Below are 71,360 nucleotides of genomic sequence, written 5' to 3'. Positions count from 1 at the left end.
AAGTTCAGGATAGAGTTAGGGTTAAAGTTAAGGTTCAGGTTAGGTTTATAGTTTGTGGTAATGTTAGGGTTTGGTTAAGGGTTAGAGTTCAGATTAGGGTAAAGGTTAAGGTTCAGGTTAGGTTTACAGTTTGAGGTAATGTTAGGGTTTGGGTTAGGGTTAGAGTTAGGGTTAAGGTTAACCTGAAGAAGGGCTTATGCCCGAAACGTCAATTCTCCTGTTCCCTAGATGCTGCCTGACCTGCTGCGCTTTTCCAGCAATACATTTTCAGCTCTGATCTCCAGCAGCTGTAGTCCTCACTTTCACTCCTAGGGCCATGGGAGGATCAGGGTTAGGGTTAGGTTGAGGGTTAGGGTTAGGGTTTGGGTTAGTGTTAGCTTCAGGTTTAGTGTTAGCGTTCTGATCAGACTTAGGGTTAGCGTTAGGGTTCAGGTTACAGTTAGTGTATAGGTTCGGGTTAGAGTTCAGATTAAGCTTAAAGATTGGGGTAATGTTCAGGTTTGGGTAAGGGTTAGAGTTCAGGTTAGAGTTAGAGTTAGGGTAAGGGTTCAGGTTGGTTTACAGTTTGGGGTAATGTTAGGGTTTGGGTCAGTGTTAGAGTTCAGGTTTGAGATATGGTTAGGGTTTGGGTTAGGGTCTGGGCTGGAGGTACAATTAGAGTTCGGGTTAGGGTTAGGGTTTTGTTAGGTTTCGGTTCAGGGTTTAGGTTAGTGTTAGGATTAGAGTTAGGGTTATGGTTAGGGTTTCGGTTTGGGTTAGGACAAGCCTTAAAGTTAGGGTTAGGGTTAGGGTTAAAGTTTGGTTTGGGTTCGGCCTAGGGTTAGGGTTCAGTTTAGAGTTAGGATTAGGGTTAGGGTGGGGGCTAGGGTTTAGGTTTGAGTTTCGCCAAGTGTTAGGGTTAGGGTTAGGGATAGGGTTAGTGTTAGCATTTAGGTTTGTGTTAGGTTTATGGATACATTTCGAGTTAGGCTTAGGGTTAGGGTTAGTGTTAATGTTAGGGACAGGGTTAGGGTTGTGCCTAGGTTTGGGTTAGTGTTACGGTTTGGGTTAGGTTCAGGGTTCGAGTTATTGTTAGGTTTAGCGTTAGGGTTAGAGTTTGTGTTCGGGTTAGGGTTGGGTTCATATGCAAACCCAGAAAGAGTGGTCAATTTAGTTTAAAGTATTCATGTTAAATTGGCTTACTGTTGAGTTCTGTATTAGGTTAGGGTTAGGTTTAGGGTTAGTGTTAGTATTGGGATTAATATTTGGGATCAAAAAGAAGGCTGAGAGGATGCGAAGGAGGTGACAGGCCCCAGGTGTTTCCACTGCGGTAAAGTGGGACACATAAAGTCCCAGTGCTGGCCGTTAAAGAAAGGCATTGTGGGAAAAGGTGTGGGAAAAGAAGCGAAGCCAGTGACATTAGTGAAAGTACTAAAGGAGACCCCAAGAAGAGCCGAGGAGCTGCAGGAGAGTACACAGCCCAGGCAGGGACTGGGGACGGAGTTAGTGCCTAATCTGTATAAAGCATTCATCCCTGTGGGTAAAGTTTACTCAGAAAGAACAGGAGTAGAAGGGAAAGAAGTTATAATTTTGAGAGATACGGATCTAACCAGTCTCTAATCGTAAGAGATATGTGAATATGCTCTGTTTCTGATCTGTTACCTGGGAGAGCGTTAATCTGTGGGCTGGATGGACAGAAATTTCATGTTCCCGTTTGTAAGATCAGGTTGGAGTGCCAACTCGAGACTGGGGAAGGAACAGTGGGAGTGATTGACAGAGTGTCCATTCCAAGGAATACAGTTTGCTCTTGGGAACCATTTAGCAGGATCCGGGGTGGGAATGGCACCCCTTGTTTTGGAGAAGCCCAAAGAAGTTCAGGGAACTGAGGAGTTAAAAGAAAAAATACCCTGGAATTATTCCAGACTGTGCAGTAACACGATCCCACTATCACAAGTCACAGCACAGAGCAAATACCAAAGAGAAAGATACAGGAGTTGTGGTTCAGTTTGCGGACATGCCAGCTTGATGGAATGCTGCAGGAAAAACCTGAACAGGCAGAGGGCCAGATAGAAAGGGGTTAGACCTGACAGGCTAAGGGATGGACAGCAGAAAGACAAGATGATAAAAGATATCTATTTATAGATGCATACTCTGAACAGGAGTCGGATTTATTCCTGAGGGTTATGATCTTAAAGGCAGAATCCTAAGACGATAACGGAGATCACGGCAGGTTAGTACAGGGAGAGATGGGCCGAAGTGCCCCAGATTGTGTTGCTGGTAGCGTACAGACAGGACGGGTTACGGGGAGAACATGGCCTACCTGTAGGAGGTCACCCAGGTGCCAGGAAGACTCAAGTCGAAGGTACAAAGCCATTGGTATCCCCCTGGAATGCACAAGGGCGTGGTTAACTTTTGCCGTACGTGTCCTACATGCCAAATGGTAGGTACGCCAAGGCGGCAATCTGACCAGCCCTTTTGTTGTCAATTCCCCCACTTGAAGAACCTTCCATGTGGGTTCTGATTGATTGTGTAGCTCCCCTCCCTCAAACTAAAAGTGGGAACCAGGACTTGTTAACTATAATGGATGTGTCTCCCGGATCTCCAGAGGCAATTCCATGACGGAGTACCAAGGCAAATAGGGTGGGAGAGGAGTTCGTAACTTTCCTCCCACGGTATGGGCTACCCAGAAAGATTCAGTCAGAGCAAGGGTCTAATTTTCCCGCTCGGCTGTTTAAGAACGTCCCGGATAGTTTAGCCATCCAGCTCTTTAAATCCAGTGGGTACCATCCTGAATCCCAGGGAGTTTTAGAAAGGTGAGATCAGACCCTGAAGACCATGTTAAGAACGTCCTGTTAGGATGACCCGAATGATTGGGATAAAGGTTTCCCATTCGTATTGTTTGCCATTAGAGATGCCCCAAATGAATCGACTCAGTTCATTCCCTTTGAGATAATATTCAGGCATGAAGGGAGAGGCCCTTTGGAATGAATTAAAGAGAAATGAACTGGCCCAAAGTCAGAGAGCTCCCATTTGGATGATGTATCTGAGGTCAGGGAGAGATTATATCGGGTCGGTGAGTTAGCGAGACAGTGAAGGGACACAGCATAGAATGAAGCAGGTGGCAGATAAGAACTCTCAAGACTCAGGCGTTTTCCCGAGAGGGAGGGTGACATATTAGTGTTGTTCCCAGGGGTAGGAGATCCCTTCAAAGCCTGGTTTAGTGGTCCCTCGCATTTTGAGAAAACGTTGAGTAAGGAAAACTCTCTGGTAAAGATGCCAGATAGAAAAATAACAGTGTCGGGGATATTGTGTGAATATGACTATAATAGAGACTGGGGGCGGCACGGTGGCTCAGTGGTTAGCACGGCTGCCTCACAGCGCCAGGGGCAAGGGTTCGATTCCCGCCTCGGGCGACTGTCTGTGTGGAGTTTGCACATTCTGCCTGTGACTGCGTGGGTTTCCTCCGGGTACTCCAGTTTCCTCCCACAGTCCAAAGATGAGCAGGTCAGGTAAATTGGCCATGCTAAATTGTCCCATAGTGTTAGGTGCATTAGTCAGGGGTAAATATAGGTTAGGAGAATGGGTCTGGGTGGGTTACTCTTCAGAGGGTTGGTATGAACTTGTTGGGCTGAAGGGCCTGTTTCCATACTGTAGGGAACCTAATCTAATCTCTGGAACTGGAGAAACAGGTTTTTGTTACTGCCCCACAGAGTGCTGAATCAAATCTAGATTTCGTGGAGTTTGATGTGTCTCAAAATATGTTAAACAATGAGGAAATCCTTGAGGAGTGGGGTAGGTTAGTGAGCTATCTGTCTCAGGAGCAAAGAACCCAGCTGAAAGGTTTGTTACAGCAGTATGAGGACATATGCAGGAATAAGATGGGGAGGACTAATACTATTGTGCATGAGCTGGAAGGAGGGAGTGCTGTTCCAATAAAACAACACCCCTACAGACTTAATCCTCTCAAAGCCACACAGGTCCAGAAGGAAGTGGATATGATGCTCAATGAAGATACCATCGAACTGCGTCAGAGTGAGTGGGGTTCACCGATCGTGTGCGTTCCCAAACCTGACAGGGCTCGGCCATTTTGTGTGGACTATCGGAAGGTCAATGCCAGAACAAAATCAGACTCAGACCCAATCCCAAGTCTGGAGGGCTGTATAGAGATAGTTGGACAAGCCAGTTACATCACCAGGTTGGACTGACTGCCTGGTTACTCGCAGGTACCTTTATCAGAGAAAGTGAAAGATGTTTCTGTGTTTGTAACCCCAAATGGGTGATATCAATTCAAAGTGATGCCCTTTGGAATGAAGAGCGCACCAGCCACATTCCAAAGACTCACGAACAGACTTGTAGCTGGGTTAACAAACTGTACAGTCTCTCTGGATGATGGAGTGATCTTTAGTGAGTGATGGAAAGACCACATGGTCCAGTTGGCAGGGCTCTTTGAACAATTATGGAAAGCCAAACTGGTAATAAACTTAAAGAAAGCAGAATTTGCGAAGGTGGGGGGACATTCTTGGGACATAACGTCGGTCATGGAAGGTTGACCCCAAGGAACGCAAAGACGAGGCCATCGAGGAATTTCCATGACCAACTTCGAAGAAAGAGGTGCTCTGATTTTTGGGACTAAACAGAATCTTCCGGAAATTTATTCCCAACCTCAGCAGCGTAGTGGCACCGTGAACAGAGTTAGTGAAGAGGAACCCAACATGTTGGTGGACAGAACAATGCCAGGAGGTACCTGACAGTTTTCCCACAGGATTAACCACCACACCAGGTTTAGAGACACGAAATGGTTTGAAACCCTTCAAAGTTGCCATCGATGCTCGCGATATCGGAGTTGGAGCTGTTCTACTACAGGAGGATGATGGTGGAATTGAACGACTTTACAAATTGGTGACTTTACAAAGAAACTCAACACCCACCAGAGAAAATACTCCATCGTTGAAAAGTAAAGAAACATATAAAGTTAAAAGAGAAAAAGTATAACTTAGCGAAGATAAGTGGGAAAACTGAGGACTGGGAAGCTTTTAAAGAACAACAGAGGATTAGTAAGAAGGAAATACGCAGAGAAAAAATGAGGTACGAAGGTAAACTGGCCAAGAATATAAAGGAGGATAGTAAAAGCTTTTTTAGGTATGTCCAAGGCAAAAAAATGGTTAGGACAAAAATTGGGCCCTTGAAGACAGAAACAGGGGAATATATTACTGGGAACGAAGAAATGGCAGAGGAATTAAATGGGTACTTCAGATCTGTGTTCACTGGGGAAGACACAAGCAATCTCCCTGAGGTAACAGTGGCTGAAGGACCTGAACTTAAGGGAATTTATATTTGCCAGGATTTGGTGTTGGAGAGACTGTTAGGTCTGAAGGTTGATAAGTCTCCGGGACCTGATGGCCTGCATCCCAGGGTACTGAAGGAGGTGGCTCGGGAAATCGTAGATGCGCTGGTGATTATTTTCCAGAGTTCAATAGAATCGGGGTCGGTTCCTGAGGATTGGAGGGCGGCTAATGTTGTGCCACTTTTTAAGAAGGGTGGGAGGGAGAAAGCAGGAAATTTTCGACCAGTTAGTCTGACCTCAGTGGTGGGAAAGATGCTGGAGTCTATTGTAAAGGATGAAATTATGGCACATCTGGATAATAGTAACAGGATAGGACAGAGTCAGCATGGATTTATGAAGGGGAAATCATGCTTGACTAATCTTCTTGAATTTTTTGAGGATGTAACTCAGAAGATGGACGAGGGAGATCCAGTGGATGTAGTGTACCTGGACTTTCAGAAAGCTTTTGATAAAGTCCCACACAAGAGGTTAGTGAGTAAAATTAGGGCGCACGGTATTGGGGGCAAAGTACTAGATTGGATAGAGAATTGGTTGGCTAATAGGAAACAAAGGGTAGTGATTAACGGCTCCATTTCGGAATGGCAGGCAGTGACCAGGGGGGTACCGCAGGGATCCGTGCTGGGACCGCAGCTTTTTACAATATATGTAAATGATATAGAAGATGGTATCAGCAATAACATTAGCAAATTTGCTGATGATACAAAGCTGGGTGGTAGGGTGAAATGTGATGAGGATGTTACGAGATTACAGGGTGACCTGGACAAGTTAGGTGAGTGGGCAGATGCATGGCAGATGCAGTTTAATGTGGATAAATGTATGGTTATCCACTTTGGTGGCAAGAACAGGAAGGCAGATTACTACCTCAATGGTATCAAATTAGGTAAAGGGGCTGTTCAGAGAGATCTGGGTGTTCTTGTCCACCAGTCAATGAAGGCAAGCATGCAGGTACAGCAGGTCGTGAAGAAGGCTAATAGCATGCTGGCCTTCATAACAAGAGGGATTGAGTATAGAAGCAAAGAGGTGCTTCTGCAGCTGTACAGGGCCCTGGTGAGACCACACCTGGAGTACTGTGTACAGTTCTGGTCTCCAAATTTGAGGAAAGACATTCTGGCTATTGAGGGAGTGCAGCGTAGGTTCACGAGGTCAATTCCTGGAATGGCAGGATTACCTTACACGGAAAGACTAGAGCGACTGGGCTTGTATACCCTTGAGTTTAGAAGACTGAGAGGGGATCTGATTGAAACGTATAGGATTATGAAAGGATTGGACACTCTGGCAGGAGGAAACATATTTCCGCTGATGGGTGAGTGCCGAACCAGAGGACACAACTTAAAAATACGGGGTAGACCATTTAGGACAGAGATGAGGAGAAACTACTTCACCCAGAGAGTGGTGGCTGTGTGGAATGCTCTGCCCCAGAGGGCAGTGGAGGCCCAGTCTCTGGATTCATTTAAGAAAGAATTGGATAGAGCTCTTAAAGATAGTGGAGTCAAGGGTTATGGAGATAAGGCTGGAACTGGATACTGATTGGGAATGATCAGCCATGATCATATTGAATGGCGGTGCAGGCTCGAAGGGCAGAATGGCCTACTCCTGCATCTATTGTCTATTGTCTATTGACTTGAGTCCAGGCCAACTTGCAAATGGAGCCCGTTCACAATCCCCGGGGGACTGCCTAGCAACTGGTTCCCCTTTCTCCATGTGAAAGGATTGATCTCTCCAATTCCCACAATCTCCCCTCATTGAATCTCACTCATCCCACAATAGCCCATTCCCTCAATCCTTCAGTCTCCGACTCTGCCTGATGAGAGCAGTCTCCACAACTTGTAGCTCCCGCTAACCCAGTGTGACCTGGGGAGAGATCATTCACAGCCTGGAGTGTAGGGGCAGGTCCAGTGGAAATCTCAACACTAACCCCCCCCAACCCCCTTATCCCCAAATCCCTCACCCTTCCTCTCAGGAAGCATCATCTTCCGGATCCTGCCCAGTCCAATCCTTCTCCTGTTCACGGAGAACATCTGGTGATGAAGATTTCCAATTGGTGTTTTGGAATGAACTGAGATCAGTGGGCAGGTCATTGCCCATCTCTGTCGCTTTATTAAAGAGGGCATGAATTAATAATTAAACTGACCACATTACACCCATTCCCAGCTCTCTCCTATCGGAGTGTATATATTCCACATCTCTCGATCGATGCATTCAGGGATTTACTGATTTCTCTGAATGTACGAGGTATATTTAGTAAGTTTGCAGATGACACCAAAATTGGAGGTGTCGTGGACATCGAAGAAGGTTACCTCAGATTACAACAGGATCTTGATCAGATGGGCCAATGGGCTGAGGAATGGCAGATGGAGTTTAATTGAGATAAATTCTGGTCTCCTTCCTATCAGAAAGATGTTGAGAAACCTGAAAGGGTTCAGAAAACATTTACAAGGATGTTGCCAGGGTTGGAGGATCTGAGCTACAGGGAGAGGCTGAACAGGCTGGGGCTGTTTTGCCTGGAGCGTCAGAGGCTGAGGGGTGATCTTATAGAGGTTTATTAAATCATGAGAAACATGGATTGGGTAACTAGACAGGGTCTTTTCCCTGGGGTGGGGGAGTCCAGAACTAGGGGGCATAGATTTAGGGTGAGAGGGGAAAGATATAAAAGAGACCTAAGGGGAAACTTTTTCACGAAGAGGTTGGTACGTGTATGGAATGAGCTGCCAGAGGATGTGGTGGAGGCTGGTACAGTTCCAGCATTTAAAAGGCATCTGGATGGGTATATGAACAGGAAGGGTTCAGTGGTATATGGGCCCAGTACTGGCAAATGGGAGTGGATTTGGTTCAGATATCTAATCGATATGGACAAGTTGGACTGAAGGGTTTGTTTTTGTGCTGTATATTTCTGTGACACTATGGCTCTAAAGTGTTAAACTGACAGTTTTATCGATTCCTGAATCCTCAGCACAAACTTGAGAGACCTCAGGAGCTGAATTAGACAGCCATTACAAACCCATCGGAAATTTCCTGCTCAATCTGGCTCATCAATGTCTTGGCTCCTCGATACATGTGGGACTTAAGATTAATTATTTCCCAGCATTCTCTTCACTCAGTGTGTCTGTCTGACCTGCTTTTAGGTTCAAACGTGTCAACCCCAGCAGCAACCAGCACATCGACCCGGGCAGCCACCAGCACATCGAGCGCAGCAACAACCAGTACATCGACCCCAGCAGCAACCAGTACATCGACCCCAGCAACCACCAGGACATCAACCCCAGCAGCAACCAGTACATCGAACCCAGCAACAACCAGTACATCGGCCCCAGCAGCAACCAGTACATCGACCCCAGCAACCACCAGCACATCAACCCCAGCAACCACCAGCACATCGACCCCAGCAGCAACCAGCACATCGACCCCAGCAGCAACCAGCACATCGACCCCAGCAACAACGAATACATCGATCCCAGCAACAACCAGTACATCGACCCCAGCAACCACCAGCACATCGACCCCAGCAACCACCAGCACATCGACCCCAGCAACAACGAATACATCGATCCCAGCAACAACAAGCACATCGACCCCAGCAACAACGAGTACATCGATCCCAGCAACAACCAGTGCATCAAATCCAGCAACAATAAGCACATCGACCCCAGCAACAACCAGTACATCGATCCCAGCAACAACCAGTACATCAACCCCAGCAACAACCAGCAGATCAACCCCAGCAACAACCAGTACATCGATCCCAGCAACAACCAGTCCATCATCCCCAGCAACAACCAGTACATCACCCACAGCAACAACCAGAACATCAACCACAGCAACAACCAGCACATCCATCCCAGCAGCAACAAGCACATCGACCCCAGCAACAACGAGTACATCGATCCCAGCAACAACCAGTGCATCAAATCCAGCAACAACCAGTACTTCGACCCCAGCAACAACCAGTACATCAACCCCAGCAACAACCAGCATATCAACCCCAGCAACAACCAGTACATCGATCCCAGCAACAACCAGTACATCATCCCCAGCAACAACCAGTACATCAACCCCAGCAACAACCAGAACATCAACCACAGCAACAACCAGCACATCCATCCCAGCAGCAACCAGCACATCGACCCCAGCAACAACCAGTACATCAACCCCAGCAACAACTAGTACATCAACCCCAGTAACAACCAGCACATCAACCCCAGCAACAACCAGCACATCAACCCCAGCAACAACCAGCACATCAACCCCAGCAACAACCAGTACATCGATCCAAACAACGACCAGTACATCAACCCCAGCAACAACCAGCACATCAACGCCAGCAACAACCAGTACATCAACCCCAGCAACAACCAGTACATCGATCCAAACAACGACCAGTACATCAAATCCAGCTACAACCAGTACATCATCCCCAGCAACAACCAGTACATCGACCCCAGCAGCAATCAGCACATCAACCCCAACAGCAACCAGCACATCAACCCCAGCAACAACCAGGACATCAACACCACCAACAACCAGTGCATCAAATCAAGCAACAACCAGTACATCGATCCAAACAACGACCAGTACATCAAATCCAGCTACAACCAGTACATCATCCCCAGCAACAACCAGTACATCGACCCCAGCAGCAATCAGCACATCAACCCCAACAGCAACCAGCACATCAACCCCAGCAACAACCAGGACATCAACACCACCAACAACCAGTGCATCAAATCAAGCAACAACCAGTACATCAACCCCAGCAACAACCAGCAAATCAACTCCAGCAGCGACCAGCATATCAACCCCAGCAGCAACCAGCACATCAACACCAGCAACAACCAGTACATCAACCCCAGCAACAACCAGTACATCACCCCCAGTAACAACCAGCACATCAACCCCAGCAACAACCAGCACATCAACCTCAGTAACAACCAGCACATCAACCCGAGCAAAAACCAGGATGTCAACACCAGCAACAACCAGCACATCAACCCCAGCAACAATCAGCACATCAAACCCAGCAACAAACAGTACATCAACCCCAGCAACAACCAGCACATCAACCTCAGTAACAATCAGCACATCAACCCCAGCAACAACCAGGATGTCAACACCAGCAACAACCAGCAGATCAACCCCAGCAACAACAAGTACATCACCCCCAGTAACAACCAGTACATCAACCCCAGCAACAACCAGTACATCACCCCCAGTAACAACCAGCACATCAACCCCAGCAACAATCAGCACATCAAACCCAGCAACAACCAGTACATCACCCCCAGCAACAACCAGTACATCAACCACAGGAACAACCAGTACATCGATCCCAGCAGCAACCAGCACATCGACCCCAGCAACAACCAGTACATCGACCCCAGCAACAACCAGCACATCGACCGCAGCAACCAGTACATCAACCCCAGCAACATGGAGCACATCAACCCCAGCAATAACCAGCACATCAACCTCAGTAACAACCAGCACATCAACCCTAGCAACAACCAGGATGTCAACACCAGCAACAACCAGCACATCAACCCCAGCAACAACAAGGACATCACCTCCAGTAACAACCAGTACATCAACCCCAGCAACAACCAGTACATCAACCCCAGCAACAACCAGTACATCATCCCCAGTAACAACCAGCACATCAACCCCAGCAACAATCAGCACATCAACCTCAGTAACAACCAGCACATCAACCCCAGCAACAACCAGTACATCAACCCCAGCAACAACCAGTACATCAACCCCAGCAGCAAACAGCACATCAACCCCAGCAACAACCAGTACATCAACCCCAGCCACAACAAGCACATCAACCCCAGCAGCAACCAGCACATCAATCCCAGCAACAACCCGTACATCGAACCCAGCAACAACCAGTACATCGAACCCAGCAACAACCAGTACATCGACCCCAGCAACAACCTGTACATCGACCCCAGCAGCAACCAGCACATCAACCCCAGCAACAACCAGTACATCGACCCCAGCACCAACCAGTACATCGACCCCAGCAACAACCTGTACATCGACCCCAGCAGCAACCAGCAAATCAACACCAGCAACAATCAGCACATCAACCCCAGCAGCAGTCAGTACATCGACGCCAGCAGGAGCCAGCACACTGACTCCAGCAGCAAACAGCACATCGATCCCAAGAGCAAACAGCACATCAACCCCAGCAACAACCAGTACATCAACCCCAGCAACAACCAGCACATCAAACCCAGCAACAACTAGCACATCAACCCCAGCAACAACCAGTAATTCAACCCCAGCAACAACCAGCACATCGACCCCAGCAACAACCAGCACATCAACCCCAGCAACAATCAGCACATCAAACCCCGCAACAACCAGTACATCAACCCCAGCAACAACCAGCACATCAACCCCAGCAACAACTAGTACATCGACCCCAGCAACAACCAGCACATCGATCCCAGCAACAACAAGTACATCAATCCCAGCAACAACCAGTAAATCAACTCCAGCAACAACCAGTACATCGATCCCAGCAACAACCAGGACATCACCCCCAGGAACAACCAGTACATCACCCCCAGCAACAACCAGTACATCAACCACAGCAACAACCAGCATATCAACGCCAGCAACAACCAGTACATCTACCCCAGCAACAACCAGTACATCAACCCCAGCAACAACCAGTACATCGACCCCAGCAACAACCTGTACATCGACCCCAGCAGCAACCAGCAAATCAACACCAGCAACAATCAGCACATCAACCCCAGCAGCAGTCAGTACATCGACGCCAGCAGGAGCCAGCACACTGACTCCAGCAGCAAACAGCACATCGATCCCAAGAGCAAACAGCACATCAACCCCAGCAACAACCAGTACATCAACCCCAGCAACAACCAGCACATCAAACCCAGCAACAACTAGCACATCAACCCCAGCAACAACCAGTACATCAACCCCAGCAACAACCAGCACATCAAACCCAGCAACAACTAGCACATCAACCCCAGCAACAACCAGTACATCAACCCCAGCAACAACCAGCACATCGACCCCAGCAACAACCAGCACATCAACCCCAGCAACAATCAGCACATCAAACCCCGCAACAACCAGTACATCAACCCCAGCAACAACCAGCACATCAACCCCAGCAACAACTAGTACATCGACCCCAGCAACAACCAGCACATCGATCCCAGCAACAACAAGTACATCAATCCCAGCAACAACCAGTAAATCAACTCCAGCAACAACCAGTACATCGATCCCAGCAACAACCAGGACATCACCCCCAGGAACAACCAGTACATCAACCACAGCAACAACCAGCATATCAACGCCAGCAACAACCAGTACATCTACCCCAGCAACAACCAGTACATCAACCCCAGCAACAACCAGTACATCGACCCCAGCAACAACCTGTACATCGACCCCAGCAGCAACCAGCAAATCAACACCAGCAACAATCAGCACATCAACCCCAGCAGCAGTCAGTACATCGACGCCAGCAGGAGCCAGCACACTGACTCCAGCAGCAAACAGCACATCGATCCCAAGAGCAAACAGCACATCAACCCCAGCAACAACCAGTACATCAACCCCAGCAACAACCAGCACATCAAACCCAGCAACAACTAGCACATCAACCCCAGCAACAACCAGTACATCAACCCCAGCAACAACCAGCACATCGACCCCAGCAACAACCAGCACATCAACCCCAGCAACAATCAGCACATCAAACCCCGCAACAACCAGTACATCAACCCCAGCAACAACCAGCACATCAACCCCAGCAACAACTAGTACATCGACCCCAGCAACAACCAGCACATCGATCCCAGCAACAACAAGTACATCAATCCCAGCAACAACCAGTAAATCAACTCCAGCAACAACCAGTACATCGATCCCAGCAACAACCAGGACATCACCCCCAGGAACAACCAGTACATCACCCCCAGCAACAACCAGTACATCAACCACAGCAACAACCAGCATATCAACGCCAGCAACAACCAGTACATCTACCCCAGCAACAACCAGTACATCAACCCCAGCAACAACCAGTACATCGATCCAAACAACGACCAGTACATCAAACCCAGCTACAACCAGTACATCATCCCCAGCAACAACCAGTACATCGACCCCAGCAGCAATCAGCATATCAACCCCAGCAGCAACCAGCACATCAACCCCAGCAACAACCAGGACATCAACACCACCAACAACCAGTGCATCAAATCAAGCAACAACCAGTACATCGAACCCAGCAACAATCAGCACATCGACACCAGCAACAACCAGTACATCAACCCCAGCAACAACCAGCAAATCAACTCCAGCAGCGACCAGCATATCAACCCCAGCAGCAACCAGCACATCAACCCCAGCAACAACCAGTACATCAACCCCAGCAACAACCAGTACATCACCCCCAGTAACAACCAGCACATCAACCCCAGCAACAACCAGCACATCAACCTCAGTAACAACCAGCACATCAACCCGAGCAAAAACCAGGATGTCAACACCAGCAACAACCAGCACATCAACCCCAGCAACAATCAGCACATCAAACCCAGCAACAAACAGTACATCAACCCCAGCAACAACCAGCACATCAACCCCAGCAACAACCAGTACATCGACCCCAGCAACAACCAGTACATCATCCACATCAACAACCAGTACATCGATCCCAGCAACAACAATTACATCAACCCCAGCAACAACCAGCACATCAACCCCAGCAGCAACCAGTACATCAAGCCCAGCAACAACCAGCACATCAACACCAGCAACAACCAGTGCATCAAATCAAGCAACAACCAGTACATCGACCCCAGCAACAATCAGCACATCGACCCCAGCAGCAACCAGCACATCGACACCAGCAGCAACCAGTACATCGACCCCAGCAATAATCAGCACATCGACCCCAGCAACAACCATGACATCGACACCAGCAACAACCACTACATCACCCCCAGCAACAACCTGTACATCACCCCCAACAACAACCAGTACATCATCCACAGCAACAACCAGTACATCGATCCCAGCAGCAACCAGCACATAGACCCCAGCAACAACCAGTACATCAACCCCAGCAACAACCAGCACATCAACCCCAGCAACAACCAGTACATCGACCCCAGCAACAACCAGTACATCATCCACATCAACAACCAGTACATCGATCCCAGCAACAACAATTACATCAACCCCAGCAACAACCAGCACATCAACCCCAGCAGCAACCAGTACATCAAGCCCAGCAACAACCAGCACATCAACCCCAGCAACAACCAGTACATCGACCCCAGCAACAACCAGTACATCATCCACATCAACAACCAGTACATCGATCCCAGCAACAACAATTACATCAACCCCAGCAACAACCAGCACATCAACCGCAGCAGCAACCAGTACATCAACCCCAGCAGCAACCAGTACATCACCCCCAGTAACAACCAGCACATCAAACCCAGCAACAACCAGTACATCACCCCCAGCAACAACCAGTACATCAACCACAGGAACAACCAGCACATCGCCCCCAGCAACAACCAGTACATCAACCCCAGCAACAACCAGCTCACCGACCGCAGCAACCAGTACATCAACCCCAGCAACAACCAGTACATCAACCCCAGCAACAACAAGCACATCAACCCCAGCAACCACCAGCACATCGACCCCAGCAACCACCAGCACATCAACCCCAGCAACAACCAGTACATCGACACCAGCAACAACCAGCACATCAACCCCAGCAACAACCAGTACATCGACCCCAGCAACAACCAGTACATCGATCACAGCAACAACCAGTATATCGACACCAGCAATAACCAGCACATCAACCCCAGCAACAACCAGTACATTGATCCCAGCAACAACCAGCAAATCAACACCAGCAACAACAAGCACATCAACCCCAGCAACAACCAGCACATCAACCCCAGCAACAACCAGTACATCAACTGCAGCAACAACCAGTACATTGATGCCAGCAACAACGAGCACATCAACCCCAGCAACAACGAGCACATCAACCCCAGCAACAACCAGCACATCGACCCCAGCAACAACCAGCAAATCAACCCCAGCAACAACTAACACATCAACCCCAGCAACAACCAGTACATCAACCCCAGCAACAACCAGCACATCAACCCCAGCAACAACCAGCACATCAACCCCAGCAACAATCAGCACATCAACCTCAGTAACAACCAGCACATCAACCCCAGCAACAACCAGTACATCAACCCCAGCAACAACCAGTACATCAACCCCAGCAGCAAACAGCACATCAACCCCAGCAACAACCAGTACATCAACCCCAGCCACAACAAGCACATCAACCCCAGCAGCAACCAGCACATCAATCCCAGCAACAACCCGTACATCGAACCCAGCAACAACCAGTACATCGACCCCAGCAACAACCAGTACATCGACCCCAGCAACAACCTGTACATCGACCCCAGCAGCAACCAGCACATCAACCCCAGCAACAACCAGTACATCGACCCCAGCACCAACCAGTACATCGACCCCAGCAACAACCTGTACATCGACCCCAGCAGCAACCAGCAAATCAACACCAGCAACAATCAGCACATCAACCCCAGCAGCAGTCAGTACATCGACGCCAGCAGGAGCCAGCACACTGACTCCAGCAGCAAACAGCACATCGATCCCAAGAGCAAACAGCACATCAACCCCAGCAACAACCAGTACATCAACCCCAGCAACAACCAGCACATCAAACCCAGCAACAACTAGCACATCAACCCCAGCAACAACTAGTACATCAACCCCAGCAACAACCAGCACAAAGATCCCAGCAACAACCAGTACATCATCCCCAGCAACAACCAGTACATCAACCCCAGCAACAACCAGCACATCAACCCCAGCAACAACCAGTACATCAACACCAGCAACAACCAGTACATCAACACCAGCAACAACCAGTACATCAACACCCGCAACAACCAGGACATCAACCCCAGCAACAACCAGTACATCAACACCAGCAACAACCAGGACATCAACCCCAGCAACAACCAGTACATCGACCCCAGCAACAATCAGCACATCAACCCCAGCAACAACCAGCACATCAACCTCAGTAACAACCAGCACATCAACCCCAGCAACAACCAGTACATCAACCCCAGCAACAACCAGTACATCAACCCCAGCAGCAAACAGCACATCAACCCCAGCAACAACCAGTACATCAACCCCAGCCACAACAAGCACATCAACCCCAGCAGCAACCAGCACATCAATCCCAGCAACAACCCGTACATCGAACCCAGCAACAACCAGTACATCGACCCCAGCAACAACCAGTACATCGACCCCAGCAACAACCTGTACATCGACCCCAGCAGCAACCAGCACATCAACCCCAGCAACAACCAATACATCGACCCCAGCACCAACCAGTACATCGACCCCAGCAGCAACCAGTAAATCAACACCAGCAACAATCAGCACATCAACCCCAGCAGCAGTCAGTACATCGACGCCAGCAGGAGCCAGCACACTGACTCCAGCAGCAAACAGCACATCGATCCCAAGAGCAAACAGCACATCAACCCCAGCAACAACCAGTACATCAACCCCAGCAACAACCAGCACATCAAACCCAGCAACAACTAGCACATCAACCCCAGCAACAACCAGTACATCAACCCCAGCAACAACCAGCACATCGACCCCAGCAACAACCAGCACATCAACCCCAGCAACAATCAGCACATCAAACCCCGCAACAACCAGTACATCAACCCCAGCAACAACCAGCACATCAACCCCAGCAACAACTAGTACATCGACCCCAGCAACAACCAGCACATCGATCCCAGCAACAACAAGTACATCAATCCCAGCAACAACCAGTAAATCAACTCCAGCAACAACCAGTACATCGATCCCAGCAACAACCAGGACATCACCCCCAGGAACAACCAGTACATCACCCCCAGCAACAACCAGTACATCAACCACAGCAACAACCAGCATATCAACGCCAGCAACAACCAGTACATCTACCCCAGCAACAACCAGTACATCAACCCCAGCAACAACCAGTACATCGACCCCAGCAACAACCTGTACATCGACCCCAGCAGCAACCAGCAAATCAACACCAGCAACAATCAGCACATCAACCCCAGCAGCAGTCAGTACATCGACGCCAGCAGGAGCCAGCACACTGACTCCAGCAGCAAACAGCACATCGATCCCAAGAGCAAACAGCACATCAACCCCAGCAACAACCAGTACATCAACCCCAGCAACAACCAGCACATCAAACCCAGCAACAACTAGCACATCAACCCCAGCAACAACCAGTACATCAACCCCAGCAACAACCAGCACATCAAACCCAGCAACAACTAGCACATCAACCCCAGCAACAACCAGTACATCAACCCCAGCAACAACCAGCACATCGACCCCAGCAACAACCAGCACATCAACCCCAGCAACAATCAGCACATCAAACCCCGCAACAACCAGTACATCAACCCCAGCAACAACCAGCACATCAACCCCAGCAACAACTAGTACATCGACCCCAGCAACAACCAGCACATCGATCCCAGCAACAACAAGTACATCAATCCCAGCAACAACCAGTAAATCAACTCCAGCAACAACCAGTACATCGATCCCAGCAACAACCAGGACATCACCCCCAGGAACAACCAGTACATCAACCACAGCAACAACCAGCATATCAACGCCAGCAACAACCAGTACATCTACCCCAGCAACAACCAGTACATCAACCCCAGCAACAACCAGTACATCGACCCCAGCAACAACCTGTACATCGACCCCAGCAGCAACCAGCAAATCAACACCAGCAACAATCAGCACATCAACCCCAGCAGCAGTCAGTACATCGACGCCAGCAGGAGCCAGCACACTGACTCCAGCAGCAAACAGCACATCGATCCCAAGAGCAAACAGCACATCAACCCCAGCAACAACCAGTACATCAACCCCAGCAACAACCAGCACATCAAACCCAGCAACAACTAGCACATCAACCCCAGCAACAACCAGTACATCAACCCCAGCAACAACCAGCACATCGACCCCAGCAACAACCAGCACATCAACCCCAGCAACAATCAGCACATCAAACCCCGCAACAACCAGTACATCAACCCCAGCAACAACCAGCACATCAACCCCAGCAACAACTAGTACATCGACCCCAGCAACAACCAGCACATCGATCCCAGCAACAACAAGTACATCAATCCCAGCAACAACCAGTAAATCAACTCCAGCAACAACCAGTACATCGATCCCAGCAACAACCAGGACATCACCCCCAGGAACAACCAGTACATCACCCCCAGCAACAACCAGTACATCAACCACAGCAACAACCAGCATATCAACGCCAGCAACAACCAGTACATCTACCCCAGCAACAACCAGTACATCAACCCCAGCAACAACCAGTACATCGATCCAAACAACGACCAGTACATCAAACCCAGCTACAACCAGTACATCATCCCCAGCAACAACCAGTACATCGACCCCAGCAGCAATCAGCATATCAACCCCAGCAGCAACCAGCACATCAACCCCAGCAACAACCAGGACATCAACACCACCAACAACCAGTGCATCAAATCAAGCAACAACCAGTACATCGAACCCAGCAACAATCAGCACATCGACACCAGCAACAACCAGTACATCAACCCCAGCAACAACCAGCAAATCAACTCCAGCAGCGACCAGCATATCAACCCCAGCAGCAACCAGCACATCAACCCCAGCAACAACCAGTACATCAACCCCAGCAACAACCAGTACATCACCCCCAGTAACAACCAGCACATCAACCCCAGCAACAACCAGCACATCAACCTCAGTAACAACCAGCACATCAACCCGAGCAAAAACCAGGATGTCAACACCAGCAACAACCAGCACATCAACCCCAGCAACAATCAGCACATCAAACCCAGCAACAAACAGTACATCAACCCCAGCAACAACCAGCACATCAACCCCAGCAACAACCAGTACATCGACCCCAGCAACAACCAGTACATCATCCACATCAACAACCAGTACATCGATCCCAGCAACAACAATTACATCAACCCCAGCAACAACCAGCACATCAACCCCAGCAGCAACCAGTACATCAAGCCCAGCAACAACCAGCACATCAACACCAGCAACAACCAGTGCATCAAATCAAGCAACAACCAGTACATCGACCCCAGCAACAATCAGCACATCGACCCCAGCAGCAACCAGCACATCGACACCAGCAGCAACCAGTACATCGACCCCAGCAATAATCAGCACATCGACCCCAGCAACAACCATGACATCGACACCAGCAACAACCACTACATCACCCCCAGCAACAACCTGTACATCACCCCCAACAACAACCAGTACATCATCCACAGCAACAACCAGTACATCGATCCCAGCAGCAACCAGCACATAGACCCCAGCAACAACCAGTACATCAACCCCAGCAACAACCAGCACATCAACCCCAGCAACAACCAGTACATCGACCCCAGCAACAACCAGTACATCATCCACATCAACAACCAGTACATCGATCCCAGCAACAACAATTACATCAACCCCAGCAACAACCAGCACATCAACCCCAGCAGCAACCAGTACATCAAGCCCAGCAACAACCAGCACATCAACCCCAGCAACAACCAGTACATCGACCCCAGCAACAACCAGTACATCATCCACATCAACAACCAGTACATCGATCCCAGCAACAACAATTACATCAACCCCAGCAACAACCAGCACATCAACCGCAGCAGCAACCAGTACATCAACCCCAGCAGCAACCAGTACATCACCCCCAGTAACAACCAGCACATCAAACCCAGCAACAACCAGTACATCACCCCCAGCAACAACCAGTACATCAACCACAGGAACAACCAGCACATCGCCCCCAGCAACAACCAGTACATCAACCCCAGCAACAACCAGCTCACCGACCGCAGCAACCAGTACATCAACCCCAGCAACAACCAGTACATCAACCCCAGCAACAACAAGCACATCAACCCCAGCAACCACCAGCACATCGACCCCAGCAACCACCAGCACATCAACCCCAGCAACAACCAGTACATCGACACCAGCAACAACCAGCACATCAACCCCAGCAACAACCAGTACATCGACCCCAGCAACAACCAGTACATCGATCACAGCAACAACCAGTATATCGACACCAGCAATAACCAGCACATCAACCCCAGCAACAACCAGTACATTGATCCCAGCAACAACCAGCAAATCAACACCAGCAACAACAAGCACATCAACCCCAGCAACAACCAGCACATCAACCCCAGCAACAACCAGTACATCAACTGCAGCAACAACCAGTACATTGATGCCAGCAACAACGAGCACATCAACCCCAGCAACAACGAGCACATCAACCCCAGCAACAACCAGCACATCGACCCCAGCAACAACCAGCAAATCAACCCCAGCAACAACTAACACATCAACCCCAGCAACAACCAGTACATCAACCCCAGCAACAACCAGCACATCAACCCCAGCAACAACCAGCACATCAACCCCAGCAACAATCAGCACATCAACCTCAGTAACAACCAGCACATCAACCCCAGCAACAACCAGTACATCAACCCCAGCAACAACCAGTACATCAACCCCAGCAGCAAACAGCACATCAACCCCAGCAACAACCAGTACATCAACCCCAGCCACAACAAGCACATCAACCCCAGCAGCAACCAGCACATCAATCCCAGCAACAACCCGTACATTGAACCCAGCAACAACCAGTACATCGACCCCAGCAACAACCAGTACATCGACCCCAGCAACAACCTGTACATCGACCCCAGCAGCAACCAGCACATCAACCCCAGCAACAACCAGTACATCGACCCCAGCACCAACCAGTACATCGACCCCAGCAACAACCTGTACATCGACCCCAGCAGCAACCAGCAAATCAACACCAGCAACAATCAGCACATCAACCCCAGCAGCAGTCAGTACATCGACGCCAGCAGGAGCCAGCACACTGACTCCAGCAGCAAACAGCACATCGATCCCAAGAGCAAACAGCACATCAACCCCAGCAACAACCAGTACATCAACCCCAGCAACAACCAGCACATCAAACCCAGCAACAACTAGCACATCAACCCCAGCAACAACTAGTACATCAACCCCAGCAACAACCAGCACAAAGATCCCAGCAACAACCAGTACATCATCCCCAGCAACAACCAGTACATCAACCCCAGCAACAACCAGCACATCAACCCCAGCAACAACCAGTACATCAACACCAGCAACAACCAGTACATCAACACCAGCAACAACCAGTACATCAACACCCGCAACAACCAGGACATCAACCCCAGCAACAACCAGTACATCAACACCAGCAACAACCAGGACATCAACCCCAGCAACAACCAGTACATCGACCCCAGCAACAATCAGCACATCAACCCCAGCAACAACCAGCACATCAACCTCAGTAACAACCAGCACATCAACCCCAGCAACAACCAGTACATCAACCCCAGCAACAACCAGTACATCAACCCCAGCAGCAAACAGCACATCAACCCCAGCAACAACCAGTACATCAACCCCAGCCACAACAAGCACATCAACCCCAGCAGCAACCAGCACATCAATCCCAGCAACAACCCGTACATCGAACCCAGCAACAACCAGTACATCGACCCCAGCAACAACCAGTACATCGACCCCAGCAACAACCTGTACATCGACCCCAGCAGCAACCAGCACATCAACCCCAGCAACAACCAATACATCGACCCCAGCACCAACCAGTACATCGACCCCAGCAGCAACCAGTAAATCAACACCAGCAACAATCAGCACATCAACCCCAGCAGCAGTCAGTACATCGACGCCAGCAGGAGCCAGCACACTGACTCCAGCAGCAAACAGCACATCGATCCCAAGAGCAAACAGCACATCAACCCCAGCAACAACCAGTACATCAACCCCAGCAACAACCAGCACATCAAACCCAGCAACAACTAGCACATCAACCCCAGCAACAACCAGTACATCAACCCCAGCAACAACCAGCACATCGACCCCAGCAACAACCAGCACATCAACCCCAGCAACAACCAGTACATCAACCCCAGCAACAACCAGCACATCGACCCCAGCAACAACCAGTACATCAACCCCAGCAACAACCAGTACATCGACCCCAGCAACAACCTGTACATCGACCCCAGCAGCAACCAGCAAATCAACACCAGCAACAATCAGCACATCAACCCCAGCAGCAGTCAGTACATCGACGCCAGCAGGAGCCAGCACACTGACTCCAGCAGCAAACAGCACATCGATCCCAAGAGCAAACAGCACATCAACCCCAGCAACAACCAGTACATCAACCCCAGCAACAACCAGCACATCAAACCCAGCAACAACTAGCACATCAACCCCAGCAACAACCAGTACATCAACCCCAGCAACAACCAGCACATCGACCCCAGCAACAACCAGCACATCAACCCCAGCAACAATCAGCACATCAAACCCCGCAACAACCAGTACATCAACCCCAGCAACAACCAGCACATCAACCCCAGCAACAACTAGTACATCGACCCCAGCAACAACCAGCACATCGATCCCAGCAACAACAAGTACATCAATCCCAGCAACAACCAGTAAATCAACTCCAGCAACAACCAGTACATCGATCCCAGCAACAACCAGGACATCACCCCCAGGAACAACCAGTACATCACCCCCAGCAACAACCAGTACATCAACCACAGCAACAACCAGCATATCAACGCCAGCAACAACCAGTACATCTACCCCAGCAACAACCAGTACATCAACCCCAGCAACAACCAGTACATCGATCCAAACAACGACCAGTACATCAAACCCAGCTACAACCAGTACATCATCCCCAGCAACAACCAGTACATCGACCCCAGCAGCAATCAGCATATCAACCCCAGCAGCAACCAGCACATCAACCCCAGCAACAACCAGGACATCAACACCACCAACAACCAGTGCATCAAATCAAGCAACAACCAGTACATCGAACCCAGCAACAATCAGCACATCGACACCAGCAACAACCAGTACATCAACCCCAGCAACAACCAGCAAATCAACTCCAGCAGCGACCAGCATATCAACCCCAGCAGCAACCAGCACATCAACCCCAGCAACAACCAGTACATCAACCCCAGCAACAACCAGTACATCACCCCCAGTAACAACCAGCACATCAACCCCAGCAACAACCAGCACATCAACCTCAGTAACAACCAGCACATCAACCCGAGCAAAAACCAGGATGTCAACACCAGCAACAACCAGCACATCAACCCCAGCAACAATCAGCACATCAAACCCAGCAACAAACAGTACATCAACCCCAGCAACAACCAGCACATCAACCCCAGCAACAACCAGTACATCGACCCCAGCAACAACCAGTACATCATCCACATCAACAACCAGTACATCGATCCCAGCAACAACAATTACATCAACCCCAGCAACAACCAGCACATCAACCCCAGCAGCAACCAGTACATCAAGCCCAGCAACAACCAGCACATCAACACCAGCAACAACCAGTGCATCAAATCAAGCAACAACCAGTACATCGACCCCAGCAACAATCAGCACATCGACCCCAGCAGCAACCAGCACATCGACACCAGCAGCAACCAGTACATCGACCCCAGCAATAATCAGCACATCGACCCCAGCAACAACCATGACATCGACACCAGCAACAACCACTACATCACCCCCAGCAACAACCTGTACATCACCCCCAACAACAACCAGTACATCATCCACAGCAACAACCAGTACATCGATCCCAGCAGCAACCAGCACATAGACCCCAGCAACAACCAGTACATCAACCCCAGCAACAACCAGCACATCAACCCCAGCAACAACCAGTACATCGACCCCAGCAACAACCAGTACATCATCCACATCAACAACCAGTACATCGATCCCAGCAACAACAATTACATCAACCCCAGCAACAACCAGCACATCAACCCCAGCAGCAACCAGTACATCAAGCCCAGCAACAACCAGCACATCAACCCCAGCAACAACCAGTACATCGACCCCAGCAACAACCAGTACATCATCCACATCAACAACCAGTACATCGATCCCAGCAACAACAATTACATCAACCCCAGCAACAACCAGCACATCAACCGCAGCAGCAACCAGTACATCAACCCCAGCAGCAACCAGTACATCACCCCCAGTAACAACCAGCACATCAAACCCAGCAACAACCAGTACATCACCCCCAGCAACAACCAGTACATCAACCACAGGAACAACCAGCACATCGCCCCCAGCAACAACCAGTACATCAACCCCAGCAACAACCAGCTCACCGACCGCAGCAACCAGTACATCAACCCCAGCAACAACCAGTACATCAACCCCAGCAACAACAAGCACATCAACCCCAGCAACCACCAGCACATCGACCCCAGCAACCACCAGCACATCAACCCCAGCAACAACCAGCACATCAACCCCAGCAACAACCAGTACATCGACCCCAGCAACAACCAGTACATCGATCACAGCAACAACCAGTATATCGACACCAGCAATAACCAGCACATCAACCCCAGCAACAACCAGTACATTGATCCCAGCAACAACCAGCAAATCAACACCAGCAACAACAAGCACATCAACCCCAGCAACAACCAGCACATCAACCCCAGCAACAACCAGTACATCAACTGCAGCAACAACCAGTACATTGATGCCAGCAACAACGAGCACATCAACCCCAGCAACAACGAGCACATCAACCCCAGCAACAACCAGCACATCGACCCCAGCAACAACCAGCAAATCAACCCCAGCAACAACTAACACATCAACCCCAGCAACAACCAGTACATCAACCCCAGCAACAACCAGCACATCAACCCCAGCAACAACCAGCACATCAACCCCAGCAACAATCAGCACATCAACCTCAGTAACAACCAGCACATCAACCCCAGCAACAACCAGTACATCAACCCCAGCAACAACCAGTACATCAACCCCAGCAGCAAACAGCACATCAACCCCAGCAACAACCAGTACATCAACCCCAGCCACAACAAGCACATCAACCCCAGCAGCAACCAGCACATCAATCCCAGCAACAACCCGTACATCGAACCCAGCAACAACCAGTACATCGACCCCAGCAACAACCAGTACATCGACCCCAGCAACAACCTGTACATCGACCCCAGCAGCAACCAGCACATCAACCCCAGCAACAACCAGTACATCGACCCCAGCACCAACCAGTACATCGACCCCAGCAACAACCTGTACATCGACCCCAGCAGCAACCAGCAAATCAACACCAGCAACAATCAGCACATCAACCCCAGCAGCAGTCAGTACATCGACGCCAGCAGGAGCCAGCACACTGACTCCAGCAGCAAACAGCACATCGATCCCAAGAGCAAACAGCACATCAACCCCAGCAACAACCAGTACATCAACCCCAGCAACAACCAGCACATCAAACCCAGCAACAACTAGCACATCAACCCCAGCAACAACTAGTACATCAACCCCAGCAACAACCAGCACAAAGATCCCAGCAACAACCAGTACATCATCCCCAGCAACAACCAGTACATCAACCCCAGCAACAACCAGCACATCAACCCCAGCAACAACCAGTACATCAACACCAGCAACAACCAGTACATCAACACCAGCAACAACCAGTACATCAACACCCGCAACAACCAGGACATCAACCCCAGCAACAACCAGTACATCAACACCAGCAACAACCAGGACATCAACCCCAGCAACAACCAGTACATCGACCCCAGCAACAATCAGCACATCAACCCCAGCAACAACCAGCACATCAACCTCAGTAACAACCAGCACATCAACCCCAGCAACAACCAGTACATCAACCCCAGCAACAACCAGTACATCAACCCCAGCAGCAAACAGCACATCAACCCCAGCAACAACCAGTACATCAACCCCAGCCACAACAAGCACATCAACCCCAGCAGCAACCAGCACATCAATCCCAGCAACAACCCGTACATCGAACCCAGCAACAACCAGTACATCGACCCCAGCAACAACCAGTACATCGACCCCAGCAACAACCTGTACATCGACCCCAGCAGCAACCAGCACATCAACCCCAGCAACAACCAATACATCGACCCCAGCACCAACCAGTACATCGACCCCAGCAGCAACCAGTAAATCAACACCAGCAACAATCAGCACATCAACCCCAGCAGCAGTCAGTACATCGACGCCAGCAGGAGCCAGCACACTGACTCCAGCAGCAAACAGCACATCGATCCCAAGAGCAAACAGCACATCAACCCCAGCAACAACCAGTACATCAACCCCAGCAACAACCAGCACATCAAACCCAGCAACAACTAGCACATCAACCCCAGCAACAACCAGTACATCAACCCCAGCAACAACCAGCACATCGACCCCAGCAACAACCAGCACATCAACCCCAGCAACAATCAGCACATCAAACCCCGCAACAACCAGTACATCAACCCCAGCAACAACCAGCACATCAACCCCAGCAACAACTAGTACATCGACCCCAGCAACAACCAGCACATCGATCCCAGCAACAACAAGTACATCAATCCCAGCAACAACCAGTAAATCAACTCCAGCAACAACCAGTACATCGATCCCAGCAACAACCAGGACATCACCCCCAGGAACAACCAGTACATCACCCCCAGCAACAACCAGTACATCAACCACAGCAACAACCAGCATATCAACGCCAGCAACAACCAGTACATCTACCCCAGCAACAACCAGTACATCAACCCCAGCAACAACCAGTACATCGACCCCAGCAACAACCTGTACATCGACCCCAGCAGCAACCAGCAAATCAACACCAGCAACAATCAGCACATCAACCCCAGCAGCAGTCAGTACATCGACGCCAGCAGGAGCCAGCACACTGACTCCAGCAGCAAACAGCACATCGATCCCAAGAGCAAACAGCACATCAACCCCAGCAACAACCAGTACATCAACCCCAGCAACAACCAGCACATCAAACCCAGCAACAACTAGCACATCAACCCCAGCAACAACCAGTACATCAACCCCAGCAACAACCAGCCCATCAAACCCAGCAACAACTAGCACATCAACCCCAGCAACAACCAGTACATCAACCCCAGCAACAACCAGCACATCGACCCCAGCAACAACCAGCACATCAACCCCAGCAACAATCAGCACATCAAACCCCGCAACAACCAGTACATCAACCCCAGCAACAACCAGCACATCAACCCCAGCAACAACTAGTACATCGACCCCAGCAACAACCAGCACATCGATCCCAGCAACAACAAGTACATCAATCCCAGCAACAACCAGTAAATCAACTCCAGCAACAACCAGTACATCGATCCCAGCAACAACCAGGACATCACCCCCAGGAACAACCAGTACATCAACCACAGCAACAACCAGCATATCAACGCCAGCAACAACCAGTACATCTACCCCAGCAACAACCAGTACATCAACCCCAGCAACAACCAGTACATCGACCCCAGCAACAACCTGTACATCGACCCCAGCAGCAACCAGCAAATCAACACCAGCAACAATCAGCACATCAACCCCAGCAGCAGTCAGTACATCGACGCCAGCAGGAGCCAGCACACTGACTCCAGCAGCAAACAGCACATCGATCCCAAGAGCAAACAGCACATCAACCCCAGCAACAACCAGTACATCAACCCCAGCAACAACCAGCACATCAAACCCAGCAACAACTAGCACATCAACCCCAGCAACAACCAGTACATCAACCCCAGCAACAACCAGCACATCGACCCCAGCAACAACCAGCACATCAACCCCAGCAACAATCAGCACATCAAACCCCGCAACAACCAGTACATCAACCCCAGCAACAACCAGCACATCAACCCCAGCAACAACTAGTACATCGACCCCAGCAACAACCAGCACATCGATCCCAGCAACAACAAGTACATCAATCCCAGCAACAACCAGTAAATCAACTCCAGCAACAACCAGTACATCGATCCCAGCAACAACCAGGACATCACCCCCAGGAACAACCAGTACATCACCCCCAGCAACAACCAGTACATCAACCACAGCAACAACCAGCATATCAACGCCAGCAACAACCAGTACATCTACCCCAGCAACAACCAGTACATCAACCCCAGCAACAACCAGTACATCGATCCAAACAACGACCAGTACATCAAACCCAGCTACAACCAGTACATCATCCCCAGCAACAACCAGTACATCGACCCCAGCAGCAATCAGCATATCAACCCCAGCAGCAACCAGCACATCAACCCCAGCAACAACCAGGACATCAACACCACCAACAACCAGTGCATCAAATCAAGCAACAACCAGTACATCGAACCCAGCAACAATCAGCACATCGACACCAGCAACAACCAGTACATCAACCCCAGCAACAACCAGCAAATCAACTCCAGCAGCGACCAGCATATCAACCCCAGCAGCAACCAGCACATCAACCCCAGCAACAACCAGTACATCAACCCCAGCAACAACCAGTACATCACCCCCAGTAACAACCAGCACATCAACCCCAGCAACAACCAGCACATCAACCTCAGTAACAACCAGCACATCAACCCGAGCAAAAACCAGGATGTCAACACCAGCAACAACCAGCACATCAACCCCAGCAACAATCAGCACATCAAACCCAGCAACAAACAGTACATCAACCCCAGCAACAACCAGCACATCAACCCCAGCAACAACCAGTACATCGACCCCAGCAACAACCAGTACATCATCCACATCAACAACCAGTACATCGATCCCAGCAACAACAATTACATCAACCCCAGCAACAACCAGCACATCAACCCCAGCAGCAACCAGTACATCAAGCCCAGCAACAACCAGCACATCAACACCAGCAACAACCAGTGCATCAAATCAAGCAACAACCAGTACATCGACCCCAGCAACAATCAGCACATCGACCCCAGCAGCAACCAGCACATCGACACCAGCAGCAACCAGTACATCGACCCCAGCAATAATCAGCACATCGACCCCAGCAACAACCATGACATCGACACCAGCAACAACCACTACATCACCCCCAGCAACAACCTGTACATCACCCCCAACAACAACCAGTACATCATCCACAGCAACAACCAGTACATCGATCCCAGCAGCAACCAGCACATAGACCCCAGCAACAACCAGTACATCAACCCCAGCAACAACCAGCACATCAACCCCAGCAACAACCAGTACATCGACCCCAGCAACAACCAGTACATCATCCACATCAACAACCAGTACATCGATCCCAGCAACAACAATTACATCAACCCCAGCAACAACCAGCACATCAACCCCAGCAGCAACCAGTACATCAAGCCCAGCAACAACCAGCACATCAACCCCAGCAACAACCAGTACATCGACCCCAGCAACAACCAGTACATCATCCACATCAACAACCAGTACATCGATCCCAGCAACAACAATTACATCAACCCCAGCAACAACCAGCACATCAACCGCAGCAGCAACCAGTACATCAACCCCAGCAGCAACCAGTACATCACCCCCAGTAACAACCAGCACATCAAACCCAGCAACAACCAGTACATCACCCCCAGCAACAACCAGTACATCAACCACAGGAACAACCAGCACATCGCCCCCAGCAACAACCAGTACATCAACCCCAGCAACAACCAGCTCACCGACCGCAGCAACCAGTACATCAACCCCAGCAACAACCAGTACATCAACCCCAGCAACAACAAGCACATCAACCCCAGCAACCACCAGCACATCGACCCCAGCAACCACCAGCACATCAACCCCAGCAACAACCAGTACATCGACACCAGCAACAACCAGCACATCAACCCCAGCAACAACCAGTACATCGACCCCAGCAACAACCAGTACATCGATCACAGCAACAACCAGTATATCGACACCAGCAATAACCAGCACATCAACCCCAGCAACAACCAGTACATTGATCCCAGCAACAACCAGCAAATCAACACCAGCAACAACAAGCACATCAACCCCAGCAACAACCAGCACATCAACCCCAGCAACAACCAGTACATCAACTGCAGCAACAACCAGTACATTGATGCCAGCAACAACGAGCACATCAACCCCAGCAACAACGAGCACATCAACCCCAGCAACAACCAGCACATCGACCCCAGCAACAACCAGCAAATCAACCCCAGCAACAACTAACACATCAACCCCAGCAACAACCAGTACATCAACCCCAGCAACAACCAGCACATCAACCCCAGCAACAACCAGCACATCAACCCCAGCAACAATCAGCACATCAACCTCAGTAACAACCAGCACATCAACCCCAGCAACAACCAGTACATCAACCCCAGCAACAACCAGTACATCAACCCCAGCAGCAAACAGCACATCAACCCCAGCAACAACCAGTACATCAACCCCAGCCACAACAAGCACATCAACCCCAGCAGCAACCAGCACATCAATCCCAGCAACAACCCGTACATTGAACCCAGCAACAACCAGTACATCGACCCCAGCAACAACCAGTACATCGACCCCAGCAACAACCTGTACATCGACCCCAGCAGCAACCAGCACATCAACCCCAGCAACAACCAGTACATCGACCCCAGCACCAACCAGTACATCGACCCCAGCAACAACCTGTACATCGACCCCAGCAGCAACCAGCAAATCAACACCAGCAACAATCAGCACATCAACCCCAGCAGCAGTCAGTACATCGACGCCAGCAGGAGCCAGCACACTGACTCCAGCAGCAAACAGCACATCGATCCCAAGAGCAAACAGCACATCAACCCCAGCAACAACCAGTACATCAACCCCAGCAACAACCAGCACATCAAACCCAGCAACAACTAGCACATCAACCCCAGCAACAACTAGTACATCAACCCCAGCAACAACCAGCACAAAGATCCCAGCAACAACCAGTACATCATCCCCAGCAACAACCAGTACATCAACCCCAGCAACAACCAGCACATCAACCCCAGCAACAACCAGTACATCAACACCAGCAACAACCAGTACATCAACACCAGCAACAACCAGTACATCAACACCCGCAACAACCAGGACATCAACCCCAGCAACAACCAGTACATCAACACCAGCAACAACCAGGACATCAACCCCAGCAACAACCAGTACATCGACCCCAGCAACAATCAGCACATCAACCCCAGCAACAACCAGCACATCAACCTCAGTAACAACCAGCACATCAACCCCAGCAACAACCAGTACATCAACCCCAGCAACAACCAGTACATCAACCCCAGCAGCAAACAGCACATCAACCCCAGCAACAACCAGTACATCAACCCCAGCCACAACAAGCACATCAACCCCAGCAGCAACCAGCACATCAATCCCAGCAACAACCCGTACATCGAACCCAGCAACAACCAGTACATCGACCCCAGCAACAACCAGTACATCGACCCCAGCAACAACCTGTACATCGACCCCAGCAGCAACCAGCACATCAACCCCAGCAACAACCAATACATCGACCCCAGCACCAACCAGTACATCGACCCCAGCAGCAACCAGTAAATCAACACCAGCAACAATCAGCACATCAACCCCAGCAGCAGTCAGTACATCGACGCCAGCAGGAGCCAGCACACTGACTCCAGCAGCAAACAGCACATCGATCCCAAGAGCAAACAGCACATCAACCCCAGCAACAACCAGTACATCAACCCCAGCAACAACCAGCACATCAAACCCAGCAACAACTAGCACATCAACCCCAGCAACAACCAGTACATCAACCCCAGCAACAACCAGCACATCGACCCCAGCAACAACCAGCACATCAACCCCAGCAACAATCAGCACATCAAACCCCGCAACAACCAGTACATCAACCCCAGCAACAACCAGCACATCAACCCCAGCAACAACTAGTACATCGACCCCAGCAACAACCAGCACATCGATTCCAGCAACAACAAGTACATCAATCCCAGCAACAACCAGTAAATCAACTCCAGCAACAACCAGTACATCGATCCCAGCAACAACCAGGACATCACCCCCAGGAACAACCAGTACATCACCCCCAGCAACAACCAGTACATCAACCACAGCAACAACCAGCATATCAACGCCAGCAACAACCAGTACATCTACCCCAGCAACAACCAGTACATCGACCCCAGCAACAACCAGTACATCGACCCCAGCAGCAATCAGCATATCAACCCCAGCAGCAACCAGCACATCAACCCCAGCAACAACCAGGACATCAACACCACCAACAACCAGTGCATCAAATCAAGCAACAACCAGTACATCGAACCCAGCAACAATCAGCACATCGACACCAGCAACAACCAGTACATCAACCCCAGCAACAACCAGCAAATCAACTCCAGCAGCGACCAGCATATCAACCCCAGCAGCAACCAGCACATCAACCCCAGCAACAACCAGTACATCAACCCCAGCAACAACCAGTACATCACCCCCAGTAACAACCAGCACATCAACCCCAGCAACAACCAGCACATCAACCTCAGTAACAACCAGCACATCAACCCGAGCAAAAACCAGGATGTCAACACCAGCAACAACCAGCACATCAACCCCAGCAACAATCAGCACATCAAACCCAGCAACAAACAGTACATCAACCCCAGCAACAACCAGCACATCAACCCCAGCAACAACCAGTACATCGACCCCAGCAACAACCAGTACATCATCCACATCAACAACCAGTACATCGATCCCAGCAACAACAATTACATCAACCCCAGCAACAACCAGCACATCAACCCCAGCAGCAACCAGTACATCAAGCCCAGCAACAACCAGCACATCAACACCAGCAACAACCAGTGCATCAAATCAAGCAACAACCAGTACATCGACCCCAGCAACAATCAGCACATCGACCCCAGCAGCAACCAGCACATCGACACCAGCAGCAACCAGTACATCGACCCCAGCAATAATCAGCACATCGACCCCAGCAACAACCATGACATCGACACCAGCAACAACCACTACATCACCCCCAGCAACAACCTGTACATCACCCCCAACAACAACCAGTACATCATCCACAGCAACAACCAGTACATCGATCCCAGCAGCAACCAGCACATAGACCCCAGCAACAACCAGTACATCAACCCCAGCAACAACCAGCACATCAACCCCAGCAACAACCAGTACATCGACCCCAGCAACAACCAGTACATCATCCACATCAACAACCAGTACATCGATCCCAGCAACAACAATTACATCAACCCCAGCAACAACCAGCACATCAACCCCAGCAGCAACCAGTACATCAAGCCCAGCAACAACCAGCACATCAACCCCAGCAACAACCAGTACATCGACCCCAGCAACAACCAGTACATCATCCACATCAACAACCAGTACATCGATCCCAGCAACAACAATTACATCAACCCCAGCAACAACCAGCACATCAACCGCAGCAGCAACCAGTACATCAACCCCAGCAGCAACCAGTACATCACCCCCAGTAACAACCAGCACATCAAACCCAGCAACAACCAGTACATCACCCCCAGCAACAACCAGTACATCAACCACAGGAACAACCAGCACATCGCCCCCAGCAACAACCAGTACATCAACCCCAGCAACAACCAGCTCACCGACCGCAGCAACCAGTACATCAACCCCAGCAACAACCAGTACATCAACCCCAGCAACAACAAGCACATCAACCCCAGCAACCACCAGCACATCGACCCCAGCAACCACCAGCACATCAACCCCAGCAACAACCAGCACATCAACCCCAGCAACAACCAGTACATCGACCCCAGCAACAACCAGTACATCGATCACAGCAACAACCAGTATATCGACACCAGCAATAACCAGCACATCAACCCCAGCAACAACCAGTACATTGATCCCAGCAACAACCAGCAAATCAACACCAGCAACAACAAGCACATCAACCCCAGCAACAACCAGCACATCAACCCCAGCAACAACCAGTACATCAACTGCAGCAACAACCAGTACATTGATGCCAGCAACAACGAGCACATCAACCCCAGCAACAACGAGCACATCAACCCCAGCAACAACCAGCACATCGACCCCAGCAACAACCAGCAAATCAACCCCAGCAACAACTAACACATCAACCCCAGCAACAACCAGTACATCAACCCCAGCAACAACCAGCACATCAACCCCAGCAACAACCAGCACATCAACCCCAGCAACAATCAGCACATCAACCTCAGTAACAACCAGCACATCAACCCCAGCAACAACCAGTACATCAACCCCAGCAACAACCAGTACATCAACCCCAGCAGCAAACAGCACATCAACCCCAGCAACAACCAGTACATCAACCCCAGCCACAACAAGCACATCAACCCCAGCAGCAACCAGCACATCAATCCCAGCAACAACCCGTACATCGAACCCAGCAACAACCAGTACATCGACCCCAGCAACAACCAGTACATCGACCCCAGCAACAACCTGTACATCGACCCCAGCAGCAACCAGCACATCAACCCCAGCAACAACCAGTACATCGACCCCAGCACCAACCAGTACATCGACCCCAGCAACAACCTGTACATCGACCCCAGCAGCAACCAGCAAATCAACACCAGCAACAATCAGCACATCAACCCCAGCAGCAGTCAGTACATCGACGCCAGCAGGAGCCAGCACACTGACTCCAGCAGCAAACAGCACATCGATCCCAAGAGCAAACAGCACATCAACCCCAGCAACAACCAGTACATCAACCCCAGCAACAACCAGCACATCAAACCCAGCAACAACTAGCACATCAACCCCAGCAACAACTAGTACATCAACCCCAGCAACAACCAGCACAAAGATCCCAGCAACAACCAGTACATCATCCCCAGCAACAACCAGTACATCAACCCCAGCAACAACCAGCACATCAACCCCAGCAACAACCAGTACATCAACACCAGCAACAACCAGTACATCAACACCAGCAACAACCAGTACATCAACACCCGCAACAACCAGGACATCAACCCCAGCAACAACCAGTACATCAACACCAGCAACAACCAGGACATCAACCCCAGCAACAACCAGTACATCGACCCCAGCAACAATCAGCACATCAACCCCAGCAACAACCAGCACATCAACCTCAGTAACAACCAGCACATCAACCCCAGCAACAACCAGTACATCAACCCCAGCAACAACCAGTACATCAACCCCAGCAGCAAACAGCACATCAACCCCAGCAACAACCAGTACATCAACCCCAGCCACAACAAGCACATCAACCCCAGCAGCAACCAGCACATCAATCCCAGCAACAACCCGTACATCGAACCCAGCAACAACCAGTACATCGACCCCAGCAACAACCAGTACATCGACCCCAGCAACAACCTGTACATCGACCCCAGCAGCAACCAGCACATCAACCCCAGCAACAACCAATACATCGACCCCAGCACCAACCAGTACATCGACCCCAGCAGCAACCAGTAAATCAACACCAGCAACAATCAGCACATCAACCCCAGCAGCAGTCAGTACATCGACGCCAGCAGGAGCCAGCACACTGACTCCAGCAGCAAACAGCACATCGATCCCAAGAGCAAACAGCACATCAACCCCAGCAACAACCAGTACATCAACCCCAGCAACAACCAGCACATCAAACCCAGCAACAACTAGCACATCAACCCCAGCAACAACCAGTACATCAACCCCAGCAACAACCAGCACATCGACCCCAGCAACAACCAGCACATCAACCCCAGCAACAATCAGCACATCAAACCCCGCAACAACCAGTACATCAACCCCAGCAACAACCAGCACATCAACCCCAGCAACAACTAGTACATCGACCCCAGCAACAACCAGCACATCGATCCCAGCAACAACAAGTACATCAATCCCAGCAACAACCAGTAAATCAACTCCAGCAACAACCAGTACATCGATCCCAGCAACAACCAGGACATCACCCCCAGGAACAACCAGTACATCACCCCCAGCAACAACCAGTACATCAACCACAGCAACAACCAGCATATCAACGCCAGCAACAACCAGTACATCTACCCCAGCAACAACCAGTACATCAACCCCAGCAACAACCAGTACATCGACCCCAGCAACAACCTGTACATCGACCCCAGCAGCAACCAGCAAATCAACACCAGCAACAATCAGCACATCAACCCCAGCAGCAGTCAGTACATCGACGCCAGCAGGAGCCAGCACACTGACTCCAGCAGCAAACAGCACATCGATCCCAAGAGCAAACAGCACATCAACCCCAGCAACAACCAGTACATCAACCCCAGCAACAACCAGCACATCAAACCCAGCAACAACTAGCACATCAACCCCAGCAACAACCAGTACATCAACCCCAGCAACAACCAGCCCATCAAACCCAGCAACAACTAGCACATCAACCCCAGCAACAACCAGTACATCAACCCCAGCAACAACCAGCACATCGACCCCAGCAACAACCAGCACATCAACCCCAGCAACAATCAGCACATCAAACCCCGCAACAACCAGTACATCAACCCCAGCAACAACCAGCACATCAACCCCAGCAACAACTAGTACATCGACCCCAGCAACAACCAGCACATCGATCCCAGCAACAACAAGTACATCAATCCCAGCAACAACCAGTAAATCAACTCCAGCAACAACCAGTACATCGATCCCAGCAACAACCAGGACATCACCCCCAGGAACAACCAGTACATCAACCACAGCAACAACCAGCATATCAACGCCAGCAACAACCAGTACATCTACCCCAGCAACAACCAGTACATCAACCCCAGCAACAACCAGTACATCGACCCCAGCAACAACCTGTACATCGACCCCAGCAGCAACCAGCAAATCAACACCAGCAACAATCAGCACATCAACCCCAGCAGCAGTCAGTACATCGACGCCAGCAGGAGCCAGCACACTGACTCCAGCAGCAAACAGCACATCGATCCCAAGAGCAAACAGCACATCAACCCCAGCAACAACCAGTACATCAACCCCAGCAACAACCAGCACATCAAACCCAGCAACAACTAGCACATCAACCCCAGCAACAACCAGTACATCAACCCCAGCAACAACCAGCACATCGACCCCAGCAACAACCAGCACATCAACCCCAGCAACAATCAGCACATCAAACCCCGCAACAACCAGTACATCAACCCCAGCAACAACCAGCACATCAACCCCAGCAACAACTAGTACATCGACCCCAGCAACAACCAGCACATCGATCCCAGCAACAACAAGTACATCAATCCCAGCAACAACCAGTAAATCAACTCCAGCAACAACCAGTACATCGATCCCAGCAACAACCAGGACATCACCCCCAGGAACAACCAGTACATCACCCCCAGCAACAACCAGTACATCAACCACAGCAACAACCAGCATATCAACGCCAGCAACAACCAGTACATCTACCCCAGCAACAACCAGTACATCAACCCCAGCAACAACCAGTACATCGATCCAAACAACGACCAGTACATCAAACCCAGCTACAACCAGTACATCATCCCCAGCAACAACCAGTACATCGACCCCAGCAGCAATCAGCATATCAACCCCAGCAGCAACCAGCACATCAACCCCAGCAACAACCAGGACATCAACACCACCAACAACCAGTGCATCAAATCAAGCAACAACCAGTACATCGAACCCAGCAACAATCAGCACATCGACACCAGCAACAACCAGTACATCAACCCCAGCAACAACCAGCAAATCAACTCCAGCAGCGACCAGCATATCAACCCCAGCAGCAACCAGCACATCAACCCCAGCAACAACCAGTACATCAACCCCAGCAACAACCAGTACATCACCCCCAGTAACAACCAGCACATCAACCCCAGCAACAACCAGCACATCAACCTCAGTAACAACCAGCACATCAACCCGAGCAAAAACCAGGATGTCAACACCAGCAACAACCAGCACATCAACCCCAGCAACAATCAGCACATCAAACCCAGCAACAAACAGTACATCAACCCCAGCAACAACCAGCACATCAACCCCAGCAACAACCAGTACATCGACCCCAGCAACAACCAGTACATCATCCACATCAACAACCAGTACATCGATCCCAGCAACAACAATTACATCAACCCCAGCAACAACCAGCACATCAACCCCAGCAGCAACCAGTACATCAAGCCCAGCAACAACCAGCACATCAACACCAGCAACAACCAGTGCATCAAATCAAGCAACAACCAGTACATCGACCCCAGCAACAATCAGCACATCGACCCCAGCAGCAACCAGCACATCGACACCAGCAGCAACCAGTACATCGACCCCAGCAATAATCAGCACATCGACCCCAGCAACAACCATGACATCGACACCAGCAACAACCACTACATCACCCCCAGCAACAACCTGTACATCACCCCCAACAACAACCAGTACATCATCCACAGCAACAACCAGTACATCGATCCCAGCAGCAACCAGCACATAGACCCCAGCAACAACCAGTACATCAACCCCAGCAACAACCAGCACATCAACCCCAGCAACAACCAGTACATCGACCCCAGCAACAACCAGTACATCATCCACATCAACAACCAGTACATCGATCCCAGCAACAACAATTACATCAACCCCAGCAACAACCAGCACATCAACCCCAGCAGCAACCAGTACATCAAGCCCAGCAACAACCAGCACATCAACCCCAGCAACAACCAGTACATCGACCCCAGCAACAACCAGTACATCATCCACATCAACAACCAGTACATCGATCCCAGCAACAACAATTACATCAACCCCAGCAACAACCAGCACATCAACCGCAGCAGCAACCAGTACATCAACCCCAGCAGCAACCAGTACATCACCCCCAGTAACAACCAGCACATCAAACCCAGCAACAACCAGTACATCACCCCCAGCAACAACCAGTACATCAACCACAGGAACAACCAGCACATCGCCCCCAGCAACAACCAGTACATCAACCCCAGCAACAACCAGCTCACCGACCGCAGCAACCAGTACATCAACCCCAGCAACAACCAGTACATCAACCCCAGCAACAACAAGCACATCAACCCCAGCAACCACCAGCACATCGACCCCAGCAACCACCAGCACATCAACCCCAGCAACAACCAGTACATCGACACCAGCAACAACCAGCACATCAACCCCAGCAACAACCAGTACATCGACCCCAGCAACAACCAGTACATCGATCACAGCAACAACCAGTATATCGACACCAGCAATAACCAGCACATCAACCCCAGCAACAACCAGTACATTGATCCCAGCAACAACCAGCAAATCAACACCAGCAACAACAAGCACATCAACCCCAGCAACAACCAGCACATCAACCCCAGCAACAACCAGTACATCAACTGCAGCAACAACCAGTACATTGATGCCAGCAACAACGAGCACATCAACCCCAGCAACAACGAGCACATCAACCCCAGCAACAACCAGCACATCGACCCCAGCAACAACCAGCAAATCAACCCCAGCAACAACTAACACATCAACCCCAGCAACAACCAGTACATCAACCCCAGCAACAACCAGCACATCAACCCCAGCAACAACCAGCACATCAACCCCAGCAACAATCAGCACATCAACCTCAGTAACAACCAGCACATCAACCCCAGCAACAACCAGTACATCAACCCCAGCAACAACCAGTACATCAACCCCAGCAGCAAACAGCACATCAACCCCAGCAACAACCAGTACATCAACCCCAGCCACAACAAGCACATCAACCCCAGCAGCAACCAGCACATCAATCCCAGCAACAACCCGTACATTGAACCCAGCAACAACCAGTACATCGACCCCAGCAACAACCAGTACATCGACCCCAGCAACAACCTGTACATCGACCCCAGCAGCAACCAGCACATCAACCCCAGCAACAACCAGTACATCGACCCCAGCACCAACCAGTACATCGACCCCAGCAACAACCTGTACATCGACCCCAGCAGCAACCAGCAAATCAACACCAGCAACAATCAGCACATCAACCCCAGCAGCAGTCAGTACATCGACGCCAGCAGGAGCCAGCACACTGACTCCAGCAGCAAACAGCACATCGATCCCAAGAGCAAACAGCACATCAACCCCAGCAACAACCAGTACATCAACCCCAGCAACAACCAGCACATCAAACCCAGCAACAACTAGCACATCAACCCCAGCAACAACTAGTACATCAACCCCAGCAACAACCAGCACAAAGATCCCAGCAACAACCAGTACATCATCCCCAGCAACAACCAGTACATCAACCCCAGCAACAACCAGCACATCAACCCCAGCAACAACCAGTACATCAACACCAGCAACAACCAGTACATCAACACCAGCAACAACCAGTACATCAACACCCGCAACAACCAGGACATCAACCCCAGCAACAACCAGTACATCAACACCAGCAACAACCAGGACATCAACCCCAGCAACAACCAGTACATCGACCCCAGCAACAATCAGCACATCAACCCCAGCAACAACCAGCACATCAACCTCAGTAACAACCAGCACATCAACCCCAGCAACAACCAGTACATCAACCCCAGCAACAACCAGTACATCAACCCCAGCAGCAAACAGCACATCAACCCCAGCAACAACCAGTACATCAACCCCAGCCACAACAAGCACATCAACCCCAGCAGCAACCAGCACATCAATCCCAGCAACAACCCGTACATCGAACCCAGCAACAACCAGTACATCGACCCCAGCAACAACCAGTACATCGACCCCAGCAACAACCTGTACATCGACCCCAGCAGCAACCAGCACATCAACCCCAGCAACAACCAATACATCGACCCCAGCACCAACCAGTACATCGACCCCAGCAGCAACCAGTAAATCAACACCAGCAACAATCAGCACATCAACCCCAGCAGCAGTCAGTACATCGACGCCAGCAGGAGCCAGCACACTGACTCCAGCAGCAAACAGCACATCGATCCCAAGAGCAAACAGCACATCAACCCCAGCAACAACCAGTACATCAACCCCAGCAACAACCAGCACATCAAACCCAGCAACAACTAGCACATCAACCCCAGCAACAACCAGTACATCAACCCCAGCAACAACCAGCACATCGACCCCAGCAACAACCAGCACATCAACCCCAGCAACAATCAGCACATCAAACCCCGCAACAACCAGTACATCAACCCCAGCAACAACCAGCACATCAACCCCAGCAACAACTAGTACATCGACCCCAGCAACAACCAGCACATCGATTCCAGCAACAACAAGTACATCAATCCCAGCAACAACCAGTAAATCAACTCCAGCAACAACCAGTACATCGATCCCAGCAACAACCAGGACATCACCCCCAGGAACAACCAGTACATCACCCCCAGCAACAACCAGTACATCAACCACAGCAACAACCAGCATATCAACGCCAGCAACAACCAGTACATCTACCCCAGCAACAACCAGTACATCGACCCCAGCAACAACCAGTACATCGACCCCAGCAACAACCTGTACATCGACCCCAGCAGCAACCAGCAAATCAACACCAGCAACAATCAGCACATCAACCCCAGCAGCAGTCAGTACATCGACGCCAGCAGGAGCCAGCACACTGACTCCAGCAGCAAACAGCACATCGATCCCAAGAGCAAACAGCACATCAACCCCAGCAACAACCAGTACATCAACCCCAGCAACAACCAGCACATCAAACCCAGCAACAACTAGCACATCAACCCCAGCAACAACCAGTACATCAACCCCAGCAACAACCAGCACATCGACCCCAGCAACAACCAGCACATCAACCCCAGCAACAATCAGCACATCAAACCCCGCAACAACCAGTACATCAACCCCAGCAACAACCAGCACATCAACCCCAGCAACAACTAGTACATCGACCCCAGCAACAACCAGCACATCGATCCCAGCAACAACAAGTACATCAATCCCAGCAACAACCAGTAAATCAACTCCAGCAACAACCAGTACATCGATCCCAGCAACAACCAGGACATCACCCCCAGGAACAACCAGTACATCACCCCCAGCAACAACCAGTACATCAACCACAGCAACAACCAGCATATCAACGCCAGCAACAACCAGTACATCTACCCCAGCAACAACCAGTACATCGATCCAAACAACGACCAGTACATCAAACCCAGCTACAACCAGTACATCATCCCCAGCAACAACCAGTACATCGACCCCAGCAGCAATCAGCATATCAACCCCAACAGCAACCAGCACATCAACCCCAGCAACAACCAGGACATCAACACCACCAACAACCAGTGCATCAAATCAAGCAACAACCAGTACATCGAACCCAGCAACAATCAGCACATCGACACCAGCAACAACCAGTACATCAACCCCAGCAACAACCAGCAAATCAACTCCAGCAGCGACCAGCATATCAACCCCAGCAGCAACCAGCACATCAACACCAGCAACAACCAGTACATCAACCCCAGCAACAACCAGTACATCACCCCCAGTAACAACTAGCACATCAACCCCAGCAACAACCAGCACATCAACCTCAGTAACAACCAGCACATCAACCCGAGCAAAAACCAGGATGTCAACACCAGCAACAACCAGCACATCAACCCCAGCAACAATCAGCACATCAAACCCAGCAACAAACAGTACATCAACCCCAGCCACAACAAGCACATCAACCCCAGCAGCAACCAGCACATCAATCCCAGCAACAACCCGTACATCGAACCCAGCAACAACCAGTACATCGACCCCAGCAACAACCAGTACATCGACCCCAGCAACAACCTGTACATCGACCCCAGCAGCAACCAGCACATCAACCCCAGCAACAACCAATACATCGACCCCAGCACCAACCAGTACATCGACCCCAGCAGCAACCAGTAAATCAACACCAGCAACAATCAGCACATCAACCCCAGCAGCAGTCAGTACATCGACGCCAGCAGGAGCCAGCACACTGACTCCAGCAGCAAACAGCACATCGATCCCAAGAGCAAACAGCACATCAACCCCAGCAACAACCAGTACATCAACCCCAGCAACAACCAGCACATCAAACCCAGCAACAACTAGCACATCAACCCCAGCAACAACCAGTACATCAACCCCAGCAACAACCAGCACATCGACCCCAGCAACAACCAGCACATCAACCCCAGCAACAATCAGCACATCAAACCCCGCAACAACCAGTACATCAACCCCAGCAACAACCAGCACATCAACCCCAGCAACAACTAGTACATCGACCCCAGCAACAACCAGCACATCGATCCCAGCAACAACAAGTACATCAATCCCAGCAACAACCAGTAAATCAACTCCAGCAACAACCAGTACATCGATCCCAGCAACAACCAGGACATCACCCCCAGGAACAACCAGTACATCACCCCCAGCAACAACCAGTACATCAACCACAGCAACAACCAGCATATCAACGCCAGCAACAACCAGTACATCTACCCCAGCAACAACCAGTACATCAACCCCAGCAACAACCAGTACATCGACCCCAGCAACAACCTGTACATCGACCCCAGCAGCAACCAGCAAATCAACACCAGCAACAATCAGCACATCAACCCCAGCAGCAGTCAGTACATCGACGCCAGCAGGAGCCAGCACACTGACTCCAGCAGCAAACAGCACATCGATCCCAAGAGCAAACAGCACATCAACCCCAGCAACAACCAGTACATCAACCCCAGCAACAACCAGCACATCAAACCCAGCAACAACTAGCACATCAACCCCAGCAACAACCAGTACATCAACCCCAGCAACAACCAGCACATCAAACCCAGCAACAACTAGCACATCAACCCCAGCAACAACCAGTACATCAACCCCAGCAACAACCAGCACATCGACCCCAGCAACAACCAGCACATCAACCCCAGCAACAATCAGCACATCAAACCCCGCAACAACCAGTACATCAACCCCAGCAACAACCAGCACATCAACCCCAGCAACAACTAGTACATCGACCCCAGCAACAACCAGCACATCGATCCCAGCAACAACAAGTACATCAATCCCAGCAACAACCAGTAAATCAACTCCAGCAACAACCAGTACATCGATCCCAGCAACAACCAGGACATCACCCCCAGGAACAACCAGTACATCAACCACAGCAACAACCAGCATATCAACGCCAGCAACAACCAGTACATCTACCCCAGCAACAACCAGTACATCAACCCCAGCAACAACCAGTACATCGACCCCAGCAACAACCTGTACATCGACCCCAGCAGCAACCAGCAAATCAACACCAGCAACAATCAGCACATCAACCCCAGCAGCAGTCAGTACATCGACGCCAGCAGGAGCCAGCACACTGACTCCAGCAGCAAACAGCACATCGATCCCAAGAGCAAACAGCACATCAACCCCAGCAACAACCAGTACATCAACCCCAGCAACAACCAGCACATCAAACCCAGCAACAACTAGCACATCAACCCCAGCAACAACCAGTACATCAACCCCAGCAACAACCAGCACATCGACCCCAGCAACAACCAGCACATCAACCCCAGCAACAATCAGCACATCAAACCCCGCAACAACCAGTACATCAACCCCAGCAACAACCAGCACATCAACCCCAGCAACAACTAGTACATCGACCCCAGCAACAACCAGCACATCGATCCCAGCAACAACAAGTACATCAATCCCAGCAACAACCAGTAAATCAACTCCAGCAACAACCAGTACATCGATCCCAGCAACAACCAGGACATCACCCCCAGGAACAACCAGTACATCACCCCCAGCAACAACCAGTACATCAACCACAGCAACAACCAGCATATCAACGCCAGCAACAACCAGTACATCTACCCCAGCAACAACCAGTACATCAACCCCAGCAACAACCAGTACATCGATCCAAACAACGACCAGTACATCAAACCCAGCTACAACCAGTACATCATCCCCAGCAACAACCAGTACATCGACCCCAGCAGCAATCAGCATATCAACCCCAGCAGCAACCAGCACATCAACCCCAGCAACAACCAGGACATCAACACCACCAACAACCAGTGCATCAAATCAAGCAACAACCAGTACATCGAACCCAGCAACAATCAGCACATCGACACCAGCAACAACCAGTACATCAACCCCAGCAACAACCAGCAAATCAACTCCAGCAGCGACCAGCATATCAACCCCAGCAGCAACCAGCACATCAACCCCAGCAACAACCAGTACATCAACCCCAGCAACAACCAGTACATCACCCCCAGTAACAACCAGCACATCAACCCCAGCAACAACCAGCACATCAACCTCAGTAACAACCAGCACATCAACCCGAGCAAAAACCAGGATGTCAACACCAGCAACAACCAGCACATCAACCCCAGCAACAATCAGCACATCAAACCCAGCAACAAACAGTACATCAACCCCAGCAACAACCAGCACATCAACCCCAGCAACAACCAGTACATCGACCCCAGCAACAACCAGTACATCATCCACATCAACAACCAGTACATCGATCCCAGCAACAACAATTACATCAACCCCAGCAACAACCAGCACATCAACCCCAGCAGCAACCAGTACATCAAGCCCAGCAACAACCAGCACATCAACACCAGCAACAACCAGTGCATCAAATCAAGCAACAACCAGTACATCGACCCCAGCAACAATCAGCACATCGACCCCAGCAGCAACCAGCACATCGACACCAGCAGCAACCAGTACATCGACCCCAGCAATAATCAGCACATCGACCCCAGCAACAACCATGACATCGACACCAGCAACAACCACTACATCACCCCCAGCAACAACCTGTACATCACCCCCAACAACAACCAGTACATCATCCACAGCAACAACCAGTACATCGATCCCAGCAGCAACCTGCACATAGACCCCAGCAACAACCAGTACATCAACCCCAGCAACAACCAGCACATCAACCCCAGCAACAACCAGTACATCGACCCCAGCAACAACCAGTACATCATCCACATCAACAACCAGTACATCGATCCCAGCAACAACAATTACATCAACCCCAGCAACAACCAGCACATCAACCCCAGCAGCAACCAGTACATCAAGCCCAGCAACAACCAGCACATCAACCCCAGCAACAACCAGTACATCGACCCCAGCAACAACCAGTACATCATCCACATCAACAACCAGTACATCGATCCCAGCAACAACAATTACATCAACCCCAGCAACAACCAGCACATCAACCGCAGCAGCAACCAGTACATCAACCCCAGCAGCAACCAGTACATCACCCCCAGTAACAACCAGCACATCAAACCCAGCAACAACCAGTACATCACCCCCAGCAACAACCAGTACATCAACCACAGGAACAACCAGCACATCGCCCCCAGCAACAACCAGTACATCAACCCCAGCAACAACCAGCTCACCGACCGCAGCAACCAGTACATCAACCCCAGCAACAACCAGTACATCAACCCCAGCAACAACAAGCACATCAACCCCAGCAACCACCAGCACATCGACCCCAGCAACCACCAGCACATCAACCCCAGCAACAACCAGTACATCGACACCAGCAACAACCAGCACATCAACCCCAGCAACAACCAGTACATCGACCCCAGCAACAACCAGTACATCGATCACAGCAACAACCAGTATATCGACACCAGCAATAACCAGCACATCAACCCCAGCAACAACCAGTACATTGATCCCAGCAACAACCAGCAAATCAACACCAGCAACAACAAGCACATCAACCCCAGCAACAACCAGCACATCAACCCCAGCAACAACCAGTACATCAACTGCAGCAACAACCAGTACATTGATGCCAGCAACAACGAGCACATCAACCCCAGCAACAACGAGCACATCAACCCCAGCAACAACCAGCACATCGACCCCAGCAACAACCAGCAAATCAACCCCAGCAACAACTAACACATCAACCCCAGCAACAACCAGTACATCAACCCCAGCAACAACCAGCACATCAACCCCAGCAACAACCAGCACATCAACCCCAGCAACAATCAGCACATCAACCTCAGTAACAACCAGCACATCAACCCCAGCAACAACCAGTACATCAACCCCAGCAACAACCAGTACATCAACCCCAGCAGCAAACAGCACATCAACCCCAGCAACAACCAGTACATCAACCCCAGCCACAACAAGCACATCAACCCCAGCAGCAACCAGCACATCAATCCCAGCAACAACCCGTACATTGAACCCAGCAACAACCAGTACATCGACCCCAGCAACAACCAGTACATCGACCCCAGCAACAACCTGTACATCGACCCCAGCAGCAACCAGCACATCAACCCCAGCAACAACCAGTACATCGACCCCAGCACCAACCAGTACATCGACCCCAGCAACAACCTGTACATCGACCCCAGCAGCAACCAGCAAATCAACACCAGCAACAATCAGCACATCAACCCCAGCAGCAGTCAGTACATCGACGCCAGCAGGAGCCAGCACACTGACTCCAGCAGCAAACAGCACATCGATCCCAAGAGCAAACAGCACATCAACCCCAGCAACAACCAGTACATCAACCCCAGCAACAACCAGCACATCAAACCCAGCAACAACTAGCACATCAACCCCAGCAACAACTAGTACATCAACCCCAGCAACAACCAGCACAAAGATCCCAGCAACAACCAGTACATCATCCCCAGCAACAACCAGTACATCAACCCCAGCAACAACCAGCACATCAACCCCAGCAACAACCAGTACATCAACACCAGCAACAACCAGTACATCAACACCAGCAACAACCAGTACATCAACACCCGCAACAACCAGGACATCAACCCCAGCACCAACCAGTACATCGACCCCAGCAGCAACCAGTAAATCAACACCAGCAACAATCAGCACATCAACCCCAGCAGCAGTCAGTACATCGACGCCAGCAGGAGCCAGCACACTGACTCCAGCAGCAAACAGCACATCGATCCCAAGAGCAAACAGCACATCAACCCCAGCAACAACCAGTACATCAACCCCAGCAACAACCAGCACATCAAACCCAGCAACAACTAGCACATCAACCCCAGCAACAACCAGTACATCAACCCCAGCAACAACCAGCACATCGACCCCAGCAACAACCAGCACATCAACCCCAGCAACAATCAGCACATCAAACCCCGCAACAACCAGTACATCAACCCCAGCAACAACCAGCACATCAACCCCAGCAACAACTAGTACATCGACCCCAGCAACAACCAGCACATCGATTCCAGCAACAACAAGTACATCAATCCCAGCAACAACCAGTAAATCAACTCCAGCAACAACCAGTACATCGATCCCAGCAACAACCAGGACATCACCCCCAGGAACAACCAGTACATCACCCCCAGCAACAACCAGTACATCAACCACAGCAACAACCAGCATATCAACGCCAGCAACAACCAGTACATCTACCCCAGCAACAACCAGTACATCGACCCCAGCAACAACCAGTACATCGACCCCAGCAACAACCTGTACATCGACCCCAGCAGCAACCAGCAAATCAACACCAGCAACAATCAGCACATCAACCCCAGCAGCAGTCAGTACATCGACGCCAGCAGGAGCCAGCACACTGACTCCAGCAGCAAACAGCACATCGATCCCAAGAGCAAACAGCACATCAACCCCAGCAACAACCAGTACATCAACCCCAGCAACAACCAGCACATCAAACCCAGCAACAACTAGCACATCAACCCCAGCAACAACCAGTACATCAACCCCAGCAACAACCAGCACATCGACCCCAGCAACAACCAGCACATCAACCCCAGCAACAATCAGCACATCAAACCCCGCAACAACCAGTACATCAACCCCAGCAACAACCAGCACATCAACCCCAGCAACAACTAGTACATCGACCCCAGCAACAACCAGCACATCGATCCCAGCAACAACAAGTACATCAATCCCAGCAACAACCAGTAAATCAACGCCAGCAACAACCAGTACATCGATCCCAGCAACAACCAGGACATCACCCCCAGGAACAACCAGTACATCACCCCCAGCAACAACCAGTACATCAACGCCAGCAACAACCAGTACATCTACCCCAGCAACAACCAGTACATCGATCCAAACAACGACCAGTACATCAAACCCAGCTACAACCAGTACATCATCCCCAGCAACAACCAGTACATCGACCCCAGCAGCAATCAGCATATCAACCCCAACAGCAACCAGCACATCAACCCCAGCAACAACCAGGACATCAACACCACCAACAACCAGTGCATCAAATCAAGCAACAACCAGTACATCGAACCCAGCAACAATCAGCACATCGACACCAGCAACAACCAGTACATCAACCCCAGCAACAACCAGCAAATCAACTCCAGCAGCGACCAGCATATCAACCCCAGCAGCAACCAGCACATCAACACCAGCAACAACCAGTACATCAACCCCAGCAACAACCAGTACATCACCCCCAGTAACAACTAGCACATCAACCCCAGCAACAACCAGCACATCAACCTCAGTAACAACCAGCACATCAACCCGAGCAAAAACCAGGATGTCAACACCAGCAACAACCAGCACATCAACCCCAGCAACAATCAGCACATCAAACCCAGCAACAAACAGTACATCAACCCCAGCAACAACCAGCACATCAACCCCAGCAACAACCAGTACATCGACCCCAGCAACAACCAGTACATCATCCACATCAACAACCAGTACATCGATCCCAGCAACAACAATTACATCAACCCCAGCAACAACCAGCACATCAACCCCAGCAGCAACCAGTACATCAAGCCCAGCAACAACCAGCACATCAACACCAGCAACAACCAGTGCATCAAATCAAGCAACAACCAGTACATCGACCCCAGCAACAATCAGCACATCGACCCCAGCAGCAACCAGCACATCGACACCAGCAGCAACCAGTACATCGACCCCAGCAATAATCAGCACATCGACCCCAGCAACAACCATTACATCGACACCAGCAACAACCACTACATCACCTCCAGCAACAACCAGTACATCACCCCCAACAACAACCAGTACATCATCCACAGCAACAACCAGTACATCGATCCCAGCAGCAACCAGCACATAGACCCCAGCAACAACCAGTACATCAACCCCAGCAACAACCAGCACATCAACCCCAGCAACAACCAGTACATCGACCCCAGCAACAACCAGTACATCATCCACATCAACAACCAGTACATCGATCCCAGCAACAACAATTACATCAACCCCAGCAACAACCAGCACATCAACCCCAGCAGCAACCAGTACATCAAGCCCAGCAACAACCAGCACATCAACCCCAGCAACAACCAGTACATCGACCCCAGCAACAACCAGTACATCATCCACATCAACAACCAGTACATCGATCCCAGCAACAACAATTACATCAACCCCAGCAACAACCAGCACATCAACCGCAGCAGCAACCAGTACATCAACCCCAGCAGCAACCAGTACATCACCCCCAGTAACAACCAGCACATCAAACCCAGCAACAACCAGTACATCACCCCCAGCAACAACCAGTACATCAACCACAGGAACAACCAGCACATCGCCCCCAGCAACAACCAGTACATCAACCCCAGCAACAACCAGCTCACCGACCGCAGCAACCAGTACATCAACCCCAGCAACAACCAGTACATCAACCCCAGCAACAACAAGCACATCAACCCCAGCAACCACCAGCACATCGACCCCAGCAACCACCAGCACATCAACCCCAGCAACAACCAGTACATCGACACCAGCAACAACCAGCACATCAACCCCAGCAACAACCAGTACATCGACCCCAGCAACAACCAGTACATCGATCACAGCAACAACCAGTATATCGACACCAGCAATAACCAGCACATCAACCCCAGCAACAACCAGTACATTGATCCCAGCAACAACCAGCAAATCAACACCAGCAACAACAAGCACATCAACCCCAGCAACAACCAGTACATCGACCCCAGCAACAACCAGTACATCATCCACATCAACAACCAGTACATCGATCCCAGCAACAACAATTACATCAACCCCAGCAACAACCAGCCAATCAACCCCAGCAGCAACCAGTACATCAAGCCCAGCAACAACCAGCACATCAACCCCAGCAACAACCAGTACATCGACCCCAGCAACAACCAGTACATCGATCACAGCAACAACCAGTATATCGACACCAGCAATAACCAGCACATCGATCCCAGCAGCAACCAGCACATAGACCCCAGCAACAACCAGTACATCAACCCCAGCAACAACCAGCACATCAACCCCAGCAACAACCAGTACATCGACCCCAGCAACAACCAGTACATCATCCACATCAACAACCAGTACATCGATCCCAGCAACAACAATTACATCAACCCCAGCAACAACCAGCACATCAACCCCAGCAGCAACCAGTACATCAAGCCCAGCAACAACCAGCACATCAACCCCAGCAACAACCAGTACATCGACCCCAGCAACAACCAGTACATCATCCACATCAACAACCAGTACATCGATCCCAGCAGCAACCAGCACATAGACCCCAGCAACAACCAGTACATCAACCCCAGCAACAACCAGCACATCAACCCCAGCAACAACCAGTACATCGACCCCAGCAACAACCAGTACATCATCCACATCAACAACCAGTACATCGATCCCAGCAACAACAATTACATCAACCCCAGCAACAACCAGCACATCAACCGCAGCAGCAACCAGTACATCAACCCCAGCAGCAACCAGTACATCACCCCCAGTAACAACCAGCACATCAAACCCAGCAACAACCAGTACATCACCCCCAGCAACAACCAGTACATCAACCACAGGAACAACCAGCACATCGCCCCCAGCAACAACCAGTACATCAACCCCAGCAACAACCAGCTCACCGACCGCAGCAACCAGTACATCAACCCCAGCAACAACCAGTACATCAACCCCAGCAACAACAAGCACATCAACCCCAGCAACCACCAGCACATCGACCCCAGCAACCACCAGCACATCAACCCCAGCAACAACCAGTACATCGACACCAGCAACAACCAGCACATCAACCCCAGCAACAACCAGTACATCGACCCCAGCAACAACCAGTACATCGATCACAGCAACAACCAGTATATCGACACCAGCAATAACCAGCACATCAACCCCAGCAACAACCAGTACATTGATCCCAGCAACAACCAGCAAATCAACACCAGCAACAACAAGCACATCAACCCCAGCAACAACCAGCACATCAACCCCAGCAACAACCAGTACATCAACTGCAGCAACAACCAGTACATTGATGCCAGCAACAACGAGCACATCAACCCCAGCAACAACGAGCACATCAACCCCAGCAACAACCAGCACATCGACCCCAGCAACAACCAGCAAATCAACCCCAGCAACAACTAACACATCAACCCCAGCAACAACCAGTACATCAACCCCAGCAACAACCAGCACATCAACCCCAGCAACAACCAGCACATCAACCCAAGCAACAATCAGCACATCAAACACCGCAACAACCAGCACATCAACCCCAGCAACAACCAGCACATCAACCCCAGCAACAACCAGTACATCGACCCCAGCAACAACCAGCACATCAACCCCAGCAACAACCAGTGCATCAACCCCAGCAACAACCAGCACATCAACCCCAGCAACAACCAGTACATCGACCCCAGCAACAACCAGTACATAAACCCCAGCAACAACAATTACATCAACCCCAGCAACAACCAGCACAACAAACCCAGCAACAACCAGTACATCAATCCCAGCAACAACTACATCAATTACAGCAACAACCAGTAAATCAAATCCAGCAACAACCAGTACATCATCCCCAGCAACAACCAGTACATCAACCCCAGCAGCAACCAGTACATCAACACCAGCAACGAGTACATCGATCCCAGCAACAACCAGTACATCTACCCCAGCAACAACCAGTACATCAACCCCAGCAACAACCAGCACATCAACCGCAGCAACAATCAGCACATCAAACCCAGCAACAACCAGTACATCACCCCCAGCAACAACCAGTACATCGATCCCAGCAGCAACCAGCACATCGACCCCAGCAACAACCAGGACATCAACCCCAGCAACAACCAGCACAAAGATCCCAGCAACAACCAGTACATCATCCCCAGCAACAACCAGTACATCGACCCCCGCAGCAACCAGCACATCAACCCCAGCAACAACCAGTACATCAACCCCAGCAACAACCAGTACATCAACACCAGCAACAACCAGTACATCAACACCCGCAACAACCAGGACATCAACCCCAGCAACAACCAGTACATCAACACCAGCAACAACCAGGACATCAACCCCAGCAACAACCAGTACATCGACCCCAGCAACAATCAGCACATCGACCCCAGCAGCAACCAGCTCATCGACCCCAGCAATAACCAGTACATCGACACCAGCAACAACCAGGACATCAACCCCAGCAACAATCAGCACATCAAACCCAGCAACAACCAGGACATCAACCCCAGCAACAATCAGCACATCAAACCCAGCAACAACTAGTACATCACCCCCAGCAACAACCAGTACATCACCCCCAACAACAACCAGTACATCATCCACAGCAACAACCAGTACATCGATCCCAGCAGCAACCAGCACATCGACCCCAGCAACAACCAGCACATCAACCCCAGCAACAACCAGCACATCAACCCCAGCAACAACCAGTACATCAACCCCAGCAACAACCAGTACATCGACCACAGCAAAAACCAGTACATCATCCACATCAACAACCAGTACATCGATCCCAGCAACAACCAGTATATCGACCCCAGCAACAACCAGCACATCAACCCCAGCAACAACAATTACATCAACCCCAGCAACAACCAGCACATCAACCCCAGCAACAACCAGCACATTAACCCCAGCAGCAACTAGCACATCAACCCCAGCAGCAACCAGTACATCAACCCCAACAGCAACCAGTACATCGACGCCAGCAACAGCCAGTACATCAATCCCGGCAACAACCAGTACATCGACCCCAGCAACAACCAGGACATCAACCCCAGCAACAACCAGTACATCAACCCCAGCAACAGCCAGCACATCAACCCCAGCAACAACCAGTACATCAACCCCAGAAACAACCAGCACATCAACCCCAGCAACAACCAGTACATCAACCCCAGCAACAACCATTACATCAACCCCAGCAGCAAACAGCACATCAACCCCAGCAACAACCAGTACATCAACCCCAGCCACAACAAGCACATCAACCCCAGCAGCAACCAGCACATCAATCCCAGCAACAACCCGTACATCGACACCAGCCACAACCAATACATCAATCCCAGTAACAACCAGCACATCAACCCCAGCAACAACCAGTCCATCGACTCCAGCCACAACAAGCACATCAACCCCAGCAACAACCAGCACATCAACCCCAGCAACAACCAGCACATCAACCCCAACAACAACCAGTACATCAACCCCAGCAACAACCAGTACATCGACCCCAGCCACAACAAGCACATCAACCCCAACAACAACCAGTACATCAACCCCAGCAACAACCAGCACATCAACTCCAGCAACAATCAGCACATCAACCCCAGCAACAACCAGTACATCAACCGCAGCAACAACCAACACATCAACCCCAGCAACAACCAGCGCATCAACCCCAACAACAACCAGTACATCAACCCCAGCAACAACCAGTACATCGACCCCAGCAACAACCAGTACATCAACCGCAGCAACAACCAACACATCAACCCCATCAAAAACCAGCACATCAACCCCAGCAACAACCAGTACATCAACCGCAGCAACAACCAACACATCAACCCCAGCAACAACCAGCGCATCAACCCCAACAACAACCAGTACATCAACCCCAGCAACAACCAGTACATCGACCCCAGCAACAACCAGTACATCAACCGCAGCAACAACCAACACATCAACCCCAGCAACAACGAGCACATCAACCCCAGCAACAATGAGTACATCGACCCCAGCCACAACCAGCACATCAACCCCAACAACAACCAGTACATGAATACCAGCAACAAACAGTACATGAATCCCAGTAACAATCAGCACATCGACCGCAGCAACAAACAGCACATCCACCCCAACAACAACCAGTACATCAACCCCAGCAACAACGAGCACATCAACCCCAGCAACAACCAGCACATCAATCCCAGCAACAACCAGCACATCAACTCCAGCAACAATCAGCACATCAACCCCAGCAACAACTAGTACATCAACCCCAGCAACAACCAGCACATCAACCCCAACAACAACCATTACATCAACCCCAGCAACAACCAGCACATCAACCCCAAAAACAACCAGGACATCAACCGCAGCAACAACCAACACATCAACCCCAGCAATAACCAGTACATCAACCCCAGCATCAACCAGTACATCGATCCCAGCAACAACCAGTACATCAACACCAGCATCAACCAGTACATTGATCCCAACAACAACCTGTACATCGATCCCAACAACAACCAGTACTTCAACCCCAGCAACAACCAGTACACCAACCCCAGCAACAAACAGTGCATCGATCCCAGCAACAACCAGTACATCGATCCCAGCAACAACCAGCACATCGACCCCAGCAACATCCAGTACATCGATCCCAACAACAACCAGTACATCAACCCCAGGAACAACCAGTACACCAACCCCAGCAACAACCAGCACATCGACCCAAGCGAATGGTAATTTCAAACGTGTAGCCTGGTGATTCCCGTCAAAGGAGTCCCCTACCTTATCACTCAGTGACTCGAGGACTCCTGCCCCCTTCCTCCCGCCCCCTTCCTCCTGCCCCCTTCCTCCTGCCCCCTTCCTCCCGCCCCCTTCCTCCTGCCCCCTTCCTCCCGCCCCCTTCCTCCTGCCCCCTTCCTCCCGCCCCCTTCCTCCTGCCCCCTTCCTCCTGCCCCCTTCCTCCTGCCCCCTTCCTCCCGCCCCCTTCCTCCCGCCCCCTTCCTCCCGCCCCCTTCCTCCCGCCCCCTTCCTCCCGCCCCCTTCCTCCTGCCCCCTTCCTCCCGCCCCCTTCCTCCTGCCCCCTTCCTCCTGCCCCCTTCCTCCTGCCCCCTTCCTCCCGCCCCCTTCCTCCTGCCCCCTTCCTCCCGCCCCCTTCCTCCCGCCCCCTTCCTCCTGCACCCTTCCTCCCACCCCCTCCGTTCCTCTGCCCATCACCACCCCCTGTCCCTCCCACAGGAACATTTCCCTTTCACTGGGGAATGAAAGCATCAACTGGGGTCAAGCAGTCAGCGGGTCAGAGTCCAGTCCCTGCCCCTGGTGGGGGGTGTGGTGGGTCTGGGGAGGGGACAATGCCAACATTCCCCATTGGTGTACAGCATTGGGTGAGACTGTGGAATGGGACCGGATTTTATAACAAATGCGGAAACAATTCGTGGCTGTGACTCCTCTTTTCTACCGTCACCTCCCACCCCACACCCCCCACCTCAAACCCCACCACCCTCCCCGATGCCATGAACCCCCACCCACCCCAGGTCCTGCCCCACCTTCCTCCTTGATTCATACCCCCCTCTGTGTTTCATCCTTCAATACCAGCAGCACCTCGGGAAGGGGTTTCCAGCCTCCGAGTGTGAACCCTCCTCCTCCCCGTCCGTGTCCTGAGTGGGAGGGTTTGTATCCTGGGGAAACGTACTCCCATTCCCGAGGTTCTCCCCCCAACTCCACGCCTTCAGAATCGGATCCGTCTTGATCTTAGTATCGGAGCGGCCGAGCCCACCCCCCCTCTGGGACAGATCCCACACCACTCCACACACTCAGGCCAGGAAGGGGCCATGGGATCTTTCTGTGTACTGCAGGAAACTCCCTCCCCCAGACCCCAGCCCCAGAGTGAACCTCTGCTCCCCCCTTCACTGTCCTGTCACTGACCGAGCCTGTGTGGGTAGGACCCCCTCCCCCTCCCCTCCCCCTCCCCTCCCCCAGACCCCAGCCCCAGAGCAAACTTCCCCTCCCCCCCTTCACCATCCTGTCACTGACCGAGACTGTGTGGGAAGGACCCCCGTCCCCTCCCCCAGACCCCAGCCCCAGAGCGAACCTCCCCTCCCCCCCTTCACCGTCCTGTCACTGACCACGCCTATGTGGGTAGGACCCCCTCCTCCTCCCGCTCCCCCTCTCCCCCCTCTCCCCCTCCCCCTCCCCTCCCCCTCCCCCTCCCCCTCCCCCTCCCCTCCCTTCACCGTCCTGTCACTGACCAAGCCTATGTGGGTAGGACCCCTTCCCCCCTCTCCCCCCTCTCCCCCTCCCACTCCCCTCCCCCTCTCCTCCCCTCCCTTCACCGTCCTGTCACTGACCGAGACTGTGTGGGTCGGACCCCCTCCCCCTCCCCCTCCCCTCCCCCCCCTTCACCGTCCTGTCACTGACCGAGACTGTGTGGGAAGGACCCCCTCCCCCTCCCCCTCCCCTCCCTTCACCGTCCTGTCACTGACCAAGCCTATGTGGGTAGGACCCCCTCCCCCTCCCCCTCCCCTCCCACTCCCCTCCCCTCCCTTCACCGTCCTGTCACTGACCGAGCCTGTGTGGGTAGGCCGTGTCCTGAGATTCCTTATATTCCATGGCGTTTTCCCGGAAGCGGCGATGGGATTATTACCTTCGCTCCCCTCCCCCGACCCGGCCACAATTTCAGACAGCACATTCCCACATCCCAATCACACGCCCCGTTCCGAAAAGTTGCTCTAATTCTCGGTCGCCCACGCCCCCTTCCTAGAATCCTACAGCATGGAAACAGACCCTTCGGCCCAATCAGTCCGTGCTGACCACAATCCCAAACTAACCCAGTCCCAGCTGCCTGCTCCTGGCCCATATCCCTCCAAACATTTCCTATTCATGGCCTTATCCAAATGGCTGTTAAATGCTGTAACTGTCCCCACATCCACCATTTCCTCAGGAAGGTCATTCCACACTCAAACCACCTTCTGTGTAAAACATCGGCCCCTCCTCTCCTTTTTAGATCTCTCTCCTCTCACATTAAAAATGTTCCCCTTCGAGTGACAAAATCCCCTGTCCTGGAGAAAAGACCCCGCCCACTAATCCTATCCATCCCCGTCATTATTTTATACACACTCGCTCCAGTGAAGTAAGTCCCAGATTACCCAGCCTTCCTCTCTAACACAAACCTTCCATACCCGGTAACTTCCCGGGAAATCTCTTCAGGACCCGCTCCAGTTTAATAATATCGTTCTGATAATAGGGAGATCAGAACGGGACTCAGTATTCCAGACGAGGTTTCATCAATGTCCTTTAATATCCCACTCAACCTCACTCCCCTCAACCTTTAATATCCCACCCAGTCTAATACCAATCTCCCCCTCACTCCCTTTAATATCCCACCCAGTCTAAACTCACTCTCCCTCTCACTCCCCACACCCTCCAATATCCCACCCAGTCTAATCCCTCTCTCCCCCTCACTCCCCACACCCTTTAATATCCCACCCAGTCTAATCCCACTCTCCCTCTCACTCCCCATACCCTTTAATATCCCACCCAGTCAAATCCCACTTCACCCTCACTCCCCACATCATTTAATATCCCAACATGTCTAATCCCACTCTCTCCCTCACTCCCCTCAACCTTTAATATCCCACCCAGTCTAATCTCACTCTCACCCTCACTCCCCACACCCTTTAATATCCCACCCAGTCTAATCCCACTCTCCCTCTCACTCCCCACACCCTTTAATATCCCACCCAGTCTAATCCCACTCTCCCTCTCACTCCCCATACCCTTTAATATCCCACCCAGTCTAATCCCACTCTCCCTCTCACTCCCCACACCCTTTAATATCCCACCCAGTCTAATCCCACTCTCCCTCTCACTCCCCATACCCTTTAATATCCCACCCAGTCTAATCCCACTTGCCCCTCGAACCCACTTTCTCCCTCAGACCCATCACCCTTTAATACCCCACCCAGCACCTTCCTTCCCTATTCCTTGATGCAGTCACTGGGGGCGGCACGGTGGCACAGTGGTTAGCACTACTGTCTCACAGCGCCAGAGACCCAGGTTCAATTCCCGCCTCAGGCGACTCTCTGTGTGGAGTTTGCACGTTCTCCCTGTGTCTGCGTGGGTTTCCTCCGGGTGCTCCGGTTTCCTCCCACAGTCCAAGGATGTGCAGGCCAGGTGAATTGCCCATGCTAAATTGCCTGTAGTGTTAGGTAAGGGGTAAGGGGTAGGGGTGGGTTGCACTTTGGCGGGGCGGTGTGGACTTGTTGGGCCGAAGGGCCTGTTTCCACACTGGAAGTAATCTAATCTTTTTTGGATTATTTCCCCCCCACAGCTCCACTGAGTCGAGAAGTGATCGTTATCATCGCACTGGTGGTGGTCACGGTGGTCCTCATCACCTTGCTCACAGTGCTGATACTGAGACGCAGAGCGATCAGACATCGGTATGATGGATTGCCATCCAATCATCTGCTGTCGCCAGGGGGGATACGTCTTTCCTCCTTCTCACCGTGAGCAGTGGAGCCAAACCCAGATGTGATGTCAGCACAGGACGTGCGGAAGCTTGCATGCTGGGAAATGATGCTAACTTGACGTCAACGCTCAACCAACTGACTGTGAAAGGAACAGGCCTCTGTGGACCCTGCAAGTGCCTGACAAGCCGAGGGTCGGGGGAGCCAAAGGGAATCATGGAGCCAGATGTTCTCCAATGCCCTTAGAATCTCTTGGAAAGTTCTGATCCACAGGGTCTGGGCAAGAGAAGGGATTGGGACAACTCCAGAGCCCCCCCTCCCGGTGAAGAGCCCCAGAGTTTGGAATTGGCAGGAGAGGACGAGGTGCAGTCCAGTTCAAGCCACAGAGATGGGATTAGAGCTCACACGATAATGGTCACAGAGTAACAGCAACCCAGAGTTGGGCACTGGATATGAAGCTGTTCCGAATTACCGAGATACATGCACGTTGTCAGCCATTTAAATGCAAATACAGATTAAGATTTCCGGCACTCCAGTTTAAGGGTCTCTCTCTGTCACACCATGCCAACCAGGGCGATGGGGTAAATAAGGGGTTTGTATGCACAGAGAACAATGGGGAGGCAGTGTGGATATTGGCAACACCCAGACTGCTGTCCACTTTAACAGTCATTGTCAAATTCACCTTCCTCTCCTCAACTTTATTGAAAGCAACGTTCAACAGGGATCAATGTGAGGGGATGCACTGGGGTGGGGGATGCAAGGCAAGGGAGTAGGTGGTGGGCAGTAGGGCCCTGGGGGTTCCCGAGGGTCAGAGGGAGCTCGGTGGGTGTGTTCCCCGCTCCCGTAAGGTAGTGGGACAGGCGGGTAAAGTGGTTATGGAGGGACACGGGACACTTACCTTTATTAGCCAGGGAGGGGGGAACAGAGTTGAAGAGCAGGGAGGTGAGGCTGGAACTGTCTCAAACACTGGTTAGGCCCCAGCTACAGTACTGTGTTCAGTTCGGGAATCCACATTATAGGGAGGGTGGGATAGCACTGGGAGTGGGGGAGATTTACCAGGGGGAGGGGGGTCGCCTGGGCTGGAGAGTTTGGTTCTGAAGAGAGATTGGACCAACTGGGATCCCTTTCCTCAGAGCTGGGGGAAGGGAGGTGGTTGCGGGGGTGGAAATTATGACTTGGATGTATATAATGATGATGAACGTAGGCAGGAGAGACAGGAAGAAACATTCCCCCTTGATGGAGTGACCAGGGCAGGGGGCATTGATGTAAGCAAGTGTGGATCAGATATGGTGGGTCATTGGGATACCTTCTGGGGTAGGTGGGACCTGTACAAGGAGGGTGGGTTGTACGTGAACTGGGGGGGGGGGCTCAATATGCTGGGTAGGAGAAGCTCTTTGTGGGAGGGTTCAAACCAGTTTGGCAGGGCGGGTGGGAACCGGAGCTATGGATCAGAGGATGGGGTAGCTGGTGAACAGGCAGAATTAGTGTGCAGAGAGTCTGTGAGGATGGAGAGACAGTTGATAGAGCAAAGTTGCAGTCAGTGTGATGGGGTGAAGTGCATCTATCTTAACACAACAATTGTCAGGAATAAGGAATAACTTGGAGCATGGATCAGTCCTTGGAGGTACAATGTTGCGGCCATTGCGGAGACTGGGATATCACAGGGGCAGGAATGGCTGTTGGATGTTCCAATGTTTAGATGTTTACAAAGGAATAGGGGAGGGAGGTAAAGGAGGTGGGTGGGGGGGGGTGTGGCATTGCTAATCAGGGACAGTACTACAGCTGCAGAAAGGGAAGTCATCGAGGAGGGTTTGTCTGCAGAGTCAGTCTGGGTGGAAGTCAGGAACAAGAAAGGAGCAGTCACTTTATTGGGAGGTTTCTACAAGACCCCCAATAGCAATAGAGACATGATGGAGCAGATTGGGAGGCAGATTTTGGAAAGGTGCAGAAGTAACAAGGTTGTTGTCATGGGTGACTTTAACTTCCCTCATGTTGATTGGAACCTCCTTAGTTAGTTTGGATGGAGTAGTTTTTGTCAGGTGTGTCCAGGAAGGGTTCCTGATGCAACATGTTGATTGGCCGACTAGAGGGGAGGCCATCTTGGATTTGGTGCTTGGCAAAGAACTAGGCCAGCTGTCAGATCTCTCGGTGGGAGAGCATTTCGGTGATAGTGATCACAACTCCCTGACCTTTACTACAGTCATGGAGAGAGATAGGAGCAGACAGTATGGGAAAGTATTTAATTGGGGGGAATTAGAACGCGATTAGACAGGAAGACTGGGAGCAGATATTCTCAGGGAGGTGCACGACAGAAATGTGGAGGTTGTTGAGAGAGCACTTGCTGAGAGTGCTGGATAGGTTTGTCCCACTGAGGCAAGGAAGGGATGGGAGGGTGAAGGAACCTTGGGTGACAAAGGGATGTGGAACATCTAGTCAACAGGAAGAACAAAGAACAAAGAGAATTTACAGCCCAGGAACAAGCCCTTCGGCCCTCCAAGCCTGTGCCATCCAAATCCACTGTCTAAACCTATCACCCAATTCATAAGGATCTGTATCCCTCTGCTCCCCACCTACCCATGCATCTGTCCAGATGCATCTTAAATGAATCTACTGTACCTGCCTCTACCACCTCTGCTGGCAGCGCGCTCCAAACACCCACCACCCTCTGTGTGTGAAGTACTTACTGCACGTATCCCCCTTAAACTTTTCACTTCTCACCTTGAAAGCGTGGCTTCTCGTTATTGAATCCATCACCCTGGAAAAAAGCTTGTCTCTATCCACCCTGTCTATACCCTTCATGATTTTGTAAACCTCAATCAGGTCCCCCCTCAATCTCTTTTTGTCTAATGAAAACAAACCCAACCTACTCAACCTCCCTTCATAGCGAGCACCTTCCATACCAGGCAACATCCCCATAAACCTTCTCTGCACCCTCTCCAAAGCGTCCACATCCTTTTGGTAATGAGGTGACCATAACTGTGCACAGTATTCTAAATGCGACCGAACCAAAGTCTCGTACAATTTTAACACAACCTGCCAGCTCTTATACTCAATACCCCGTCCGATGGAGGCAATCATAACCATATGCCTTCTTGACCTCTCTATCCACCTGTGCAGCCACCTTCAGGGTACAATGGACCTGAATTCCCAGATCTCTCTGCTCAGCAACTTTTCCCAAGGCTCTTCCATTTACAGGATAGTTTGCGTTAGAATTAGACTTCCCAAAATGCATCACCTCACATTTGCCTGGATTGAACTCCATCTGCCACTGCTCCGCCCAACTCTCCAGTCCATCTATATTCTCCTGTATTCTCTGACGAACCCCAATGCTTTCTGCTACTCCACCAATCTTCGTGTCATCTGTAAACTTACTGATCAGACCAACAATGCCCTCTTCCAGATCATTTATGTACATCACTAACAACTGTGAGTCCCGCACTGACCCCTGTGGAACACCACTAGTCACCTTTCTCCATTTCGAGAACCTCCCTTCAACTACTACTCTCTGTCTCCTGTTGCTCAACCAGTTCTTTATCCACTGAGCGAGAACACTCTGTACCATGTGTGGCAGGGATGTGCAGGTCAGGGTGGATTGGCCATGCTAAATTGTCCCATAGTGTCCAGGGATGTGCAGGTTAGGGTGGATTGGCCATGCTAAATTGTCCCATAGTGTCCAGGGATGTGCAGGTTAGGGTGGATTGGCCATGCTAAATTGTCCCATAGTGCCCAGGGATGTGCAGGTTAGGGTGGATTGGCCATGCTAAATTGACCCATAGTGTATCAGGAATAAAAGAATGACTAGAGTAAGATTAGGGCCAATCAAGGACAGGAGTGGGAAGTTGTGTGTGGAGTGTGAGGAGACCGGGGAAGCGCTAAACAAATATTTCTCATCAGTATTCACACTGGCAAAAGACAATGTTGTTGAGGAGAATACTGAGATACAGGCGACTGGATCAGACAGGATTGAGGTTCACAAGGAGGAAGTGTTAGAAATTCAGGAAAGTTTGAAAATAGATACATCCCCTGGGCCGGATGGAATTTATCCTCGGATTCTCTGGGAAGCCAGGGAGGAGATTGCCGAGCCTTTGGCTTTGATCTTAATGTTGTCACTGTCTACAGGAATAGTGCCAGAAGAATGGAGGATACCAAATGTTGTCCCCTTGTTTAAGAAGGGGATTAGAGAAAGCCCTGGTAATTATAGACCAGTGAACCTTACTTCAATTGTGGGTAAAGTGTAAGAAAAGGTTAAAGGAGATAAGATTTATAATCACCTTGAGTGGAGCAAGTTGATTAGGGATTACAGGTTACAGAGGGACATAGATAAGCTGCAGAGCTAGGCGGAGAGGTGGCAAATGGAGTTTAATGTGGAAAAGTGTGAGGTGATTCAATTTAGAAGGAGCAACAGGAAAGCAGAGTACTGGGCTAATGGTAAGATTCTTGGTCGTGTTGATGAGCAGAGAAATCTTGCACATAGATTTCTGAAAGTTGTAACCCAGGTTGATAAGGTTGTTAAGAATGCATTCGGTGTGTTAACTTTTATTGGGAGAGGGATTGAGTTTCGGAGCCACAAAGTCATGCTGCAGCTGCACAAAACCCTGATGTGGCCACATTTGGAGAATTGTGTACAGTTCTGGTCACCGCATTATAGGAAGGATGTGGAAGATTTGGAAGGGCTCAGAGGAGATTTACTAGGATGTTGCCTGGTGCGGATGAAAGGTCTTATGAGGAAATGCTTATCTCTGTCCCTTTGTAACCTGGAATATCCTTCAGCACTATCCACAACTCCACTGACCTTAGTGTCATTGCAAATTCGTTGGAGAGAAGAAGGTTGCAAGGCAACTTAATTGAGGTCTATAAGACAATCAGAGGGTTAGATAGGGTGGAGAGGGAGAGCTTTTTACCTCAGCTGGTGATGGCTAACATGAGGGGACATAGCTTTAAATTGCAGGGTGATAGATACAGGACAGATGTCAGAGGTAGTTTCTTTACTCAGAGAGTAGTAGGGACGTGGAACGCACTCCCTGCAACAGGAGCAGACTTGCCGACTTTAAGGACTTTTAAATGGTGATTGGATAAACATATGGATTAGAATGGAATAGTGTAGGTTAGACGGGCTTCAGATTGGTTCCACAGATCGGTGCAACATTGAGGGCTGAAGAGCCTGTACTGTGCTGGCATGTTCTATGCTCTATGTCTCATTGGTTCAATGTTGGCAAAACAATAAATTCAAACTCGATTGGGTTTTAGTATCCTGGGGAATAAGTTAAACTGATTGGCCAAATTCGAATTGTTGTCAAAACTGCAACCAACTCAGGTATCTATGTCACAGCCAGATGTTACATATTTCCCATTTCCCAGTGCACTCTGAGACTGCTAGCTGGTCATATACACAGGGGATTGTCAGCTCTCAGTGCAGATCAGCATTTTCTCTCTCTTAAAGGGACAGTACACACCTTCAACTTCATGACACCCCCCCCCTTTCAGAAAATATCGAACAACCATAATGAAAAGATGGCTTCATTTTTGTTTTTCTCAGTCTTAACCCCATTACACTGAAATACATTGGTCATTAATCTAAATTAATTCCTTTAAATCCACAATAATGCATCTGCTCTCACATTTTTATGACCCGCGACATGTATGATTCCAATGAAATAGTCGCAGATTCTTGTCTTTAAATCATTCTCAGAATGTAAGAGGATTGTGTTCCGTGTACACAACTGTCCACACTGCCCATCACATAAACATTAAACTGTTGTATGGCCGGTACCAAACTCAATCATTCCTTTTCAACGGTGGAGTATTTTCTCTGGTGGGTGTTGAGTTTCTTTGTAAATTCGCCAATTGGCCGTTCAATTCCACCATCATCCTCCTGTAGTAGAACAGCTCCAACTCCGATATCGCGAGCATCGATGGCAACTTTGAAGGGTTTCAAACCATTTCGTGTCTCTAAACCTGGTGTGGTGGTTAATCCTGTGGGAAAACTGTCAGGTGCCTCCTGGCATTGTTCTGTCCACCAACATGTTGTGTTCCTTTTCACTAACTCTGTTCGCGGTGCCACTACGCTGCTGAGGTTGGGAATAAATTTCCGGAAGATTCCGTTTAGTCCCAAAAATCAGAGCACCTCTTTCTTCGAAGTTGGTCATGGAAATTCCTCGATGGCCTCGTCTTTGCGTTCCTTGGGGTCAACCTTCCATGACCGACGTTATGTCCCAAGAATGTCCCCCCATCTTTGCAAATTCTGCTTTCTTTAAGTTTATTACCAGTTTGGCTTTCCATAATTGTTCAAAGAGCCCTGCCAACTGGACCATGTGGTCTTTCCATCACTCACTAAAGATCACTACATCATCCAGAGAGACTGTACAGTTTGTTAACCCAGCTACAAGTCTGTTCGTGAGTCTTTGGAATGTGGCTGGTGCGCTCTTCATTCCAAAGGGCATCACCTTGAATTGATATCACCCATTTGGGGTTACAAACACAGAAACATCTTTCACTTTCTCTGATAAAGGTACCTGCGAGTAACCAGGCAGTAAGTTCAACCTGGTGATGTAACTGGCTTGTCCAACTATCTCTATACCATCCTCCAGACTTGGGATTGGGTCTGAGTCTGATTTTGTTCTGGCATTGACCTTCCGATAGTCCACAGAAAATGGCTGAGCCCTGTCAGGTTTGGGAACGCATACGATCGGCGAACCCCACTCACTTTGACGCAGTTCGATGGTATCTTCATTGAGCATCATATCCACTTCCTTCTGGACCTGTGTGGCTTTGAGAGGGTTAAGTCTGTAGGGGTGTTGTTTTATTGGAACAGCACTCCCTCCTTCCAGCTCATGCACAATAGTATTAGTCCTCCCCATCTTATTCCTGCATATGCCCTCATATTGCTGTAACAAACCTTTCAGCTGGGTTCTTTGCTCCTGAGACAGTTAGCTCACTAACCTATCCCACTCCTCAAGGATTTCCTCATTGTTTAACATATTTTGAGACACATCAAACTCCACGAAATCTAGATTTGATTCCTCACTCTGTCGGGCAGTAATTAATATCTGTTTCTCCAGTTCCAGAGATTAGATTAGATTCCCTACAGTATGGAAACAGGCCCTTCAGCCCAACAAGTTCATACCAACCCTCTGAAGAGTAACCCACCCAGACCCATTCTCCTAACCTATATTTACCCCTGACTAATGCACCTAACACTATGGGACAATTTAGCATAGCCAATTTACCTGACCTGCTCATCTTTGGACTGTGGGAGGAAACTGGAGTACCCGGAGGAAACCCACGCAGTCACAGGCAGAATGTGCAAACTCCACACAGACAGTCGCCCGAGGCGGGAATCGAACCCTTGCCCCTGGCGCTGTGAGGCAGCCGTGCTAACCACTGAGCCACCGTGCCGCCCCCAGTCTCTATTATAGTCATATTCACACAATATCCCCGACACTGTTATTTTTCTATCCGGCATCTTTACCAGCGAGTTTTCCTGACTCAACGTTTTCTCAAAATGCGAGGGACCACTAAACCAGGCTTTGAAGGGATCTCCTACCCCTGGGAACAACACTAATATGTCACCCTCCCTCTCGGGAAAACGCCTGAGTCTGAGAGTTTTTATCTGCCACCTGCTTCATTCTATGCTGTGTCCCTTCACTGTCTCGCTAACTCACCGACCCGATATAATCTCTCCCTTACCTCAGATACATCATCCAAACGGGAGCTCTCTGACTTTGGGCCAGTTCATTTCTCTTTAATTCATTCCAAAGGGCCTCTCCCTTCATGCCTGAATATTATCTCAAAGGGAATGAACTGAGTCGATTCATTTGGGGCATCTCTAATGGCAAACAATACGAATGGGAAACCTTTATCCCAATCATTCGGGTCATCCTAACAGGACGTTCTTAACATGGTCTTCAGGGTCTGATCTCACCTTTCTAAAACTCCCTGGGATTCAGGATGGTACCCACTGGATTTAAAGAGCTGGATGTCTAAACTATCCGGGACGTTCTTAAACAGCCGAGCGGGAAAATTAGACCCTTGCTCTGACTGAATCTTTCTGGGTATCCCATACCGTGGGAGGAAAGTTACTAACTCCTCTCCCACCCTATTTGCCTTGGTACTCCGTAATGGAATAAGAACATAGAACATCGCAAGGACCAGCACAGAACAGGCCTTTTGGCCCACGATATTGTGCTGAGATTTAATCTGAAAGTAAAATATAGTAACTTAACCTACGCACCCCTCAACTCACTGCTCTCCATGTCCAGTAGTCGCTTAAATGACTCTGCTTCCACCACCACCGCTGGCAACGCACTCCATACACTCACAACTCTCTGCGTAAAGAACCTAGCTACCTCTGACGTCCCCTCTATACCTTTCCCCTAATATCATAAAGCTATGACCCCTCATACCAGTCAATCCTACCCTGGGGAAAAGTCTCTGGGTACTGACTCTATCCATGCCTCTCATTACCTTGTACACCTCGATCAGGTCTCCACACTTCCTCCTTCTCTCCAGAGAGAAAAGTCTGAGCTTATTCAACCTCTCTTCATAAGACAATCCCTCCAGTCCAGGCAGCATTCTGGTAAACCTTCTTTGTACCCTCTCCAAAGTCTCTGTATTTTTCCTATAGTCAGACAACCAGAACTGGACACAGTATTCCAAGTGTGGTCTCACCAGGGACTTGTAGAACTGCAGCAAAACCTCACAGCTCTTAAACTCGATCCCCTTGGTAATGAAAGCCAAAACACCATGTGCTTTCTTAACAACCCTATCTACTTGGGTGGCAACTTTGAGGGATCTATGTACTTGAACACCAAAATCCCGCTGTTCCTCCACACTGCCAAGAATCCTGACTTGAATCCTATATTCAGCATTCGAGTTTGACCTTCCAAAATGCATCACTTCGCATTTGTCTGCAGTCTGAGTAAGGAAACCCTCCTGAACACATCTGACAAAAACAGCTCCATCCAAACCATCGGCACTAAGGAGGTTCCAGTCAATATTGGGAAAGTTGAAGTCACCCATAACAACAACCCTGCTACATCTCCATTTTTCCAAAATCTGTCAGCCTATGAGTTCTTCAATCTCTCTACTGCTATTAGAGGGTCTGTAGAAAGCCTCCAATGAGGTGGCTGCTCCCTTGCTGTTCCTAACTTCCACCCATACTGACTCAGTAGACAAACCTTTCTCACCAACCTGTGTTTCTGTAGCTGTGATGCACTCTCTGATTCGCAATGCTACACCACCTCCTCTTCTTCCACCCTCCTTGTTCTTTTTAAATGTTCTAAACCCTGGAACTTCATTCCTGCCCGTGTGAAACCCACGTCTCCGTTATGACCACAACATCATAGCCCCAAGCCCCAAGTTCATCACTCTTATTTCAGACACTGCTTGTGTTCAAGCAGACACACTTTAACCGATCCCTTTGTTCCATCAGGTGAGAAACCTTCCCGATAGATTCACCATATCCTGTCACTGCCCCATCTACAACTGCCCCCCTCTCAGATATGTCGCTCTGATTCCCAACTCCTTCCTAGAATGGCACCTTCAGGAAAATGACAGGGACAATTAGCCATTTGGACTCCGAACTGACTTGAAGGTAGGAGACGGAAGGTGGTGGTGGAGGGTAGCCTTTCAGACTGAACGCCAGTGACCAATGGTGTGCCACTGGGATGGGGGCTGGGTCCACTGCGTTTGTCATGTATATAAATAGATTGGATATGAACAGTCGAGGTATGGTTTGTAAGCTTGCAGATGACACCAAAATTGGAGGCGTAGTGGGGAGTGACAAAGGTTGTCTCAGGGTACAATGGGATCTTGATCAGATGAGCCAATGGGCCGAGGTGTGGCAGATGAACTTTAATTTAGATCAATGTGAGGTGCTGCATTTTGGAAAGGCAAATCAGGGCACGATCTATTCACTTAATGGTAAGGTCCTAGGGAGTGTTGCTGAACAAAGAGACCTTGGAGTGCAGGTTCATAACTCCTTGAAATTGGATTCACAGGTAGATAGGATAGTGAAGAAGGTGTTTGGTACGATTCCCATTATTGGTCAGAGTACTGAGCATGGGATTTGGGATAACAGGTTGTGATTGTACAGGACATTGATTCGGCCCCTTTTGGAATGTTGTGTTCTCTGCTCAAAGGAAGGATGTTGTGGAACTTGAAAGGGTTCAGAAAAGATTTACAAGGATGTTGCCAGGGTTGGAGGATTTGAGCTATAGGGAGACGCTGAATAGGCTGGGACTGTTTTCGCTGGAGTGTTGGAGGCTGAGGGGTGATCTTATAGAGGTTGATAAAATCATGAGGGGTATGGATAGGGTAAATAGACAAGGTTATTTCCCAGGGGTGGGGGAGTCCAGAACTAGAGGGCAGAGGTTTAGGGTGAGATGGGAAAGATATAAAAGGGACCTAAGGGAACTTAAATGCCTTTCCAAGTAGATTTTCCACACATATTGAAACCTCTGCCTTTACGACCTCTCTCAAACCAAAACAAGAGCCAACTAACCTTGTTAAAGGAGCAGCATCATCGCACAATACAAAGAGGAATTGTAAGGTTTATGTTTGAACTTTGGTTCTTTACTTCTCTGCTTTGTCCCGAAGATTATGGGCCTCTGTCCATTTCTACCTAAGACTGTGTCCGGAACGGTGGCCTTGTACACTTTCCACTGTCCTCATGTACTTGAGTACACATGACAATAAAGGAAATCTAATTCCCTGGAAATTAGTGACATTTCATTCTTCAAAATAGATTCTGTTGTGTAATAATCCTCAGAGGAAAATAGTTCATTTGCTGCTTGTTCAGATCACTGAAACTAATGTAATTAGTGATTCAACCAGCTTTATATTCTCACCAGAATGTCAGCTTCCAAATAACATGAACTTGTGTTGACAATATTACTCTATTTAGGTGGACAGATCATTGGCTCCCCAGGAACAGCCAGGCGTGACTGGGACAGAATGAAATACTCAGCCATCTTACAGGCAGTGCGCATTTACTACCCAATTCTTGCAGCTGTTGGTATCATTGGTAAGTCTTTTAAATGATCCAGCAAAAACTGAAGGAACAGTGATGTGTTTCC

The 71,360-nt window shown here is 50.4% G+C and overlaps 1 protein-coding gene across 1 annotated transcript; it reads left to right on the top strand.

The window, feature by feature from the left end:
- Positions 1-15,341: 15,341 nt before the first annotated feature.
- On the top strand, positions 15,342-60,328 carry LOC140458721 (uncharacterized). Its single transcript, XM_072553384.1, is given in 23 exon segments — positions 15,342-15,669; positions 15,733-15,861; positions 16,048-16,317; positions 18,013-18,141; positions 19,549-20,037; positions 20,389-21,066; positions 24,109-24,666; positions 24,754-24,989; positions 33,717-34,205; positions 37,665-38,169; positions 39,049-39,513; positions 39,694-39,798; positions 42,670-43,086; positions 43,126-43,302; positions 44,782-44,910; positions 46,318-46,806; positions 52,024-52,656; positions 52,696-52,917; positions 54,295-54,783; positions 54,871-55,047; positions 55,207-55,695; positions 55,927-56,079; positions 60,150-60,328. Coding segments are annotated over 23 exon segments (7,935 nt in total).
- The last annotated feature ends 11,032 nt before the right edge of the window (positions 60,329-71,360 follow it).

Source organism: Chiloscyllium punctatum, chromosome 34 (assembly GCF_047496795.1).
Source record: "Chiloscyllium punctatum isolate Juve2018m chromosome 34, sChiPun1.3, whole genome shotgun sequence".
NCBI classification, from domain to species: domain Eukaryota; kingdom Metazoa; phylum Chordata; class Chondrichthyes; order Orectolobiformes; family Hemiscylliidae; genus Chiloscyllium; species Chiloscyllium punctatum.
Note: the sequence above shows the minus strand (reverse complement) of the source record. Positions and strands in the feature narration are given on the sequence as shown.